Source organism: Microplitis mediator, chromosome 7 (assembly GCF_029852145.1).
Source record: "Microplitis mediator isolate UGA2020A chromosome 7, iyMicMedi2.1, whole genome shotgun sequence".
NCBI lineage: Eukaryota > Metazoa > Arthropoda > Insecta > Hymenoptera > Braconidae > Microplitis > Microplitis mediator.
Window position 1 is genome coordinate 10,510,232 of NC_079975.1, and position 63,825 is coordinate 10,574,056.

The following is a 63,825-nucleotide window of genomic DNA, read 5'->3' on the forward strand; positions in this document are numbered from 1 at the left end:
ACGAATTCATACAATGTTCCATTGAACAAGATTCTAATTTATCAGATGATTTCTTGAAGTTATATAAATTTCGAAATGAGGGTGAGCTTATGATCTATGTGCAGGGTGTTGAATTTCCAGTCCATAAAACTGTTTTAGAAACACGATGTCCGAAATTATATGATATGGTAGCTCGTCATCAACAAATGTCTGACAGCAATGATAACCAATTGGCTCTTACGGATATCAAGCCAGAGATATTTGAAAGAGTGTTAGAATTTATCTACACTGGGAAAGTTAAGGACAGATGATCATGCAGAAGATTTGCTAGAAGCTGCTTCGAAACATGAATTAATAAAACTGAAAAATTTGTGCGAATTCTCCCTCATCGAAAACTATCTTACTTGGGAAAATCATTATGAGCTTAGAGATTTGGCTAATCGTTTAAACGCCTCTGAATTATTAATGAACACTTATCTGTTAGAGAATATATCCAACGCTTCACTAATGAATTTTTATTGTACACCCAGTGGTACTTTAATATCCACAAAACTCGATGGTTCAAAAAATGTGACTAAAAACTATTTTAAAAATGGTACATTTTTATTTTTTTAATTATACTAAAACTTATTTTTTTCTTTTTTAATAATCGAATTATTTAATTTCAATGATTAAATCACTTAAATTTTTTTTTTTTTTAGGTATATCGAAGGGAATTAGAATTGTAACAGAGGAGATGGCTTTGCATCAATAGATAACAATCCATTTATTAATCGCGGCAAGATTTTTCTTCATTAAAATTAATATTTGATTTTAAACGTATATTCAATATGTTCAAAAAGTTTTCATTTCAGTCATTAATTGATGTAAAGTATAAACTTTGTAATATTTCATTAAACTGGAAGAATAAATGTAAAAATATATGAAAGTCGACTTATATGTAAATCAATCATTTGTTTTACCTAATAATCCTGTTAAAAATTTTTTTATTATCATCTAAAATGTTGATGATACAAGTAATTCATTTTATTAATTTGATTGAATATATATACACATATATATCATACATACATATATTTAAAAATATTGCATTAATTATTATTAAATCCTTCAAAAATATGAATCGTGTTCGCAAAAAACGAGAAAAAAATCAGATATTAAATTATCTTTGATTCCTCGTCCTGTCATTTTTTTAAAAATACTTTAATCATACAAAAATTTTAATTACTTTAATTTACCTCCAGTTGAGATATACCCAACTAGTTGCTGACTAAATAAGTTAAATAATATAATTACATATGTTTATATTCCTATTACAATATAATGTCATATTTTTTTATAACGCATGCCAACGAAATCAAAAACGTCGTCTGAACAAATCTTTGTATGAATTCTTTTAATAAAGAATATTAGTGTAACTTCACGGTTTGTACAAGTTAAAATAATTCCGACTAATTATTACACTCGTAAATGATATTCATGCTTGTAAACTTTGACTACTTGTAATTGGTTATTTGTCAGTTTTCAGTCAGTAATCTATCGGTCATCCATTAGTCATCTCGATAAAAGTATCGATAGTCTGTCAAAATTCTGTAAAAAGTCTATCCAAATTTTGTCAAAAGTCTGTCAAACTTGAGATGACAACTAAGAATTTATCAATGATTTCAAAAAGAATTACGAATGTTATTAATATTTAATTAAATAATTGCTGCAAAAAAAAAACAAATCTATAACTGTGTGCAAGTTCAAAAATTTGCAATTCGATTGTAGCTCAGGACAATAATTTAGAAACTCAAAATTCACTGGCTTCAATGGTGAAGTGGTACGTTCTGAGTCGACAACTTAGGTATCACTATTTTTTACCAAATTTTAGAGGGGGGCCGTCGTGTCCCACCCTCCCTTATTATTATATTTTTGTTATTATCATAACCATCGATGGATCTTATCAAAAATTTTTAGTTAAATGATACATTATTTCATTGTACAAAATTTAGATTGCTTAAATCTCTATAAAATGCAAAATATTAAATTTGTTTTCAAATAATGTTATTTTAAAAAACGGCTCTTGATGTATAAATTGAAGATTTAATATTCACGTTTTTTTTACATTTTTTTATTATTCATCGAGATATTTCAACGAACACGCTTGACTCTGCGATAAATAATACCCAATTTTGATTTCACTGACCTAACTCAACAGTCACGAACTTGACACACTCATAGCCCGGAATTTAAACCCGATGAAAAAAGATTTTATACAATTGTATAAAATTATATACAAAAAATGGCCCGATCCAATTGTATACAACTGTATAGAAATTGTATACAATTCTATACAAATTGTATTCCCGTCTATATAATTATATACAATATTTTATACAAATTATATATAATTATGTACAATTATATATAATTATATACAATTCTATATAATTGAAATATATAGAATTGTATATAATTATATAGAATTGTATACAATTGGATCGGGCCATTTTTTCTATCCAATTATATATAGTCTATATATAATTGTATAAAATCTTTTTTCATCGGGAATGTATTGAATAGTTTCGTTTTCATTGTTTATTTTTCTCGTGAAGAAAAAAGTTTTCAAAAAGTAATTTCGTGGTATTCTGATTTTTATGAATATTTATGCAATTATTCTTTGAATTAGCAAATGATTAAAATTGCAATATATATGTACACTGGATTTAAAACAGATTAAAAATATATTTTAAATATAGGGGAGGGGGGGGGGCAGAGCGGGCCCCTTAAAATTTTCAAAACTTTAAAAAATATGGGGGCACAGCGGGCTCCCCTGAAATTTTGATAATAAAAAAAAATTTTTTTTTTTCCGTCTATTTACTATAAATCCAATATATTGGCGCATTTTTAGCCCTACGCATGATATCTGAGGCAAAATGGACCAGCCGAAATTTTTGAAAAAATGATTTTTTTATGTTTTTATCAAATTAAAAAAAAAATCTCATATATTTCTACATTTTTAGCCCTACACATAACACCTAGGGCAAAATGGACCAGCCGAAAATTCTGAAAAAATGATTTTTTCATATTTTCTAGCTGATTCTCTTTGTCTGGGGCCAATTCGGTCATTAAAAATATTCAAAAATAAAATTTTTTTTTTTAGTTGCTAAATTTTTGAAATAAAGTAAAATTATCAATAGTCTAAAAAATTAAAAAACACGTTTTTTGGGTTAAAAATAATGGCAAAAAAGAAATATAGAATTTTTTCTTTAAATAATAATGATTAATTAATCTAATCTGATGGTTGAAAGCCACAAAAAGTAATAACCGGCTTAGGGGGGCCTCCTTGCCCCGGTCTCCCCTAATGAGGGCTAAAATAGACCACCAAAACTGTTTATTAAATATTTATTATTACTATATAAATATAAACATACAAATTTATTAACAAAGTTAAAGATAATAGAATTAAATTATAAAGTTATATCACAGCAAACTATTAAAATGATTTTTTATACTATTAAAATACAATCGTTTTATAGTTCTTTGCAAATATCACACGTGTAGCTTCGCACAATTTTGTTGTGAACACCGGCACATGAATCATGGGCCCAATTTTTACATTGGCCACATTGAATCCACGGCCCTAAAGATTCTGAGTATAATTTCGCACAAAAAATACAAGCCGTATCATCGACCGATTGTTTTGATTTGCTTTTTCCTTTACCCTCTCCTTCATAATTAATTGTTAAAATAAAATAAAGAATAAAAAATATCAAATCCGAAATTTTTTAGGGGGGCCCGCTCTGCCCCTAATTTTTGATTTTTCAATTTTAATGGACGCAGCATAATGAAGTGAAAATAAGAGTTTTCATCAGATGTCGACGTTTTGAGGTCCTAGGAAGCTATTCTGACTATTTTTAGAATGATGTCCGAGTGTATGTATGTATGTATGTATGTATGTATGTATGTATGTATGTATGTATGTATGTATGTATGTGTGTGTGTGTGTGTGTGTGTGTGTGTGTGTGTGTGTGTGTGTGTGTGTGTGTGTGTGTGTGTGTGTGTGTGTGTGTGTGTGTGTGTGTGTGTGTGTGTGTGTGTGTGTGTGTGTGTGTGTGTGTGTGTGTGTGTGTGTGTGTGTGTGTGTGTGTGTGTGTGTGTGTGTGTGTGTCGTGTAAGCTCTTCGTAACTTTTTAACTAATGAACCGATTTAGATTGTTAAGGTGGGAATCGAAAGAGCTCGATGGCCGTCAATTTTCCTGAAAATTTCAGATCATTTGATCAAGTAGACTCGAAAATATCGGCGAATTATGAAAAAAAAAAAAAATTTTTTTTTTTTAGTTTTTTAGTGATTTCTCAGAAACGACTTGAACGATCGACTTCAAAATCTAATCAGCTCTAGAACTTTATAAGTCGCGTCGAATGCCACCTCAACCATCTCAATCGGTTAATTTGTTCGAGAGATATCGTTGGCGAAACAAATGATAAAAAACGGTTTTTTTCGATTATCTTTGAAGTGACTCATCCGATCAATTCCAAAATCTTATCAGCTCTAGAACTCAATAAAACGCGCTGATTGCTACCTCAAACGTCAAAATCGGTTGATTAGTTCAAAAGATATCGGCGCTGAAAAGTTAAAAAAATAACATTTTATGTTATTTTTTCCGGATAAATCAAAATATAATGTACTAAATGTGTCTGAAATCATACCAACTATTCCTCTTTATAGTCTCTTTTGATCATCAGATAATGTCATCTAACTTGTTCTTTAGTTTTAAACAAATAGTCAGCCAAAAATTGAAAAAACCCATAATCTTTAATGTTTTTCTCGGATATTCCATATATTATTGCTCTGACCTAAGTCAAAACTCATTCTAATCTTGATTTTGATCACTGACATTGATTTCTGCCTTAACACATGTACTTCAGAGAACATAATCGACAATAAAAATTTTAAAGCCGCTCCTTCATTAATGATTTTTGATTCTTAACTTTTAAACTCTAGCATAAAACGTTACTTGTTAGATCTTGAAAAGCTCATAAAAAAATGATTGCATGTAATAGCATTTTCGAGCTCGAAAATATATTCACAGTGATGTTTTCAAGCTTCTTGAGCTCGAAAACAGCGGGAAGTTTTGGGGCTGGCCGGCAGGGCCAACCGACGCCCAGATTTTTTTTCTTAGCTATATCGAGAATATTATTCAGAATGACAAAAAAAAAATTTCATGAAAGTTTGAGCCCTTAATATTAATATTAAGAGGTCTATCATCGCTATTTTTAATCTTAATTCATAATTTGATGTTTTACGTCAGAACTGCTAAAACATTGGAGCAAAAAAAATTCATTTTTACTTATTCTTATGTAAAATTAAATTCCCTACAAAAAAAGTCTGATTGAAAATTTTCGTCAGACAAGCCGTTTCCGATTAATTAAGCTTAATAAATTGATGTATTTTTTCGATTTAACATTTTTACTTTTGAATTTTGTAACGGATGAATCAATAAATATCTAATAAAGACCATGACAGTTTTTCGAAGGAAATTTAATGCTCTACAAAAAAGGTCTCTTGCATGAAAATGTGCATATATTTAAAATATAAAAAATATATGCGATGTATAATTCGTATATGTAAAAAATGTTAAACAAAGATATTTAATATATATTTAAAATATATTTTTAATCTTTTTTAACTCCAGTGTACATGTATATTGCAATTTTTCTTATTAATTACAATGTCTATCAATTATTTAAGAATTCTAATTCAAAGAAAAATTGCATAAATATTCATAAAAATCAGAATACCACTTTTTGAAAACTTTTTTCTTTACGACAAAAATAAACAATGAAAACGAAACTATTCAATACATTTAAATTCCGGGCTATGAGTGTGTCAAGTTTGTGACTGTTGAGTTAGGTCAGTGAAATCAAAATTGGGTATTATTTATCGCAGAGTCAAGCGTGTTCGATGAAATATCTCGATGAATAATAAAAAAATGTAAAAAAAACGTGAATATTAAATCTTCAATTTATACATCAAGAGCCGTTTTTTAAAATAACATTATTTGAAAACAAATTTAATATTTTGCATTTTATAGAGATTTAAGCAATCTAAATTTTGTACAATGAAATAATGTATCATTTAACTAAAAATTTTTGATAAGATCCATCGATGGTTATGATAATAACAAAAATATAATAATAGAGGAGGGTGGGACACGACGGCCCCCCTCTAAAATTTGGCAAAAATTTTTTTTTTTTATTTTCGGTCAAATCATGACATCTCTGATGTTTTAAAGATATTTTAGGCTGATCTGCGATATCTGGGGCATAATGGACCACCTGAAAAAAAATTTGCTACAGAAAAATTTTTTTTTCTAAACTAAAAAGAATTTGAAAAATTTATTGATTAAAGCTCTTTTAGGCCAATAGATTATATCTCGGTTAAAATAAAAAAATAAAAATTTCAATAAAACTGGTCGTATCGGCTAAATAAAATTTTTTTTTAATAAATTTGAAGACCGTGCGATTATAACGGTACGGAAATAGTATATTTGTGCTTAAAAATCTTTTTTTTCAATGAACAAAAAAATTATAAGATTTTTTTTGGAGGTGGGCCGTCGTGTCCCAGAAAAAAAAAATTTTTTTTTTAGTTTTAGTTTAATTTTGATGGATTTGTTTAAGATTGGACCAAATTAGATTGACCTATAGATTAAATCCATAAAAAATAATTACCGGCTTAAGGGGGCCGTCGTGCCCCACCCTCCCCTAATTTAAAATTATTCATAAAATATTTTTTGCGATTCATTTATATCATTTTGTTAAACAATTGAATTTCTCAGTTATTCAAATTTTTTTTTTATGACTGCATCTTTTTATTTTTAAAGCATGAAAATATATAATTTAAAAACAATATAAATATAATTTTTCATTGTTAATCTTTATTTCAGGAGCAAAAGTTGATATCTTGCAAGAATCAGGAGAATATCGAGGATTATATTTTTCAACTGAAGATATGCGGCAGGATATGGTACAATATCCTGAGATTGTATTTATTGACGGAACATACAATCTTTTCAAAAGATGTTTAACCCTTAAGCTAATCGTCGTTGAAAATGCTCATGGAGAAACTAAAATAGCCGGAGTTGGAATGCTGGAAAATGAACAGCGTGAGACCATTAAATGGTTTATAAATTGTTTTAAAAATTCGAACATTGATGCCATTTCACGCATTCGATCATTCATAACCGATAAAGATCTTACAGGAAGAAATGTAATTGCTGAAGTTATTCCCAACGTTCCGATGTATCTATGTATGTATCATACATTACGAACGTTCGGGCGTCAAGTGCTGACTCAAAGCATGAGCTTTTCAACTGAAAATCGTGATTCTTCTTTAAAATTGCTGGATAATCTAGTAAAAAGTAAAACCGAAAAGGATTACAACAGTAGTTATCAAGAGCTTTATAGAACCGCCGCACCTCAAGTTATTGAGTACTTTAATAAGAATTGGCATCCAATACGAAAAGAGTGGAGTTTATTCAGTATGGTTAATGGGAATTTAGGCAATACTACTAATAATCGGCTTAAATCATTAAATGGAAAAATAAAAGATTGTATTCAAAGACATTGTACAATGGTGGACTTTACGAAAGCTTTTTTTCAGTTCATTCACCACCGCCAATACGAATCAGATCATAAAAGGGCAAATGAATTTATGAAGAAAAGTGTGGTGCCCTTATCATCAACTGAAGATGAAATAAAATATGAGAAACTCTTATCCGGTTATGCTTTCTCCCAAGTAAAAAAAGAATTGATATCAAGTTCGTTAGTAAGTCTTGTGTTAAAAGATGAAAAAGAAAAAAAACATTTTTCTTCATACAATGAAGATAATATTATTGTCACTCTATCTGAATGCCAATGTGTATTTTGGACATCAATGATGCTCCCATGTAAGCACATATTTGCAGTTCGAAAAATCAATAATATTTCGTTATTTGATTCAGAGTTATGTGCTAACAGATGGTTTACTGACAATAACTTTATGAGACAAACATTGTCAATTAAATCGATTGAAAAGTCAGTAACATCTCAAAGTTTTTGCTCCATATCAATAGTGATAAGTCCGAAAAAACTATCAGCACAACAAAAAGAATCCAGATTGAAGCCGTTACTAAATGAAATTTTTCATACTGTTATTAACTCTTCTCAAGAAACTTTTGAGTATTCAATGAACACACTGAGAGAGCTGCAACATCATCTCCGGCAAAATAAACAACTCGCAATAAATAATAACGATATCAATGAACCCGTAATAATACAACCTGACCATCAAACGACATTAAAAGAGATTAGTCTCCCTCCTGCGATTGAAGGTCTTCAAAAAATTTGTCATAATATATCTATAAAAAAAAAATAACTGTCATAACCCACTTAAACATTACAAAATGAAATATTTTTGATAATAAATCTTAGTAATACCTTTATGTAAAGTTGTTTAATAATTAGCAATAAAAACAAAAAAAAAATAGCCGCATGCAGTCGTAATAAATAACTAAAAAAAAAAAAAAATAAAATAGTTATTAAATGAAAATTACATCCTACCTTTTTAAAATTATATCACTGTCTATTTTTAATTAGTTATTTTTTTGATAAACAAATTGAAATAAAAAAAAAAGTAACTGTCATCAGTCACTAAGATATTTCAAAATGAAATGTTTTTTATGATAAATCTCAATAATAGTTTTTACGCAATGTTATTCTAATTAAATTGAATTATGTTAATTGAATGAATTCAAAATTGATCTTATATTTTTTTGTTTGTTTTGTTTTCATATAATTTATATAGCTACAAAATTCAAAAGGTGTTTCTTGAGCCAGTTATGCATATTTATGTGATATTATGATTCAAAATGTTTTATTATTACACTAAATAATACCGCGTGGATACTTTGAGGAAATGTTTCATTTATGTTTTATTGTGTATCAATTTATTTTACAACAAGATCAGTTGAGATGCTCGTCAATAAATTAGTAAGACCGTGATTGTTATTATTTTATGATCAGGTATCAAAGCTGGTCTCAACTAGTTTAAATAAAGCATAATTAATATATTTGCCGAACGCCGGTCTTTAATGATCACAGATCATTATCATTCATTCATTAGAAAATCATCATTCATTGAAAGCGTAATACGCTCCATAATGACTCGCGGAAACACCTTATATTTAATTCTGATAAAAAATCAATCATTTAATTTATTTGTAATCTTGTTTTAAAAGAAATTTATTCATTTGAATTCATTAAGTTATTCGTATAGTTATTATTTTAAATAGGCATCAATAACTATGCTCTTTTGATTAGAATATTAAGTGATGTTCTAACGGATTTACCATAAAGAGTTTGATTTTGAAACTCATTTATAATTTTACTTTATTTCAAATTTATGTAATAACCGATCCACTAATTTCAAAAAGTGGTTCCTTTGGCACTCAGAATTAGTGAATATTCACTTATTTCACTTATTCATGTTTAGGGAGTATAAACAGAAAGAGTTGGTATGATTTCAGACACATTTAGTACATTATATTTTGATTTATCCAGAAAAAAAACATTTTATGTTATTTTTTTAACTTTTCAGCGCCGATATCTTTTGAACCAATGAATCGATTTTGACATTTAAAGTGGCAATCGGCGCATTTTCTTGAATTCTAAAGCTGATACAAATTTGAAATCGATCCGTTCAGCCGTTTCGGAGATATTTGGAAAAACCCGTTTTTCACTGAGATGGTTAAGGCGGAAATCGACGTGTTTTATCAAATTCTAGAGCTGATTAGATTTTGAAGTCGATCGTTCAAGTCGTTTCTGAGAAATCACTAAAAAACTAAAAAAAAAAAATTTTTTTTTTTTTTCATAATTCGCCGATATTTTCGAGTCTACTTGATCAAATGATCTGAAATTTTCAGGAAAATTGACGGCCATCGAGCTCTTTCGATTCCCACCTTAACAATCTAAATCGGTTCATTAGTTAAAAAGTTACGAAGAGCTTACACGACACACACACACACACACACACACACACACACACACACGACACACACACACACACACACACACACACACACACACACACACACACACACACACACACACACACACACACACACACACACACACACACACACACACACACACACATACATACATACATACATACATACATACATACATACATACATACATACATACACTCGGACATCATTCTGAAAATAGTCAGAATAGCTTCCTAGGACCTCAAAACGTCGACATCTGATGAAAACTCGATTTTCGAAAATCGGGGTGAAAACAAAAACTTCCCGAATTTTTGAAAATTTCCAATTTTCTTAGCGGGAAGTTGAAAATTTCTCGGCCCAAGAAAGTTTCTTCTTGGTTTAAAAAATTTTTTTTCTTAGTACAAAAACTTTGTTTTTTTAGCTCGAGACATTGTTTCTTGACTCGATAAGGTAGAATATTTTTTTTTAATTTTAATAAATATAATAAACTCCAAATAACACTTTTCACAACTACACAAATTTTCTACAAGAAGTTTTAATACACTGAAAATCAATTTCTCTCCGGCAATTAAATTGGTTTTGTTAAATTCTATTAAACTAAAATTTATTTGGGACAACTAAATTTTATTACGTCAACATGATCTATTTTCTCATTTTTAATAAATGATTTAATAGACTCTATTTGGTTGACATTAATAATTCTCTCTCTAAGATAATAAAATCATTTGGTTAAGTTAAGAAAATATTTATTAGATACACGGAGAAAAAAATATTGCGCTCACCACTCAACGGTATCGTGATATTCACTCTCCTCGGTTGGGTATCCGTTGTATACGAAAAGTTGTGGTCTATCGGATCGTGATTATCACGATCCAGGCGGTTCCCGAAATCATAAGATCGTTTCGCTATAGTAACGATCCGTTTTGTTATTAAAACTAATTTGAGGTTAAAATAGATAAATTTACAACTTTAACTTCATTACAATTTTATTTTTAGCTGGCATTAATAATCACATATTAATAATTCTAATAGGTGCAATAAAAAATTATTATTTAATATCAAGAAATGTTAAGTAATAGAATATACGTAATTAATTGATGTAAATTTTACAGTCTTTTTTTTGTTTCAAAGATAAATTAAAAAATTAATCGATAAAAAACAGCAATTCTTGCATTAGATATATAATTAGTGTTTTTTCATTGTCGTTGTGCACTTTAAATAATTAATAATTTTATAAATAAACACTGTATAATTTGCAAAATATGCATTATAAAGTTTAATAATTTGGTTATGAGTGGTGGCGCTTGAGAAGTCGATCGCGATAATCACGATCCGTTTTGGTACGATATGGATACGTTAACTGACGATCACTATACATTTAAGTATATGCACAATCCGTAGGATCATTATTATAAGTATCTATTGTTTCATTCATATCGATATATATATTGTGGTAGTAGCAATACAATTTAGAACTAATCACGATACACTTATCGCTCTCCGTTGGTGAGCGATAAACACAATATTTTTTTTTCCGTGTAGACAACTAAATTATTTTACAGTGCCAACAACCCCAAATATTAAAGCAATATATTATTGTATCAACTCTAATAAATATTACTTAGACACAAAAAAATATATTCATTTAGAATAAATATATATATATATATATATATATATATATATATATATATTTGTTCGAGATTAATAAATATATATTTAATCCTAATGATTATTGATTTAAAAAGTTATGATGCTAGGTAGCAGCAGCGGGAGTAGTTCAGTGCCCACCACTAGATCGCGCCCACCTTTTGTAGTGTCCCTGGTAAGATACTTATTTCAGAAGTAATAAATTCTGATCTTGAAGCGTTCATGGAACGTGTATCTCGCTTAATGTTAGCAGAGATATGATATGACACGAGCGCTTGAGGCATGCTTATTTGGATTTTCCAGACTTTTAAAAAATTACTCCATAATAGAGTAAAACATAGTCTAGCAACGTTAATATTTAAACAAAAAATTTTTAATTAATAATTGAAAATGTTTCAAATAATTAATTTAATTTAAACCACTAATTAAAACATTTCTAAGTGCAAATTTAATTTTTAATTGATAATTCAAAATGTTTTAAATAATAATTTTAATTTAAATCACTATTAATTTTCAACTTAAAATTAATTCGTTAATTCAAACATTGTCAATTAAAAAACTTGAATTAAATTATTAATTCAAAAATCTTCAATTAAAAAATTTGCAACTCTGTTCTCAAGTCGTAATTGAACAAAAATAAGAATGTTTATTTTTATATTTAAAATCCGCGCTGTTATTCATTTATAATGTCCTGTTTACTGGAATCGTTTTCTCATCTGATGTTTGCTTTGTCTATGAAAAATTAATTTTTTTTAAAAGTCGCCTGATTGACCGATTTGCAATCGAATGTTATAGTCATCATTATTCAAAATCAAAAATGGTGATTTTTAGAGGGTTGGAAACTCTTGCAACTCTTAATTTTTACGTTAAGGGGTTAGGGGTACTCAGAGGCCTGAAAAAATGATGATTTTCAATAATTTTTTTTTTGTAGTTAATTACTTTATTTGACAAAAATAAAAACATAGCTTTATTAGAACACGTTTCGATTTGACTTCACGAAAATTTCAAAAAAAAAAATTAATAATTCAAAAAGTTATCGCTGTTTTTGTAGAGCCCGTTCCTCCCGAAGTCCTTTGCGGTGATCATCATAAGTCCTTGGAGATTCATCTAAAATCAATCGGACAAGAAAAATTAGTTTTATTAATAGATAATCTTGTGCCTGATCGAAGCTTTTTTTTTTTTTTCGAAATTAACAAAATGGCGGCCTCAGGAAATTTTTTTCAAATTTTCGAGAAAAAAACCGACAGTTTATTGTTAAAAAAAAATCGAAATTTTTGAAAAAAAAAAAAATCCTTCGATCAGGCACGAGTTTTTAATGTATTTCAAAAGTACAATAAATTTTATTGAAATCTACCGAGCAGTTTTTAAGTTACAGTGATCACCAGTTCAGAAAACATAGTTTTGAGAAAAACGCATTTAAAGTTTTGCTATGGATTTATGTCGAATTATAAGAATTATTTAATAACTTACACTGAGTCATCTATTCCTGGACCATATAATAGCTCTTCAGCCGTCATAGCAGCTTCCAAAATATTGATTTGCTGGTGCCTACGTTGCAATCGACCTTCTCGGGTGTTATCATTAGCGCGCTTATCTGCTACTTTGATACGTGCAGCATCCATTCTTTCTGCATACCGATGAGAATTAGGCCCACAATTAAGTCCTAGTGTATTCATCAAGACTAATACTGAATTTATACCCTCATTAAATATACACATAGCAACGTATGCAGCTATTTGTACGACAGTAAAACTAGTATTTACCGTTTTTGGGCATATTTTCCATACTAGTTGGTTAAAGCTTTCATTATTATTCTGATTGAATCCACCTACACATCTTGAAAGTAAATTTTCATTACTAAGACCTTCGTATATAGGCTTGATAGCTTTTAAAACATCAGAAGGTAAGGGAGAATAATCGTGAGAATAGGTATCAAGCTCTCCTCTTGCTTCAGCGCGCTGGTAAGAGCACCAAGATTCTTCGCCTTTTGGACACATATCATGATTCGGTTTTTCATCACTCGAATTTCATCAAATTTATTATTCGAAATTCAGTACTGCTGTCTTCAGGTACATCATCTTCAGTGTTTTGTTTTAATTTTTTAGAAGATGTACTCTGAATACTTTCATCACGTTCGGCTGTTTTCGGATTAAAAACATTCTTTCTTTTGACTGAACGCGACTTATTAATTTTTTCAGAACTCCGAAGTTCTCTTGAAACCTTTCTAGAATCACGTCCCATGGTTAATAATTTAATTCACTTGAGAAATAATTTATCACAAAACTATCGACTGATCAGTGCAACGACTACAGGTATACTGGCAACCAAAAATTATTTTTCAGTTCTTGTACTACCTACAAATTGTGAATATATGTAGAAGGATTTATATATATATATATATATATAATTATACATACATTAAAATGGGGAGATATTCATGACAATGAAACCCGAAAGGTCGGTTGCTTGCAGCTGTTTCTAGCTACCTGCTCTCGAATGCCACGTAGCACCCGAGCGTCCTTTGGTCATTGTTAAATAACTCGAAAAGAATTTGTCGGATTCACTTCAAATTTTCACACAATATTTTAAAAATATTATACTTTAAGAAAATGCAAAAAAAAAAAAAATCGATTTTTTGAAAATTCTGACTACCCCTAACCCCTTAACAAAGATGAAGAGGACTACATAGAAGGATCAAATGCAAACGGCGATGGATTTGATCTAAGATTGCCCTTAAATTTTTACTTTTTCTTAAAAAGTTCGAAAAAGTCTCATAAACTTGGAATAACTTTTAATTTGACGTATAAAGTCAGAGTAATTCCAAGATTTCGGACTCTTCCAGAAGAGTTATTCTGAGTTAATAGAACTTACTTGAAGAGTTACTAATGTTATGTCCGACTTCGCAACCTTTTTTTTTTTAAATTCATGTTGAACGCTCCAAAGGAATAAATATTCCATTTTCTCATAAGAAACCAGGAGTAGTTCAATTGCAGAGATTTCTTCTCCCGTCTCTCATTCCCTTATTCTTAGTCCCCACTTAGTAATAACTTCGGTCACTCTAATGCGTAGCAACACCCACAATTAACATTGAGCTAAATTAAGTTCCGTCAACGGGACATCTCACACTATGAAAGATATCAAAACCCCCTCTTTTCCAAACTCGGACCCCCATGGTTGCATCTACAAAATTTTTCAAGAGCAATCACTCTACCGAGCACCGGTTTGCTTTTCGGTTATCAGTTGATTAGTTTCAGCGAAGAGTCGCAATTTGGTACATAGTATCTTTTCAAAAATCTCTCAAATAATTTTATTCAGGAAATAAAATTATCAAAACCAATTAAATAAATATATATACTATATATTTATAACGAATATACAAAACAAAGCAATCACTCTACCGAGCACAGGCATGCTTTCCGGTCACTAGTTGAATTCAAAGTTTTCAGCAAAGAGTCGCAATTTGGTACATAGTATCTTTCGAAAAAAAAAACAAACCGCGAAAAATTTTATTCAGGAAATAAAATTCGCAAACCATTAAAAATAAATATATATACTATATATTTATAACAAATATACAAAAGTAAAAAGTCAAGAAGAGTTATAGCAGTGAAATAAAGAAATATATATATCTATATAAAATATACCGCTCAAAGAGAGCGAAATAAAATCGCATCGCGAAGAAAATTTTATAAAGAAGAGAAAAGTTTAATAAAGAAAAAGTGTTATCGGTTGTGAGTCAGTAGTTAAGTGTTAATAGCACTGTTCAGTGCATTAAAAATTGAAAAGCAAATATTGTAACTTAAAGTGAATACATGGTCAAAAATAAAAGAAATAACCTTTAAAGAGTATCATCTCTAATTCCTTTGGGAAAATTAAAGGAATTTTGTTCCATTAGAATAAAACACAAAATTAACCTAATAAAGAGTAAGAAAATATCAGTGTATACTAAAGTGTAATAAATGTTAATGCATAGAAATAAAAGCCTTTAAAGAGTATCATCTCTAATTTCTACAAAGAAAAATAAAGGTATTTTTGGTTTGTAAAGGATTAAAGTTTAATAGTTAAATAAAAGGAAAATAAAAGTGAAAGACCGTTTTTGTGCTTCATTAATTAAAAATAAGTTAGTCAATATTGATCATCCTTCCTCGCTTGTTCATCGCTTGCACGAGAGAAAGAGATATTGTCAACCAGTCCAAGGAATACATCCCAGGAGTCCAAGGGCCTACTACAAAGGAGTCTTCAAAAGGTGAAAAATAATCAACGAGAACTATCACAGCAAAGGTAGGAAGTTTTTAAGTGACTATTTTATCTTTTAAATTCTTTAAGAAATTTTTCGATCGGCCTCAAAGTTTAATTGAAAATAAGGATGCTATAAATTCTAAATTGTATGTATCAATTTGCATATTCTATATTTATCGACTTATGAAATTAATTCATTTTTACTTAACTATGAATTAAAGGAAAAACTTACATCGAAACGTATTCCTAAAATAAAATAAAATAAGGCTTGAATTAAACATTTAAGCCGAAAATTGCATGTGTTAGTCCGAACGCCCCAATCCACGCAACCAAATATTAATTAAATAATAGTAGGACATAACACTAAGACGTCTTAATACTTTAAAATAGTTTCCTATAAAAATTTGTGTGATTATAAAAAGAATTTTTTTGAGTTTTTCTGACTTATTAAAACTCTCAGTAGAAAATTTGTGCAGCTGTCAAAAGAGTCATTTACAGTTTTTTAGAAAAATAATTGATTTCCTTAACACGTATTTTTTTTGTACTTTGACAAAAATTGTTCAAGAAAACATTAAAGTCATTGTGTAATACAAGATACCCCTATATTACTATCAAAAATGGATTATCATATTATGATAATCTGACTTTAATGTTTTCTTGAACAATTTTGGTCAAAGTACAAAAAAAATACGTGTTAAGGAAATCAATTATTTTTCTAAAAAACTGTAAATGACTCTTTTGACAGCTGCATTAATTAAAAATTTTTTGTTTAAATATTAACGTTGCTAGACTATGTTTTACTCTATTATGGAGTAATTTTTTAAAAGTTTGGAAAATCCAAATAAGCATGCCTCAAGCGCTCGTGTCATACACGAATTATTTAGATTAAATGTTTACGTTACGATTTGTTAATTTTTTCATAAAGACTCCTATACTTTTTTTTTTTTTATTTTTTCTTACAGCTGTATCCAACCTCTAAAAAACTAGAAATTTGAACTGTGTGCTGCGCGTGCGCTTTTATTTTTACCAATCAGAAATCGGAGGCCGCAACATTTTGAGATATTCGATACTAAACTACTTCACGTTTAATCTCAACCTCTAATTAAGATATTTATTTTTAAAAAATGACGGATCTAAATATAAAGAATTTGAGTATAATTGCAAGTCAAAAAATTTAATTACAGCTAAACGGTACTATATCCAGCTATGATTTTCAATACGCCTATTCCCTCTTATTTAATGTTTTTTTTTATACACTAATGGAAAAAATTAAAGGATCAAAAAAAATTCCCAATTTTTGGGCGATTTTCAACAGACCCTAACTTTGAGAAAAATGGTCGTACAAGAAATAAAACAAAAGGAAATTGTAGCTCCAAGTATCTACTTTTTGGATTAGAACTTCAAACTTTTTTAGCGTCAGCGGTTTTAGAGTAATCTTAGAAAAACCAGCAACAAAAAAATTTTTTTAATTTTTTTTTTTTGGTCTTCGGACGTGGAAAAATTTTTTTTTTGCTTAACCAATATAAGGATCGGATACCTTCATTATGCAGCTTTAATTTCTTTTTTTATGGACCTTGATACGTCCACTTCTCGCCGAGATATCGGTCTTCAAATGGAAAAGGATCCTTTTGTCTTTGATTATCGATATCTCAGAAACCAATGATCGCACAGAAAAGTTAATAGTGGGTTTTAAAAACTTAAATGAATTCCCTCCAACGATTAGCCATTGCTTTTTCGAAAAAAAAATTTTTTCCTATCGTCACATGAATTTCAAAAAAATTTTTTTTTTGAATAACTTTAGGAAATTTACAAAACCAACACTCAATCATACAATATTTGCATGCAATTATTTTAATAAATCTTTTTTAACTTCCCGCTAAGAAAATCGACGATTTTCGAAAAATTGGGAAGTTATTGTTTTTACCCCGATTTGCGAAAATCGAAATTTCATCAGATGTCGACGTTCTGAGGTCCTAGGAAGCTATTTTGACTATTTTTAGAATGATGTCCGAGTGTCTGTATGTATGTGTGTGTGTGTGTGTGTGTGTGTGTGTGTGTGTGTGTGTGTGTGTGTGTGTGTGTGTGTGTGTGTGTGTGTATGTGTGTGACCGGTCTATAACTTTTTAACTAATGAACCGATTTGGATGGTTAAGGCGGCAATCCAAAGAGCATGTTGGCCATCAACTTTTCTGAAAATTTCAGATCATTTGATCATGTAGACTCGAAAATATTGGCGAATTACGGAAAAAAAATTTTTTTTTTTTAGTTTTTTATTGATTTCTTAGAAACGACTCGAACGATTTACTTTAAAATCTAATCAACTCTAAAACTCACTAAAACGCGTCGATTGCCGCCTTAGCCATCTCAATCAAATAATTCGTTCGAGAGTTATTGCGGGCAAAAGAAATGGTAAAAAACGGTTTTTTGCGAATATCTTTGAAACAGCTAAACTCAACAGTTCCGAAATTTGATCAGTTTTAGAATTCATTGAAACGCGTCGATTGCCACCTCAACCATCAAAATCGGGTCATTTGTCTACGAGATATCGTGCAAGAAAAAAACGATAAAAAATAGTTTTTTGCGAATATCTTTGAAACAGCTGAGGTAAGCATTACCAAAATCTGATGAGCTCCAGAATTTATTAAAACGCGTCGATTGCCACCTCAACCATCAAAATCGGTCAATTCGTTCCTGAGATATCGTGGGAGAAAGAAATGCTAATATCGGTTTTTTTCGAAAACAATGGCACACAAAAGTATTTTCGAGCTCGAAGAGCTCGAAAATGTATCCACAACAATGTTTTGGGGTTGGCCCGCAGGGTCAACCGATAGACAGATTTTTTTTTTTTCCATCAACGGATTGAAATTTTTAAATTTGAATAAGATTTCCCGCTAATTTACGTATAGTGTATGTACTTGTGTGCGCGCAACTGCAATGAAAATTTAAATCGATCAGAGATGGCAGCAACACGGTTATTCTATGTATGATAACTTCAAGTATAAGTGATGGTAAACATAATGATGATTTAGTGATAAATAATTTAATTATAATTTTAGTACATTGTACTTCTTACCTAATGATGAGTAAATGAAAAAAATAAAAAAAATATTTACATGCATCTTACATTTATAATAAAATTATTTCTGTAAATAAAAAATTATCAAGAGAATATATTTCTCTGTTGATAAATTTATAACCATTCAGAGTAAATATTTGCAAAAAAATTTAAATCAAAATTATATACTAAATACTACAAGCACTAGCAACATTTTAAAAATGATTGATTTAACACGGACTGTTTTTAACACAGATACACAATATAATATTTTTTACTGTGTTAACTCAGTATTCTTATTTGGTTTTATTATTAAATGATAATTTTTATCAATTTTATTTAGGTCCAAAGCAATTTTACTTAAAAATCTGTTTTCATTTCTCCTATAGAATGGTATTTTCATGTTTTTTTAAAAAACGTTAAAATTAATATTTATATCAACAGATAAATGTATCATTTGCAGCGCTGTAGTATATTTCTATGGATTTTGATTTGTGAATTGGAGAGAGAGAGGAATCGTGGTATTGATAAGGTAGTTATTATTAAAACTCGACTTCTATTATTGTGTGTATAGTAAAAGTGTCGAAACAGGGCCGTCACATTTGACAATAGTCTTGATCACAGTCTCCATCAATCATTGAATCATTCATCTTTCTAATAAAGACAAAACATGAATACGAGTACTTTGTTTATACATAATTATCAGTGGGATTGACCTATAAAATGAAAATTGAACATTTTTAATAACAAGTGAGTATTGAGACAGAAAATTCTATTGTTGATTAGATTTAAAAACCTGTAAATAGTAATTATAATTAAGATAACTTGTGAACAAAGAACTCACTGTTATAAATCTATGTAAACATATTTCTCAAATTGTTTATGATGCTAAAGTGTATCAATTAATTCTCCTATTATGTGACTCATTATTTAAAAAAAAATATTTTTATTTAAAAACAAATAAATTGAAATTTTATATTATGTCAATATTTAAAAATATTAACCCACTGTGAACCTGCGAATAGAAAATAATATATATTTTTTACATTTTTATTAATCACTGTTTTTATACTTTATTTAAAAGTACAATAAATCTGTCGGTGCCGAAACTTACCTCACTAGTAAGACAATTTTGTATAAATTACCTAATGTTTAATTGACTTTTGTTAAAATTTGGATTAAAGATTTTATTCGAAATTTCAATAGTTTAATTTTTTAATTTGAATTAAATTAAATTTTTTGTGTCTCATAATTGTATACAAAATTTGATTTTACTCGATTTAACCTTACATCTTTTTTTTTTAATTTTTTGTGGTAAAAATTAAAAAAAAAAAGAAGTTTCTAGGTCTAAGGACTTATTTTCAATTAACTTTGAGAGAACGTTAGAACATGTGTGGAAAACCAAAATTTTGTTTTACAATTTTTTCAAACTCGTCAATCAATTTTAAAAATTTTTTCAGTAATAAAAAAAATTCAAGACTTGATTTTAGTTTTATGATTTTTCACGACCAAAATTAATCACTTTAAAATTAATTGATTTAGTAGATATGTAGCAAATAAAATTGAAAAACTATTCAATTAATTAAAACCAAAATTTTATGAGATGTTCTTTATAAATTTTTTCAATTTCTGCAAAATCTATTAAAATCGATCAATTTGTTTAAGAAGTTTCATTCAAAAGTCAGCAATTTTTTTTTTATTAAAATTTATAAAGAGTAAAATTTAATCGAATACGTTATAAAATAAAAGAATAAATAGTTAATATTTAAATATAAATAAAGAAATTAAACGGAAGTGTTAATTATCATTTAGAAAGTTTTTTCTTTAACATTATCGTCACAACTCTGACAATAGCAAAAAAACTCCGGATTTAACGAAGATATTAAAATGAAAATAAAATTTGATTAAATTGGAAAAAAACATAAATTTCGGTTTTTACTTTAAGAAGATTTAATACATACATCAGTAAAATTTCTCATCGATGAAAGTAATTCATTCATCTTAAATTAATAAATTGTTAATTTTTTCCTGTTCTAGGAAACAATGGAAATCCAAGATATATCAAAAACTAATGAACTCTCAATCGAATATTCTACTACAAATAAAATAACACCCACGGATAAAAAAGGTTTGTAGATATTATTACGAATATAATTTAATCATGTGCAACATCAACTCTTTTTAATTGATATTTTTAGTTTTATTTATAAAGTAAATTTTTATATTTACTATCCAATCAATGCTGTTAATTTTATTGTTAATCTGTACTTACGTAATTTTTTTAATATTTATATGCCTAAACTTTTTTTTTTCTTTTTATTGCAGAAAGTAATACTGAGCTTGTTGATAAACCAGTAGTAAATGGGTAATTATAAAACTCCACATTATATTTCATTCAATGTTTATTCCTACTTTCTTTCATTATTTTTTTGTTTTAATGCTAACAATACATAGAAAAAAATGTATGAAATAATATAATAGGAAATACAACAAATTTTATTGTTAGTCTCTCAAACTTTTAACAGTTCAATTTTTTTTTAATTAGTCTAATCTATACTTATAATATTTGTAGTCTAGCATAACAAAAATTGAAATCATATTTTAAAAAGTGAGTTTTATAATTTATAAAAATTATTATTTAGTAAACGCAGAAAATTTTTGAGTAAAAATTACCCATAAAGATAATACCGTAAGGATATCTAGCCAGTAACTAAATTTTTACTATGTTGTTAGTAGAAATTGCACTTCATTTATATACTATCGAGTAGAATATTTTACAATGTGCATGGGAAAAATTTAGATATTTACCACACGTCCTCACAGTATCATACTCTTTGGGTAATTTTTACTAAAAATTTCTCTGCGTGTACGTCAGCATAATAAAAATTAGTAACCCGAGAAAAAAATTTTTTCATCAAATTTTCTGAAGTTGTACTATTTAAATTTTATGAAATAATGAAATTTGACATAATTGTTTTCAAGATCCCAAGGAGTTATTGGTATGAAATTATATATATTTTTATAAAATTTTGCAAAATTTCGTGAAAGGCCAAAACTTCAATTTTTTTAAATTTCATAAAAAATTATTTCCCCGGAAGCTATATTTCTCGAGAAAAACGAGAGTGAGAGAGAGATTGAGCTTTGATTCTTAACAAAAGACTTCACTAGTTTAGTGACATGGTGCAGGATTGAGGAAACAGATTTTGGAGCACCTTATACCTTCCCACAAAGAAAATTGAAAATTATAAAAAAAAAAAAAAAAAAAAAAAGGGGTCATTAGTTTCGGTCCAATTTTCGAAAATCGAGTTTTCCACAGATCTTGACATTTTGAGGTCCTAAGAAGCTATTCAAACTAATTTCGAGATGATATCCGAGTGTACATATGTAAATATTCTATAACTTTTGAACGTATTAACCGATTTAGATCGTTCAGGTGGCATTCGAAGCAACTTATTAGTTTCTAAAATCAGTGCAGAATTAGGCTAAGTAGTACAGTATGTTCAGAATTATTAAAAAAACAAAATTTTTTAACAGATGTTTTTTTTTCAAATAACTACTCATTTACTCCATGAATTGATCATAAAATCTAATTAGCTCTAAAACTCTATAAACCGCGTCGAATGCCACCGCAACCATCAAAATTAAATCATTTGTTCAAGAGATATAATTAACACGAAAATTTCAAATAAGTGATTTTTTCGAATAAATCAAACGTCAAAATTGGTCTATTAGTTCAAAAGATATCGGCGTCGAAATATTTAAAAAATAACGATTATTCTCATTTTTCCGTATGTTTTATATACTAACTCACTGATTTAAATTAAAGTTCATGAAACTCTCCATCTTGATCATTTCCATTGATTTTTGTCTAAATACATTGAATTTATCAAGCATAATCGTTAGCAAAACTCTAAAAAACGATCCCTATTGATTATTTCCAATTTCTCGAATTTTCGGAGACTAATACGAAACCTCTTCGAGGTGTTGTCAAACTTGAAGAGCTTAAACATGTCCCCACAATAATCTCAAGGAGCTCGAAAACAGCGGGAAATTTCAGGACTGCCCTGCAACCGTTTTTCAGATTTTTTTTTTTCAAGTGCTGGGCGCGATCACTGATTCTCGTAATTTTTTGGCAGATCTCTTATCCTCACAACTGGTAAATCTTGAATGAAAGTACATTTTATTTACACATATTTATCGAGTTATCATTTGATTTATTCAAATATTAGAAACTAAAGTATATGTAATAACAATCATTATTCTTTTATAATATTTCGCCTACCAAAAATGAAAATCTTAGTGTTGATTTGTATAATTCGTTGCATAAATACAGTTACTGTAGAATACTCAACAAATTTCATAATGCTGGCACTGTAATTTTTATATATATACTTGTAATATAAATAGCTGCGGTCAAATGAATTATTACTATTGAGTTATTGAAAAATTAATATTGGATACATCAAATATTGATTAAATTATACATTTATTATCGAATTGTCAATAATTTTTACGTAAATTAAATAAATATATTCAAATATACTACAAGTATATTGTTTTTAAAATATTAAAAAGTGTAATCATAAAACTACAAATAATAAAAATCAGCCGGTCATAATTTGTAACTCATTATTAATTTTTTAAAATCTTTATGATATTTTTTCTAGAATAATAATAGAAGTTAAAAAAATTCACATTAAGAATTAGAGATAAAAAATTACTATGCTAGCGTTACAATTATATTGATTTATTATTAGCTAATATGCTATCATAAAAATTCGTTCAAATATTTTCTTTTTTTGATATATTCTTCAGGCTGTTTTTCTCCATGTATGTTTTATTTCTATGATTAATATTAATCAAACATTTATCAATTAAACATTGAATTTAATATTTTAGTTCGTTTTAAACGAAATTTGTGAACTGCATTTTAGTGTTGATTGTATAAACCCATATGATCATATGATAATACAACTTTTCGTTATCTTTTCGTCATTTATTCATTAATATACATAAATTAAATAAAAAATATAAAATAAAAAGTCAAATTAATATTTATTCAGATTAATGTGAATTTTTATCAACCGAGTGATAATTACTCTCGCTTAGAGCCTCGTGATATTCTTATCTCTTTTCCTACTGTTTCGAATATTTATATTATAAAGAACAATATGAATAGTTACATTTAATTTACTTTTAACTGTTTAATTTTTTTAATTATAAAATTAAACATTAAATTATAATAAATTATTCATTTCCTTCATATTTTGAAATATCATTCTTAATTTGTTTACTTAATTCATAAAAAATATGTTTCAAAATTTGACGCAAATAATGAATTTTTATCTGAAGAAATAATAAACTTTGTTTTTTTTAGTATACTATATATTATAAATGAAAATTTATTTATTTATTGAAGTTAAATGAGTGTTATTGAACAAAAAATATCCATTAATTAGCAACATAAAAATAAAGAGTTTTAAAAAAACTTGACGGTGTCAGACATTGGATAACCATAATTTTTGATGAGCTCAATAATTTAAAATACACCTTTTTTTAATACTGTAACGAAACTGATAAATCATTTTAAAATTTCTCTGTAAGAGAATGATAATTTCAAAGTTAAATGTAAACTAGTGAAAGATTATATAAGACTTGAACCTTATAATGAAGTGTTAGCATTTTATTTCCATTTTACAAAGTATTGGACATTTCTTAGCACACAAATAGTATTTAAATTAAATAACTCATAATATCATAAATTCTTATTTACTTTCATTCTGCGATCACATATTGTGTGATATGGTATTGGTTTTCTATGTTTGTGAGAGCCAACAATTCTGAGTCCACAAACTGGAGCACGCGCGTACCTTTCTCTTAAGGATTGCCATCCACTCAGTTCATTAACTGACTGACATCTGTACACTACATTTTTGAAAATATTAAACTTACTTTACTTATTTTTATTTATTTATTTTTTTATAAATAAATTGTTTAAACAGTAAATTTATTTATTGGGACTGTGCACTATTTTATTGATTTAAATATGAGTTTTTACTTAGAAACTTCAGTGAATCAGATAAAATTTGTTGATGAAAATCTTTTGCCTTCTGTGAAATCAGTTAAATTTCACGGATATAATAACAAGTATAATAATTATACTGCTAATGAAAATGCTTGTTTACTTGGGTCAGTAATTAATTGTTCATCTATTATATTTTAAACTCTATTTTGGTCGTTAAATTTTCAAATTTTATTTTATCATTGTTACTGTTTGAAAGTGACTTTGTAAACTAACGTATACTTTTTTTTTATTTCACGTAAAGAAAGTTTTAGACTGATAAACTGTAACAGTATAAAATAACGTGTGATCATTTTTTTATAAATTTGTTGATGACAAAATTTCAATATATTTAAGAAAGAGAAAAAATTTTTGGGAGTTACAGTCTCTGAAGCACTTATTTTAATCTGACAAAATTAGTATTATTGAATAGACCTTGGTTCCTTTTTTTTTCGTAATAAAAAAACAAAACTATTGTGAATTGATACTTTTTTAATAGACAACTGCGTATGGAACATTCAAGGACACATTTTAAATAATTTAAAACTTATCGTAGAATTATAAAAAACTTTCTCTTGCCTTAAAAAAATTTTTTCTCTCCCCAATAAAAATTTTTCTCGCTTTAAGAAACATTTTATTTTTTTTCAATTCATGATGCAAAATATTTATTGAGCCAAGAAGACATTTCTCACGCCACGGAATCTTTTTTTTTCTGTGTAGAATGACAGTAAAATAAAAAATCGTGATGTTTAAATTTTAATAGTATTTTAATTGTAGTTATAGATTATAAATATTTAAGCAAAATATACTTGTTGCGTTTGGTTTCGAATTCTTTATTAAGTAATATGATCTAAGATAATGTACAAAAACTGTAATTTAAGATTGTAATGATGATCATTAACAAGTGCAATCATACTATAATATTCAAGTTACTGTCACTAGTGTCTAGTTCTCGATATTAAATAACAAAACTTTTTAACACTTTATAAATACTTATTCTGATGACTAATTTACGAACAAATTTATTATTTTTTGGTTTATAAATTTTTAAGTTTTATTAAAAAACAATTTAGATTTCGTAGCAATACATTAAACAAAATCAGCAATTACTATAGTACAATATGCTTTTGCTAATAACCGTTATTATGTGAAACTACACACTTTCAATTTTATGAAACTCTTGAGCAAAATAGACGTTTATTGAGTATGCACTCAAAGTTACTACAAATCAAGCAGATAATTCGTTATCAGTTAGATTAGCTATATTGTACCTTGTACGGTTTTTACGAAAAATACATTTTTATTTATTAATAAGAAAATATATAAATGAGTATTGAAAGATTTCGATTTTTGTTTTTTTTTAATATTCACATGTATTTTACGTGTAATTCAAATAATTCGTATTGTTCAGTAAAATTTAATACTATCGCCGTTCTAATAACAAATTTAACGTTGCAATTATGCTAAAAATGTCCGATAAAATACCACTTATTAACAAAACTACTAGGGTCGCAAATACATTCTGGTATTAACTTTGTTATTAGTTTTACTATAAACATTGATTATAATTAATAATTAAATATCAATGATGAATTATTATATTACTTATAATTATAAAAAATTTTTTTCATAGGGATGTTGATGATGAACCTGACTACGACGGAACAATTCAACATGATCAAGAATCTCGAATATCCCAAACTAATGGAGATACTACAGCATCGATCAAAATTAAAATTATTGGAATGAGTTGCCAAAGTTGTGTTCAAAATATTGAAAGTACAATAGGAAAACGAAAAGGAGTTTTAAATATTCGAGTTGATTTAGAAGAAAGCACTGGTTACGTCAAGTACGATCCTCAAGAAATATCTGGAAATGAGTTAGTAGAAGCTATAAATGATATGGGATTCGAGGCATCTTTAGAGCCATCACAAATTAGTGATGTTAATGTTCATGAGGTAGTTAATAAATTGGAAATTAATCCCAGTGCATGTGTCATTCATGTCGATGGTATGACTTGCCAATCCTGTGTTAAAAGTATTACAGGTATAAATATTTTCTTTTTATAATACGTAAATATACAAAATAAGAAATCAATATGTAGTAAAACAAAACTCTATCAAAAAAAATCTACGAGAATCCATAGAAATTCATGTAGGAAACTATGGATACTTAGATTCCCATGCAAAAAATACATTTCGAGACTTGGATATCTGAATTCCCATATTATAAATGTATATAGGAACCTGGGTATCTGGATTTTTAACTAAAAATTTTCTATATATGGTGACCTATGTATGTCAACATATGAATCGAAATTAAGTTCCCATATGAATTTGTTTATGATGTGGATTCTCATGGAAATCCTCACAACAATCTATATAAGAATCTATGCTGGATTCCTATAGGAAACCATATGGGGATCCATCTGAAAACGCCATGTGGGAATCCAAGCTGTATTTCCATGTGGATTTTTTTGATAAGGAAAGTTTCATAATTATACTGTTTACTTTTTTTAGATGTCATGTTAAAAAAACTAGGTGTAATAAAAATTAATGTTTCTTTAAATGATAAAGAAGCTTCAGTTTCATATAATGATGCAGATATTACCCCGATTGAAATAGCAACATCTATAGAAGAAATGGGATTTGATGCATATGTTAAAGAAGTTAATGGCAATGCTATGATCTCACCAACAAAAACAATAAGTAAAGATAAATGTAATACATCTTTTTTATCAGTTAACGGCGCTGGTGACTATAAAAAAGCTGATAATTTTTCTAAATGCCATTTGCAGATAAATGTAATGGAAAAGTTTATAAATGTTTATTTTAGTTTTTGTTATAAACTTATTTAAAACGTGAAAACTAAAATTTTTCAGGGTATGACGTGTAGTTCATGTATTGCTGCTATAGAGAAACACTGTAAAAAATTGTATGGAGTTGAAAATATTTCAGTGGGGTTGTTGGCTGCTAAAGCAGAAGTAATATATGCACCAGATAAAATTTCCCCTATGGACATAGCTTCTAGTATTACGGATTTGGGTTTTCCTTCGACATTGATTGAAGAACCTGGAACAGGTGTAACTGAAGTAGAATTACAGGTACTAATTATAGTAATTTAAGTATTATTGAATTGTTTTTCTTACACGCTCTGCTATGCTTCTACGGTTTTACTCTTGTCTAAAAATATTTCATCGATGTGCAAGTATAATTGGTCCCTACAATCAAAACATGAACGGAACTATCTTTGTTGCACTCGTAAAGTGAATGGGATAATAATTTAAAAACAATTATTCTCGATGAATTAGAATTTTTAACCCTCTGTTAAAGTTTTAAAAAACGCTAAAGGCTCTCCATTTAAGGTTTCGACTCTATATTGGTGAATTGAATTGCATCAAAAATCGTTTACCATTACTCCCTAATATAGTACATATAATTATAATTTATCTATTTTGTTTGTAATTGTTTCGCTTTATTGATGTTGATATTACTACTTTTCTTATTAGTAGATTTCATAGAAATCTAACTATTGTATTTTTGTCCTCATGACACAACTTTCTAAAACTTTTACCATTTTTTGTCTCAACTAATCGGGTAGCTTCCACAAATATCATTGATTCAAAAGTTTATATATATAAATATATATACGATATAACGCGCAGTTCTCCTACAATACCGATCACAATTCTATGTTGATGTTAATGAAACATCGTATAATTATTTTTTAGTTACAGAGCTCGGTTCATTTCGAAGATGAGCTAAATCAGCCAGAAAGTTTATAAGCTGTAGTCGTGTGAAATTCTTTGATTTTTCGAAAAAATCGACTTTTATCGATTTATAATCAAATAACTTCTGAACCTAAAAAGTTAATCTATTTCGGATGATTGCATCCCATAGTTTATTAAATTAGATTCAATTTGTGCTACATTACTTATTCTTTCGATAATTTTTTCTAATATTTTGATGAATTTCAAAATTTTTTTAAAAATAGAAAAAAATTTTTTTTTTCTATTTAGCGTTTTTCGAGGAATTTATTTATTGAAATTTAGCTATTACGTTTGTTCTCCTAATTTTTCCGAAATTTGTGAGACTGCTTTAATTAAGTCTTGCTTTAATTGCCGTGTAACACTTTAAATCTTCGCATCTCAATTTAAGAAGTCATAACTTATTTCGTTTCATTTATCGAAATATATAAAAAATTAAAAAAAAAAAAAATTTTTATTCAATCTTATCTTAAAACTTGAAAATATTTAAATAAATAATAAGAAATCTACTTCCATTTCGGATACCAAATGGCCTTTTTTAACTATAAAAACATGAACTAAATAAATTTCAAAAATTGAATAATTTTTATTTTTCGGTAATTAAGAATACTCAGAGAAAAATTAGTTTCTTGAACTTGAAAATAATAATTTTATACATTGAACAACTTTCGGAGCGTGTTAATTTGGCTTCATTATCTTTTAAAAATAAATTATATACTTTTTCTTACCATATTTTAGATTTCAGGAATGACTTGTGCATCTTGTGTAAATAAAATAGAATCTACGGTAAGTAAATTACCAGGTGTACAATCAGCAAATGTAGCTTTGGCGACACAGAGAGGAAAATTTAAATTCGATTCGTCGAAAACGGGTGCTCGAGATATAATTGAAAAAATAAATAAACTTGGATTTACTGCTAATTTATTTAGCAATAATGAAAAAGACAGTAGGAATTATTTAAGTCAAAGGCAAGTAATTATTCTATTAATTTTTATTTTTTTGAATATTTAATTCAATAAATTAATAAGATTATTTAATTACATAAAAAACAGAGAAGAAATTCAAAAGTGGAGGACATCTTTTTTAATATCCTTAATCTTCGGACTTCCAAGTATGATAATAATGACTTATTTTATGTTAGACATGTCGATTAATCATAAAAACCATGAAGATATGTGTTGTGTTATTCCCGGTGTGTCTTGGGAAAATTTATTGCTTTTAATATTTTCAACCCCTGTACAATTTTTTGGTGGTTGGCATTTTTATGTTCAAGCGTACAAGGCTCTTAAGCACGGTACAATGAATATGGATGTTCTTATTTCAATGACAACGACTATCTCATATGTTTATTCATTATGTGTATTAATAGCAGCGATCGCAATGCAAGAGCATACGAGTCCTCAAACATTTTTTGACACGCCACCGATGTTATTGGTTTTTATTAGCTTAGGTCGATGGCTCGAGCACGTAGCCAAGGGAAAAACATCAGAAGCTTTATCAAAACTTTTATCATTGAAAGCTACTGACGCAGTGTTAGTAACTCTGGGACCTAACAAGGAGATTTTATCAGAACGAGTGATTAGTATTGATTTAGTTCAACAAGGTGATGTACTTAAAGTCTTCCAAGGTTCAAAGGTCCCAGTAGATGGCCGAGTATTATCTGGACAATCAGCTTGTGATGAAAGTTTAATTACGGGTGAGAGTATGCCAGTGTTAAAAAAACCCGATTCAATTGTCATCGGTGGATCGATTAATCAAAGTGGACCTCTTTTAATAACCGCAACGCACACTGGTGAACATACAACACTTGCACAGATAGTCCGTTTAGTAGAGGAAGCTCAGACAAGCAAAGCCCCAATTCAGCAATTGGCAGATAAAGTTGCTGGATATTTTATACCATTTGTAATAATAGTATCTGTCCTGACACTTATTGTCTGGATCATAGTGGGATATGTAAACATAAATGGTTTGCCAATATCGACAATAAATGAAATCAATGGATTTAGAAGAAATAAAGATGAGATTATTTTCCAGTATGCATTTAGATGCGCTCTTTCAGTGCTTGCAATCGCATGTCCATGTGCTTTAGGATTAGCAACACCTACCGCTGTAATGGTGGGTACTGGTGTTGGTGCTTTAAATGGAATTTTAATAAAAGGTGCTGATTCTCTAGAAAATGCGCACAAAGTTAAATGTATTGTTTTCGATAAAACTGGAACCTTAACACATGGTACACCTACCGTCTGCAGAATAGGACTTTTTGTCAATGAAAAAATATTTTCAATAGTCAAACTTTTAGCTATTATTGGTACCGCAGAAACCCGCAGTGAGCATCCGATCGCTTCAGGTAAATACAGACTATAAATAAATAAATAAATAAATAAAATTAGTTTCTATAATAGTACATTGCGTAACGAGTGGACTAACTCAGTCATTATTCGTCAAGCGCATTGGTTTTAGCACGAGACGGAGGCGTGTGCTAAAGACATTGTGTTTTACGGATAATGGCTTAGTCCACGTGTTACGTACTATACTTTATTTAACGCATGTCTGGTTATTCTGAATTATCGAACCTCTAAATCGAAGTCACTGTGGTCATTTAGCGATACGGTGGTGATTTCCGCTTATTAAACACTTTGTAATAATAGAGTAAATTTTATTATGAGCTCATTATGTCACACTGATGGAAAATCTATAAATCTGCATTGCCTTGTCATTTATTATATAGTACACAGGTCAACAAAGGGCCACTTAGGGTTCGCTTTACAGCTATGATAAAATAGGATAACCGTGCATGCGTTGAAGAAAATTATTTTACTTTTTATTTCAGCTATTGTTCGTTTTGTTAAAGAAACTCTTGGTACTGAAGTTACCGGTAAGTGTATTAAGTTCCAAGGTGTTGCAGGATGTGGTCTCAAGTGCCAAGTTACGCATTTATCTACAATGATGTCTTATGCTTATAAATCTGAAACGATACTTAATTATTTAAATCAAGTGCGACTTGAATCTTCCGGTACATTTAATTTAAATAATGTTCCAGTAGATTTAATAAGTTTTCCAACAAATGATCATGAAAAGTCTAGTCTTCAGCTTGAATTATTAGATCCTGATATGTCAAATAATCAAGGTAGTTCTAAAGATTATTATGAAGTGTTTATTGGTAATCGTGAGTGGATGCGTCGAAACGGTATCACGATACCTCAACATGTTGATGTACAAATGATGGAACAAGAAAGTTTAGGAAGTACATCGATTTTAGTCGGAATTAATAATATATTAGTAGCAACTATAAATGTTGCGGATACAGTGAAACCAGAAGCACATTTAGTAGTGTATACTTTGAAAAAAATGGGATTAGAAGTAATTTTATTAACTGGAGATAATCGAAAAACTGCTGCATCTGTTGCTAAACAAGTAAACATGATTAACTGTCTTTCTTTTTCCTCTTTTTATAATATTTAACTAATGTATATTCAATTTATTAGATCGGTATCACTAAAATATTTGCAGAAGTGTTACCGTCTCACAAAGTTGCCAAAATACGTAAGCTTCAAGAGCAAGGAATTCGCGTGGCTATGATAGGAGATGGAATAAATGATAGCCCAGCTCTTGCTCAAGCTGATGTTGGTATTGCTATTGCATCTGGAACTGATGTTGCTGTTGAAGCTGCGGATGTCGTTTTAATGAAGGTTAGATCATCATTATTCTGAAAAAATTTTTCTGTCACCTATCAGAATAAAACATTATTAATAATTTATTTAATATATTTCAGAATGATTTATTAGATGTCGTAGGATGTCTAGATCTATCAAGAAAAACTGTATTTAGAATAAGATTAAATTTTTTATTTGCAAGTATTTATAATTTACTAGGCATTCCGATAGCTGCTGGATTGTTCAGTCCTTTTGGTTTTTTTCTCGAACCTTGGATGGCTTCTGCTGCTATGGCCTTGAGTTCAGTTTCAGTTGTTGCAAGTTCACTGATGCTTAAATTGTAACTGATATAATTTATAACAGTTAATTATAATTTATTAAAATTATTTATTAAGCTAATTTTCTATCATAGATATAAAAAGCCAACCAGACAGACCCTAGAAACTCCGGAGTATTTGTCAAACTTGCAAATGCATTGTACGAAACCATTGGAACATGTAATTACGATGAATCATCGTAGTAAAGATACTTCAATTATAGAACCTTTGCGTTCTTCGTCAACATTATCGAGGTATGAAAAAAAAATAATAATAACTATACAATGTTTTTAACAAACTGTTTATGATTAAATTTGAATTTATCAGCACGTTAGCATGATGATTTGCACGAATTTATAACAATTTTTTATCGGTGCGTATTTAACTTCTCATATTGCTTATTTTAACATATTTTGCACTTGAATTTTTGTATAAATTTTTATTCATCTTCTTGCTAGACAATATAATACAAAAAATAGTGGGATATAATGTAATTAACTGTAAGTATTTCTATGTTATTAACTTTAATGTACATCATTAATTAATTCACTATATCACAGTAAAAAATATTGTGTATCTGTGTTAAAACGGTCCGTGTTAAATTTTTTCTGCTGATTATTTTGTGTTGAACCAACACATTTACTAAGTGTTACTTTAAAAATTAACACAAAATTAATGTTAAAAACTCAATCGATAGTCACGGAAAAATTATTAGAAAAATCGAAGTGAAATCGATATTTTATAAATGTCAATTTCACTTAAATTTTAACTATAAATATATTAAATTTACCATTAACTACATTGTAAAAAATGAGGAATAAATCCAGAGTGAGTACGGATTTTATTTAAATCTGAATTCACTCGAAGTTTAAAAAAAAAAATTCTCTGCATGCGAATTGAATAGATTTTTTTTAGCGGAGTGATTTCGGCATGATGCGAATTTTATTTCAATCCACATCCATTCCAATCCAGAGTTTTAACACTTAAAGTATATTACACACCTAGTAGGATATTCCAACTCATGCGTGTAATTGCCTACCCGATCCGAAAGAATTAGGACATCCTACCTTCCTTCGTGGTGTGTAAACTATTTTTCACTAGATCTGTACCTGAAAGTTTAAATTTGCTTCTGTTGAAATTCAACACAAATAGACTGTGTTGAAGAATAATTCAAATATTGTCTGGACCGTTTCCAACGCACAGATTATGTTGATTTTAACACAACATTTTTTACTGTGTATATCAATGACCAATGGCTTTAATTAAACGATAAGATTTTAATTTAATCGTAACAACATACTAATTTATAATCTACCTACTTATGGCTTTTATTGTGCCTGGCCTCAAAATTTACTAAAAATTATATCATTAATCTTTCGTTGATTGTGAAATGAGCGATTTGCTTATTCGATATTGCTCTAGATGTAAGAGATTATTAGTTCAAATGAAACGTCAAAGAAAGTGAGATCAATGGATATTTATAAATAAATTTATATTTTTTATAGGTTGTTTGGAACTAAAGATGAAATAGAAGGCCTCCTTATAGATGAAGATCAAGTAGGATTTACAGTGAAAAATTTTTCAAACCAAAAAATTGCTACTGTTAATGGAGAAATTATATCATAATACATTTTTAATATTTTTTTAATAAATTTATTACACATACCAGTGATGTATATTAATTTGCTTTTGATAATTGAATACTTGTTATTGTACTTAACATGCTCACATTCAGAAGACAAAGTAATGAAAAACATTTGCTTCTTATTTTATCAAGTATCAATTAATTTTGCAAGTAACGTAAACTATTAATTACCATGTATAAATAACAGACACATATATGCATATGTGTGGGGGTGTAAGACGATATTTGCTTAATATTTACCATCAGTAATAAAATTTATGAATCCTTTATAAAATAAGAAAGCAATTTTATTTAAATTGACAAATGAAAAATTTTAAAGATCAAAGATTAATTTTTATATTTCGAAATCTATGTACATATGTAATTATTAATTGTATAAAAAATAACAAATGTATTTTCAAATGACTACGAAATTGAAATATTTGAGACTGAAAAATAATTTTTATAAAATTTATTATCAACCTTATTCTACTTAATTTCTTTATTTAATGTGTTCAATTATTTTATTTTTAATTTTATTATAAAGCTTGCTTTGTTTTATTTTACATTTCATTTAAAAAAATCTATTTTAGCAAACCATCATATTGAAAGAAAAAATAGTCAAACTTATTTTTTCGTATTTTAATTAACAAAAATTTCAACAATAGAAAAAATACAATCGTAATAAATTTGTAAAGTTTTAATTCATAATGAGCAATTAAACATATTAATGATTTTATTAATCTTGTGTATGAACAAATCAATTAAAAAATAATGAATTTTATAGATTTAAATTTAAGCTATACTTTTACATAAAATCAGTTGAGGTAATATTTATCTTTGATACTAGTAAAGAAAGAATAATTACACGTCCAACCGACATATCATTAATAGATTGAATCATCAATGATAGCATGCTAAACATTCAACGTGTTCGCCACCGTCATAGCTAAAATAAAATATTCAAATTAAATTGTACTAATCAATATTTTTTAAATTATTTGCTGAAATAAGTTAACACAATAAAAAATATTGTGTATCTGTATTAAAAACAATCCGTATTAACTTGTTTGTGCACGGAGAAAAATGGGCTTAAGAAATCTGCGAATTTTTATTGTGCTATCGACTAAACTTGAAACAGGAAGTTAGATTGCCAAAAAATTATTATGCTACGCTACAAAAAATATCATATACTTAAAACTTATCGATAAATTGTAATGAATATCATTTGTCTAAATTAGGAATTGAATCGTTTATTTGAGATACTCCATAAGTCATGTTTTTTTTCGAAATTCGGTTTTTTTGCATTTTTGGGTTCTTTGGATGTCCCCCCATAGAAATCAATAAAAATATGCATCGAATCAGCGTTTAAAAAACAATTAACGGGGTGACAAGTCATTGACTTATCAGGTTTCTCAAATAAACATGTGCAGTTTTAGTTTTTCAGAAATATTTTTCTTAATTCTAATTTAAAATTCGCGCTTTTTTTTGGAAATAAATTTCAAATGTTGTTTTATTCTTGACTGTTATATGTCTAATTAAAATGTTTAAATTAATTATTATTTTTTGTAATTTCTTGGTTTCAGAATTTAAATACATATTTTATACTTCATTTTATCAGTCTCATAAATCATTTGAGTGGAAAAAAATAAAAAAAACAATGATTTTATAACTTTTTTTCCGTTTGGTTGAGAAACCCTAGAAGTCAATCAACTTTAAATAATTTTTTGAAGTAGTTTCAATTACAAAATTGAATTTTTCTTATTTGAATCTTTTTCAGAGACGCTAACATTATTGTCTTCAATTATTTATTTATTATTTTAATGGGAAGTTTTTCCAGAAAAATGTTTTTTGTGTTTCCTGAAAATTTTTGTTTTCTTGACTTATGGGGTTTCTCAAATAAACGATTAAATTATAGTAGAAAATAAAAAATTTCTAGAGGCTCACTTTCAAGTTTGGTCAACAGCATAAAAAAAATTCGTACATTTTTTGTTGCCATTTTTCTCCGTGTATTAAATCAACACATTTTACTGCATTACTTAAAAATTTTGAATCGAATTACAAATCATCAATCTCTGATGAAGATAAATGATTTAATCCATGCTAAGTGTATATCTATGTATTAGTCGATTCAAATTGTTTTGAATCATTTTAAATACTTTTTCTTAATCAGGGAAATTTATCAAGTGTTACTTACAGATTATGTTGATTTTAACACAATATTTTTTACTGTTAACAACTAATTTAAAATTCCACTTACATGGTTAAACTACATTTTGGACAAAATACTTCCAGGCATTTGTTACACTCGCTGAGGCACTTCGGACAGTGGAATTCGATGCAGAGAAAACAACAAGTACGATCGATGACATTTAACTGTTTACAATTAGTACATATCTGTTTATCCAATGGCTGAAATTAAAACATATCTTAATCTTTAAAACTTTGGTATTATGGACTTATTTTTTTTTTTTTTTTACGTAAACAAGAAAGTAGTTTCTTACCATGATAATTTTTTTACTGACTTCTAACTCAAGGTTATTAGTAAGAACCATTTGCTTGAATCTTGGTAGTTCAAAGTGATAACCAGCATTTTTTTTGTTTTCTTTGTTAATTGTAACATCATCAGTTATTTTAGGTCCATTTTTTAACAACTGCATAGTTCGATCTGGTATTTATAATTACATAAATAAAAAAATAATTTAATTATTTTATCAATATCATGATAACCTCTTTACCATAAATTTTTTGCAATTCTCTTTCTTTCTCATCTTTGTCAGCGGATTCTTTTAATCCGACGTGAACCTTCAATTGACGAGTAAGATTTTCATCAAATGGACGACAACGTTTCTTTATTGATTCTTCACTATTTGAGTTTAATGATGAAGACATGACGATATAAACAGCTCAGTACAGTTGGAAAAAATAAACTACTCTTTTTAATTTTAAATATATATTATGTCTTACACACGGACACATGCACAATACACAGCACACACTATATAGTATATATACATATAAACAGCACACACTATAATAGTATATATATAGGGGAGAGTTTTGTTTGGGATGCAAATGCATATCATTCTATACCCTCAGACCCCATCATCAAAAATATTAGAGCAATCCGAGCATTCTTTCAGTAGCCCGACTTTAATATTTATTTTTTCTATATATAAATATATCAGTAATAGACATTGACACGGAAAAACCTATGATCGTAACATATGTGGCCTAATAGGGACGATAACCACAAGGGAAAAAACATTCAGTTCAATAGGATTCAATGGGAACCCTAGTAGTATTCTTAAGGAAGTCTTTTTACGTAAATCTGTACCTTCAGTCTTCAGTAAGTCTGCAATTAGTTTTGGACAAGTCTGAGTGGGCAAAGTGCTTCCGTAAATACCTTAAGTAAATCTGTAATAATATTTGCTTAAGACAAGATACTTACTCAAGAAGCAATAGCTCAGATTTGCTGCAGAATTGCTTAGGATACCTGAACATGGGTACTCTCTTCGTTTTCGCGAGCAGTTTATTCTAGTAAGTTTAGTAGTGCTTCAAACTAATCAACCGATTTTTATGTCTAAGGCGGCACCCGACCCAATTTTTCAGCCTCTCTAACACCATAAAGATTTTTAGAACTAATCAGTTCAAGGATTCTGATGTTATTCGAAAAAAACATTTTTTTGAACTCTTTTCGTCAATGATATCTCTCGAACAAATTGGTTAACGTGGTATTCGATGCGGATTTTAGAGTATTAAAGCGGATTAGATTTTGGAATCAATCCATAAACTATAATAAAAGTTATCCGAGAAAACGTTTTTTCAAAAATTTTATTTTTAAAATAACTTGAAACGTACGATACCAATCGACCTCAATTTGTCATGGAATCTAGAAATTGAAAAGCCGCTTAGATTGCCGCGTCAAAGATCCAAATTGGCTGATCCGTTCAAAGTTATAGAACATTTACATAAATACATACATACATACGTATGTACATACACACGTACATCCATTCGGACATCATCTTGAAAATGGTCAGAATAGCTTCCTAATAGAACCTTAAAACGTTGAGATCTGTTCAAAATTTGAAAATTAGAATGAAACCGGAATAACCTTTCCTTTTTTTTTAATTCTAAATTTCCTTAGCAGGAAGTTAAATACAGCCGTTTTTTCTTTGACACAGTTTAATATATCGGACACGTTTAAAGAACCTTTTTTGAATTTTAAAAAATTAAATCGTTAGAAAATTTTTTTAATGTAGTTCAATGTTTTTTTTTTTTTTTTTAAAATCAGTTTTTTATTTTATACACTGTAAAAAATCACCGGGGTAAGTCCAAACGGTGTAGGTGTTAAAATTATCGGTGTTAAATTTACCCCCGAAAGCAGTGTGAAAATAACGCCGCCACCGGTGTAAATATTCTAGTCCAGTGTTAAAATAACGCCGTCACCGGTGTAAATATTCTAGACCGGTGTTAAAATAACGCCGCCGCCGGTGTAGACATTCTTTACCAGTGTTAAAATATTTTATTTTGTGAATATTTTTACTTACTCGATCACTATAATTGTTAATGAATGATATTCTTTATCAATTTTCATAAAGTACTGACCTTTTATGTGTTTTATAATCTTTAAAGTTAATAATCCAAGCGGACGCAGTTTACCCTGCTTTTACACCGGTATTACTCCGCTTTTACGCCGATGTTACTCCGTTTTTACACCGGTTACCCCGCCTTTACACCGATTTTACTCCGCTTTTACACCGGTTACCCCGCTTTAACACCGGTATTTTTAACACCGGGCGGAGTTAAAATGAGTCCATTTTTAACACCGCTCTTTTTACAGTGTACCTTTGACGGTATAGACTTTTAAATGCAATATTTACTGTGTGACAAGAGATGAAACCAGATGATTTCAGTTAAAGGTGAGGTTGATTGACTTCATCGAAGGGGAGTCCTAGCTTCATATGAAGTTTGAAATCGTGTTTTTATCCCTTGCAGCACAGTGTGTTTTTCATGATTACTTGCATTAAAGCTCCAAATTCCAATGTCTAAAGCCACATAAATGTAAATTTTCGGTGCAGGTATGGTGAAAAAGGCGTTTTTTGCCCTAGCAAAAAGACCAGTTATTTTAAACTCATGAAATCATATCGGTCAGAAACTGACTTGTTTTGACTGATTAAACAAGCATTAAAACTCATTTATTCAGATGATATGAAAAATATAACTTGTGTTACACACAAAATATGCGTTAATGTCTGCATGTCATTTCTGGTGCATTACCCGCTCAAGATACGTGTAAGTGACTTTACTAACATCTTGAGCAAGACATCTTCAATGTTCTTTTGTACAATATCATGTGCCAGTCCTACAACAATCTTGTCTTAGAATCTTGCATTAATATTTTGACAAATTCATAGATATAAAAAGACGTATATATGTCCATCTAACAATTTCTCTTACAAGTCATTGGTCAAGACACTGATCTTAAAAATTTAATAGATACTCCATGGATTCATCAAAAATGACGTACACAAGACAATCTTGCAGTAGCCTTGTACTATTTTTTTTAAAGTATTTTGTAGAAAACCCCTAGGCGTTTACGTTTACGTCTTCTTATACCTATCAATTTGTCACAAGTTATTAATGCAAGATTCTAAGACAAGATTGTTGTAGGACTCGCACATGATATTGTACAAAAGAATATTGAAGATGTCTTGCTCAAGATGTGTTAGTAAAATTGTTTAGACGTATCTTGTACGGGTAATGCACCAGAAATTACATGCAGACTCTAACGCAAACTTTGCGCCAGATCTGCTCAAGAAGTGTCATATTACACTATCTATATATCTCACTTCTTCCTATGACCCTGTATTTTATACCAATGAAGGGGGTAAAGTGAGAGACAGAAGCGAGATAGATAATGTAATATATGTTAGTGCATGCAAGTAATTTCTGGTGCAAGATTAATTTAAGTCACTGTACCAAAGCACCTTGAGCAAGATATCTTTAATATGCTTACAGAATTCTTCAAGTACAATATAACACAAAGTTTTTTTAACAAGTCTTGCGCAAGACATGCAATTTAAAAACTTTGTAGCAATGTCTGCAGCAAAATCCATTGGCATTTAAAGCCGTAGACAACTAGTGTATTAGTGACCAGGTTTGGGCAAGATTCCTATAAGATTTTGATATGAGTAAAAATTATAATAATATACAGAAAAAAAGGATTTCTTGGCGCAAAAAAATTTTTCTTGTTCTAAGAAAATTTTTACTTGACCCAAGAAATTTTTTGTATTATAAAGTGAAAACAAAATTTTTCTTGGGGTAAGATAAAATTTTCTTGGAACAAGAAAAAAATTTTTTTGGCGAGAAAAAAATTCTTGAGCCAAGAAAAATTTTTGTCTTCAATTCATAATACAAAATATTTCTTGCGCCAAGAAATTCTTTTTTTCTGTGTATAAATAATATAAAAATTTCACACGTTGCTATTGCGTAGGAGATTATTTATTTCATTTACTATTTGTGATATATATTTTTTTTACTTACAAAAATTATTGTTACAAAGCGTTTGGTTTTTTCATTAAAAGATCAACTTATCTATCCGACAAAATGTTTAGAAATAATTTGGCTAATCGATCTAAGCTGGATTTTTTTCTTCGTCTGTACGGATGACACTTAATGAATCACATTATGTATATATAACATTATTAATCATTTAATATTATGGATTCATGCTTCCTTACGTACAATATTTTTTTTCTGAAAATAATCGATTTTTTAAATTTTATTTTCATTTTCACTTTTGTACCTAATGTCACTAATTATTTAATTAAGGGACGGGGACGGTCATCGCTTAGACACTGCCGTCACTTCAAAATTTTCCTATTCTTATAGGTGAATTATTTCAATCATATACATAATTAAAGTTTTATGTATTTGTTATAATAAATTTAAAATAAATTTTTCGTATGTTTTTTATATGATTGAATATATTTTAGATGAAGAAATAAAATGAATTAGATTCGGTAAAAGTCACTTGCAACCGCAGTCGTTATTGTCAGTTGTCATGGACGTGTCACCAAATTTATAAATTTAATTTGTGACGTGTAATTTAATTACAGAAAAATATTTATAAATCCAATTATCTATAGTCGCATGTCCAATCTACTATTTTTTTTATCTAATAATCATCATCCTTTCCTTTACATTTTCGCATTCAATTTTTATACCTCCCATGAAATTAAAAGATTCGTTGATTCATTTTTCAATAATATACATTAATTTTTTGGTATAAGAAATAAATACTTTTAGCAGTGATTATAGACGATTAAATATTAATAATTGAGGCTTCCTATTCAATAGCATTTCATCACTGAAAATAGTTATATTACAAAGTGAGTGATATGATCAGTATAATGAGAGTATTTGATAAAATTATTGCATTTAAATATTTTACATAACACATTTTATATAAAAAGAAAGTTTACTAAAGGGAAATTAATAATAAATTAGTAAAACAAATGTACTTTAAATCCAAGGGGCTTACAAATATTTAAATTTAAAAAATCTGAACGTCTCATTTTCCTTTAATAGTATATTGTATGACAAGGGATGAAACAAAACGATTTCAGACCAGGGCGAAGTTGTTTGCCCGAGCTGTAGAGGAGAGCTGACATTATCCGCAGTCTGGAATCGTGTTTCAACATGCCACACATTATATTTTTCATGATTACCTGCATTGGAACTTAGAGTTTCAGTGACGACAGCCAGTCAGAAACAAGTCAATTTAAGACCAACGGTGTGATCAACTATTAGCATAAACGTAAATTGTAATTTGCAATTTGTAATTAAGCAAAAACTATAAATACTTTTTATTATTTACACTTATTTTTATAAAACTTAATCGCAAAATCAGAACTATCATTTACGTAAATGAAATTGATCTGAAATTACTATTAAGCAAATGACAAGAATCAGAGCTGGAGTTGCGAGTGCCTTTAGTCAGTAGATAGAAACATTATTTGTTTCTTCCCAAGGGACGAAACAATTTTGTTTCTGCCCTCTGACTGAAGATATTCGCAATTTTCACGTTTGCTGGTGTTTGTTTGTGACATTGGACTGAAAATTTGTTTGTGGCGACCGGCTGTACAGACACTAAAACTTCGAGTTTCGATGCTGGTATCAAAAAAAAAAAAAACATTTTCGATATTAATATATACAATTCACAAGTATTTGAAAAAAATTATAATGTATTTAAATCGAAATAAAACATTTCTGTGTTTTAAATTAACACACTCAACAGTAGTACATTACACACCGAGGGAGGAAAATAGAACATTTTAACCCGCATGTGTAATTGCCTACCCGAGCCGAAGGGATTGGCACGCCCTACCTTCCTCCATAGCGTGTATACGATTTTTCACCAAACCTGCACCTGAATGTTTAAATTTTTGCCTATGTTTGTGGGAAGAATAGTGCATGCAATAATTTTTATCATTTGTTTTCTCATAAATAAAAAGAGAAAAGAACGACTTTCTTCCCTCTAAACAGGGTAGGAATTGAAACTTTCGGTGCAGGTTTGGTGAAAAATATTGCTTTCAATAGTTCTTTTCTCTGTTATGAGAAAACAAATGACAAAAATTAGCGTATGCGCTATTCTTCCCCCAAACAGCGGCAATAATTTAAATTTCAGCTGCAGATCTGGTAAAAAATAATATACACACCATGGAGGAAGGTAGGACTTCCCAATCCGTGAGTTTGCCACCCTCATTTTCGGCTCGGGTAGGCAATTCACAAGCGGCGTGGAATGTCTTTTCCTCTCTTGGTAAGTAATATACTAATAAGTTTAGAGTTTAGTACACACCTCGATTGTTGATTTTTAAGTTATTGATATGATTTTTATGACGATAATTACTTTTTTATCTTACCTACATTTAAACTGAAAATTTTAATGCCGGTTAAGTTAGCTACAACAAGCCAATTTTTGACCAATGCGATTAGGCGGATTAAAAACCATCGATTTCTGCTCGCTAAATTAGTTTTTGATTTTATTTTAGCCTTTTCAGAATTTCTTTTTTTGATTGTGAATCTCATAATAATCATGTGTCGATCTAATCAACCATGTTGACTATTAAATTTTTATATGTTCATTGATATCGACTTTTATTGTTTCGACTGGCTTACAACATTAAAAATATAAGTTTTAATAAAGATAATTATGGAAAGTATATATAATGTATGGCACGGGATAAAGTAAGATTCAGGCTTCGTGTGATGACAATCTCACCCTCGTATGAATTCTTTTTGTTTTATTCCTCGCCATTTAATATACTATTATAAACGGATTGGTAAAATTTGAGTCATCTCGCGAATTGATGTATTATTGTTGGTAAAAATGCGCTATTTACTATTTACTATATTAATTTCTGGCGTTGATAGTTAGTATTAATTCATTGAACATACTATAAGAAAAAAATAAAGCCTACTTTTGCACGATGCCCCTTACTTTTTTTAAATATTTAATGACATTGAAAGGTCAACCGTAATAAAATTTTATTGATTAAGTTAAAAAAATTTAGGAAACGGTTGACCTTGTGGACCAACTCCTAAACTTCCCGCTAATTTCGAGTTCCTTGACCTCGAAAATATTATTGTTAATGCAGTTTCAAGCTCGAAAAAAGTTATATTTGGTCTGGGACTACAAAAATTCAAAAAATCCAAAATTATTAAAAAAAAAACGCAACTCTTAAAGCTTTGACTGGATTTTTGAATTGATTGAAAGTCCTTTTTGACAAATTTCAAAAAACTAAGAATACAAGCTTTTTTTCGTATTTCTTAGATATTTCAGAGTCTGTCTGATCGAATGATCTAAAATTCATATTGAAGCGTCGGCTGACAAGCTATTTTGAATGCCTCACAAACCGTCTATATCGGTTAATTCATTAAAAAGTTATAGAAATTTTACACACACATTCACACACACACACACACAGCCATTCGAACATGATTCTGAAAATGGACAAAATAGCTTCCTAAGATCTACAAATGTCGACATCTAATGAAAACTATGATTCTGAAGTTAACAGACAGTTATTAATTTTCGAATTTTTTTTTTTTTCAATAAATCTATTATAAATAAAAAAAATATGCACATGTAGAAAATTAAAAAAACTATAGATGCAATTTAAAAGAAAATTTTTTTCTATAATTTATCGTTTTGAAAAAAGATAAAAAATGATGAGACGTCGGCTAACTTCAGTATCATATAAAAACTTCGATTTTCAAAAATCGGAACGAAATAATAACTTCCCAAAATTTTCGGAAATCGTCGATTGTCATAGTGGGAAGTTAATAAAATTAAAGCCCTCGTTGAAATAAGGACAACGTACTTAGATTTTGCTGGGATATGGATTTGAAAAAAAATTACTTACACACAGAAAAAAAAAAATTCTTGACTGAAGGTAAATATTCTTGATTCAAGAAAATTTTTTTGGAGACCTAAATTTTCTCAGATAAAGTAGAAATCTTTTCCGACCAAGACGAATTTTTTTTAACCAAGACAAATTCTCTTGGCTCAAGAAAATCTTGACTTGGTTTCCGAAAACGTTTGTCTTCAAAAATATTTTCTTGACTCAAGTTAACTTTTTTTTCTGTGCAGTTGTTATCAATGTGGAGTTAAGCGTTATTTGATAAACAAATTCCAGTACAATTTTAGGATAAGATTATATAGTTGAGCCCTCAAAGAATGACTGTCTCCAACTAGTTGGCTATAATAAAGTGCATGTATTTGCACTAAAGGGCATGTGCGGTAATAATTCAATTTCAGACAAATAGTGGGAAAACGTCATTATTTGCGGCTTCAACTATAATTCAAAATTTCACATATTGTAGGCTAAAATTTTCTTAACAAATTTAATTAAACAGCTTATTTAAAACGACTATAGGTAATTCATAAAAAAATCTATATCCTAGCAAAGTTATAACTACGTTGTCCTTTTTCTGAATTAATATTTTAACTTTTTTTAAATCAATTAATGAAATTTTAATACGTTTGACTTTTCAAAGTCATTGATTATTTTTAAAAAGTGGGGGGCATTGTCAGAAAACGCCTTTAAGGTATCAAGTTAATTCATTTCAGATAACAGTAGTTATGGTTGCGTTTTAAAATATGTAAATGAACAAACGAATCAATCAAAAAAAAAAAAAAAATATATTCTTATTCCAAGATCAAAGTTTTTTTTCTTTTTAAGTTATTTATGATGTTTTATTAAAAAGTAAGCCTCATATATTAATCAAAGATAAAAATGAACATTAGAAATAAAGTGAGGTAGATAATAAATGAATAATAATTCATCGATGACTATTATATATGCAAATATATATTAGGGTGTTTAAAAAAATTTTTTTTTTCTTATGGTCTCAAAAGCTGGTTTTTAGTTTTAAAAAAATCCTCGCGAAAGAGCAGCTTGAAATCTCAATCCTAGTAAGAGTTCAATGAATATTCATTTTCCCAATTAAATTGCATGTAAAAATTTTTTTTTTCGAGAATCGAGGAACATAATTTTTTAGGAAATCCAATTCTGTACAAAAAAGTTCTTAAGTGTTTTCTTTGTAGAAATAACAGAAATGAGTCACGAAGCTTTAAACTATGATAAGTAGTATAGCTTCATGTTTTTATTGTATTAAACAGTTTTTGACAGAAATTTAGGATTTTTATCGCTAAATATGCAATCCATCTTAATTTGAAACTGATGTATTTTTAAATAACTTGTTTAATTAATTATATTATCAACAATTAATTTACAATTTTAGGTGATAAAATGATTTTTTTTTTTTTTTTTAATTATAAATTAAGAACAATTTGTTTTATCGTAATTAGGATATTATTTTTTTTAACACATGAAAAAACAATTTCTTACTTTCAAAATCGAACTTAAAAAAAAGAATTAAAATTACAGATCAATCAGAAATAAAAAAAATTTTAACTCTAAATACTACTTCGATTTAAAAAAAAAATTTTTTCACATATAATTAAATAGAAAAATGAATATTCGTTGAGCTCTTAGCAGGATTGAGATTTCAAGCTGCTTTTTTGGGAAGATTTTTTTTATACTTGAGACTGACTTTTAAAACCATAAAAAAAAAATTGTTTTTTTTTTAAACACCCTAATATATATATGCGCTACACCATTTAAATTTCTATTACCGTAACTTTTTAAATTATGAATAAAATATTAATGACAAATAAATAATCTTATAAACTAGCAACGCAATAAAACATAAATTACGTTGGCTAAAAATCTTGACTAGCTACGATTGATGAGATCACGCTTATCAGTAAGTCAGACAAACCGATATATTTATTTTGATATAATCCCACGTTAATTATATACTTAAATTTTTACAATACTACTTTTGTTTAAGGACTGCATAATGTTATTTGTTAATAATAATTACGCTAAATTACTAATAAAAAATTAACTCAATGAGGTACTTTACAATAGGCGTTTTTAAGTTTATCAATAGCTTGATTAATAATGACAGTAATATTATATTAATTGCATTTTAAATTTACATTTTTGAGCTTCGGAAAAATTGGTAACAGCAAGATTATATAAAAAATGTATACGTTAATACAGAAATAAAATAACTTTGTCTGATTTACATAAACTAAACGGATTCTCATGTAAAAATTAATATCGCTAAATTCCTTAGAATCTTAAATTAATCTGATAATGCAGCTATTATTTGAAACCGTATCTCAGTTTACGGTTCACCGATACAACGTTCATTTTACTGAATTATTTGTATCGATATAAAATTCTAGTTTAAATATGGCCGGTAATATCTTTATTTTCTTTTTAAACATACCTATTATATCTTTTATATAAATTTATAATTATCCTTAATTAATATGATTATTATTAAAGTAAGAGTTATTATTAACTCAAAATTAATGCTAATCCATTATTATTAATTAACATCATTTTTTTTTCTCTAATTAAAAAATCAATTCATTATTCGTATTTTTTTCGTCAGATTACTTGAATAATTTTTGTTTTTCATTATTTATTTATTTATATTGCCAAAAATCCGACTAACTAAATTTAAATAACTTGATTAAATTTCATGTTTTTTATTAAAAAACTTTTTTTTTATCAATTGCAAATGCGAAGCATTATAACTTTTTCTCTCTTACAATGTCATATTTAATTACGGAGACTATAATATAACTATTTAACAATTACGTTTATATGATGATAGTAACGCACTGTTTATATTACTAAGAATGTACATTGAGAAATAGTTTAATACCATTAGATTTATAAATTAAATTTAATCATATATAAATAACAAAGATTGAAACGTCATCAGTATTTATTTACTTTCGTATTAGCCACCCTTGGTGTGTTAAAATAAGTAAATAAAATTTCCACGAGGAGTGTGATAATTTATTCAATATTATCAATGAGTATTTTATTCAAATAAATTATTTTTAATTTTAACCAAAATCACTTTCTATATTAACAGTTTCTCATTGCACATTTAGTTACGAAATATATCATTCTTTTTAACTAGTCGAAGGATATGTTTATTGAGAAAATATATCTTAAATTCTACGTAATATTGTAGAGCCTCCTCATATTTTCTTGTATTATTAATACGGAATGTTTTTTAAATATCATTTTATAAGTCATTGCACATTAGTCCCGATTTAATTTTACATTTGTAATATTTATATATATATATATATATATATATATATATATATATATATATATATATATATATATATATATATATATATATATATATATATATATATATATATACATCTCTAGTAGCATTGTCTTTAGCAGATTACTTGAGGAAAGTCCTTCAGCAAGTTTCTTACGGAAGATTTAAACAAGACTTGAACAAGATGGATTTCATAAGTATACTGGCCAAAGACTTTATCATCCTGCTTAAAATTCTTCTTAAAGACTCACGGAAATCTGTAGCAATTCTTATTCTTAAAGACTCACGGAAATCTGCAGCAATTCTTAAGCAATATATAACAATGCTAGCTCAAAATCGCTGCAGAATTACTTAAGATATCGGGTTTCGTTATCTCCGAAACACTCCAATCTCAAACGCAGTACCTATAGCAAACCCGGTGGTCCTCATTTAAATTTTAAGTTTTACAACAAACTGATAATACTATCACTCGATAAAATTGTATCGAACATTAAGTGAGCACCACTGAATACTATATTAATACTGAATAGACGGCTCGCGAAGTAATGAAGAGAGTAGCCATATCCAGGTATCTTAACCAAGTCTGTCCTCACGCGTCCTGAGCAAGTATCTTGTCTTCAGCAAATATCACTACAGATTTACTTAAAGTATCTTACGAAAGTATCGTGCCTCAGACTTGTCCAAGACTGATGATGCCGACTTGCCGAAGACTGAAGGTACAGATTTACGTAAGACTTCTTTAAGAACGCTACTAGGGTATATATGTATAGATATAAATTCATTCTTTTTTAAAATAACTAAATTCATTAAACTTATTGAAGCAGAGAAATACCGTTATTTAAACACCGGCATTGCTTTAAATTCACTGTATACTGTTCCACAGACTAGCGAAGCTAGTTCGTAATTCCATACGAAAATTCTGATAGTATCACGCTATGTTGTTGCCACTCATCGTTGTGACACATTTTTTTTCTGGAGTATTTTGACTTTCTGAATTGCTTCGCACGGTTTTAGATGGGCTTCCAGGCGTTGGTGTTACATCGCCAGTAATTGGATTATTATTGTTTGTTGATGTCGAGCTTTTTCGACCATTCTCGTGAGTTGGGGATTTGCCATCGAATGCCGAAGTTTCAGATTCAAGATCGGAGTCAACCTAAAATTTAAATTATAACAATAATCTAAAAATTGTTATATTAAAACTAACATTTAAAAAAAATTTAAACTTTTTAAGTATTAAATAAAACAAACATATTTTTTTTATGTGACATAAAAATGTAGGATGAAAAATTTAATGAAGATGATTACAATGGCGATGTGATACCTTGTTAAAATAAACTACCTGTCTGGTAGCAGGATGAGGACTGAGGAAAAGTCTTTCACTCGTGTCACTTCCACAGCTTGAACTTTCACTCATCTCTGTAGTAAATTTACGAGAGGCCCTGGGACTTGGTGGTGCCGCTCGGCTTTGAGCACCAAGAGCTATTCCAATATTCCTAGAGCACACTTGAGATTGTATGTGCTCGCAAACCCTTCGAAATCGTCGTATGTTTCCTATTCAATATTATAATACATTTTTAAGTTTATATATATATATGAGTTTTTAATTTCAAATAGTAAGACTAACAAGTTCAGCTGACATAAATTTTATGATATTACAACGCGTTGAGATCGTATGGTGACACCTCAAATGATCTGTGATAATTTATCCACTGAAAATTGATTTGAGACGCAACTGATCTGAGTGGCAATTGCAATTGCAGTACCATTGCAAGCGTGTGTGTGTTAACATACTATTATAATTATACACATACAATATCTGTGAAAGAAGGGCACAATACTATTGCACACATGTGTTTCTAGATTCTTGTAATTACACACACACGCGCGCGCTTAAAACCTGTGACAAAAGGGCACATTGCACACGTTTGTATTCACATGTTTAACTGATATTTTATTCGGGGATATTAACGTATATGTAATCAATAATATCGTATGAATTGTCAATTAATTGTCAGCGGATCAACTGCCGCTTGGATTTAAACTAGAATCTTTTATGTACACTGAGAGAACAATTTATTTGAGCCAAACAAGTAGATTTATTTGAAATTATTGAGAAGTATTTATTTGATTGAAATAAATATTTAATAGAATCAAATTAATTTGTCAATTTGACTGAACAAAATCGTTCATTTCATTCAAGTATATATTTGTTTATAGTTATCAAATTTTGGTTAAAGGGGGTTCCCCGGTGTGAAGGTCTGTTTTTTAAGCGTTTTTTGGGAATTTTTTTTTTTAACGACCAATGAAAAGATAATAGAACTCTGAGTTTTTTCATCATTTATTTATTAATATTTCAAGAGTATGTAAAACGAATTTTCAATAAATATCTTCAACGTAATTTGTACCGCTTTGAAGACATTTGCAAATATTAAAAATTGGATTTTTAGCAGACTTCATAAAAAAAAAGTTTGAAATTTCGTGATTTTTTTTTTTATTTTTCCGTTACGAAAAAAATAGAAATACTCAGAATTTTTGTATGATTCTAGTTCACTCGATGCATTTAGGCTTACAGATTGAAACGCCGTTTTTTTTTTTGTTTTTTTTTCAGATAAGTCGACGAGCCGGAATCGTGGAGGAAGTGAGCGTACTTTTCTTTGAGGCGGGTGTCTTCAGAGCGGTACAACTTACGTTGTAATGAAGATTTTTATTCGAAATGTGTTTTACATACTCTTGAAATATCAATAAATAAATGATACAAAAACTCAAAGTTCTATCTTTTTATTGGTCGTCAAAAAAAAACAATTCCCAAAAAACGCTTATAAAACAGACCCTCACATAGGGGAACCCCCTTAACAAAAAATTACACTACGGGTGGTGGCGCTATAGTCGCCACCATCTAAATAAAGCTTTGTTAACTATAATCAAATCTTTATTTTATTAAAATAAATCATATCTTTGTCTCAAATGAATGAATTCGTTTGTCTAAAATAAATACTGATTGGGTCCATTCAAATATGGGATTTATTTGCATGAAACAAATCTTATTTGGCTCAAACAAATTGTTCTCTCAGTATATACACGGAAGGTAATGATGATAGTTTATCGTATTTATGCAGTCAAATAGAACTAATAAGTGAAAAACATAATAACTACACACGCCATAGCTCTCTTTTAAATATTAATCGACCAAAAACATATGCGGCAGAAAAACCTTTAATATAGGTAGGTTTCAAGTAGTACAATCAATTACCGAATATAATAAAAAATGAAATAAGATTATCATGTTTTAAAAGATAATTGTAAAACTATATCAAAAGAAATTTTGATATAAATTAATGATCTATATGTACTAAATATGATTTTTATGAAATTAATGTAGTATATATGCTAAATAAACACACATATTATATTATATAATAATAATAACTATGCATAAAACGTGCCAAAGTATCATCGATTTGCCAGCATTTGGATAACTTTCAAAAGAACAGTAAAAAAAAAGTATTAGTATCTATAATTTAAAAATAAAACGAAAAATTGATACTCACCGCTCAATAACGTAAATGTGATAGCAAACAAAGGTTCATTGGGTTGTTTAGATATTGCACTGATGTCAACTTGAAATCTAACTTGTCGTTGAAACATTGCAGGTGCAGTGCTACTGCGTTTGTATTCCACTTTAAAAGACATTGGCGAGCTAACATTATGTGATAGCTCAGCTATCTATAAAAGTGAATTTTTTATTTTTAAAAGTGATATCTTTAAGATAAAAAACTGAATATAATTAATGTAAAATAGTTACTGATAAAAAAGCATGAATAAGATCAGCTTTGACGCTTGCTAAAGGTTTCCCTTTTACAAGAACTGTAAATGTTTCATCTTTTTCAGTAGCCATAAGACTGCCAAACCAAGACTTTTTTGTAAGTTCAGGTGAAGAATCCGGTGTAAGATGAACCTAAATAAATATAAATTGTTAATCATCTATTATATTCAAAATATAGAAATTTTATCAGTAACAATGAAATTGCCTCTTCGGTGCTTGTTAGCAATTTGCGTCGATGAAAGCGCGGGCTACCCAGAAACGAATTTTTAATTGTATTTAAACGAGATCTCCAGTGATGTGCTCCAGTTCCAGTTCCTGTATGTGGTGAACCTGGAGGTGTTATACCAACTGAAATAGTAGAGCAAATTAATATTTATAAAAATATTTTGCTAATAAAAGAAAATGTTTTTTTTTCCTTTTTTTAGTATTTTAATTTGATAAAAAGATTATGAAAGTATTATCTCTTACTTGATTGAATCTCATTTAATTCAATAGCAACACTTGAAAACGGTTGACTAGTAGCCGGAGTCGTTGAGACAGTCGTAGTTGCCGTTGTTGTAGTAGTGCTGGACATTGTACCATTTCCACTGGCTGATCCACCAGTAATAGATAACCGATGTGGACTTGGATTTTGCCCATGATGTGAACTGGGTACTGCTCTATGTGGACTGAGGAGACCTGCAACGTTGGGACTATGCATGGGTGAACTTCCTGGCGTTGAGGTATGAGAATGTGACATGTGCGTATGCGATCCAGTACTTGGCGAACGTCGGGTATGATGTCGTGCGCTACTAGGATCATTGGTTAATCTTTTAAAATTAATTAGTCACAAGTTGGATAGTAAATAAAAGTTTTATCTCTCACCTGGATTGTCTTCTAGGCGTTAAAGGTGATCCATGACTGATTTGTCCTAAATTTAATGCAGTATTTCCATTTACTCGACAAGTATCAACTCGTTTTCTAGGTGGATCCGCTTCTAATGGTCCTGAAGAACCTCTTAGTCCTATTCTTATACCTTCTAACTCATCTTCACAGGCTGGTCTTCTTCTTTTTCTTTCCAGTAAGAGGAAATAGATAACTTTTTCAGTATTATGGCTGTATGAATTAAACATTTATTATTTCAAATTTTAGTACAATTAGATTAAAAATGTTTAACAAAAGTTGATAAGTTACTTAGGACTCAGCAATTCTTGAATAAGTTTATCGCGTTCTTTAAAACACCCTAGACTTGCGATAGCTTGAAGTACGTCTGGATCTATTAACTCGACGGACGGAATGACATGTGTTTGTACTACTTCCATCATTGAGAGTTCCAACTCGAGTTCTCCTTTACCAGCTGCAGTTACCCAGATATGTTTGTTTATGTCTGCCAACTATTAAACGATTTAAATTATGTTGATTTTTTAATTATAAGAGTAGATATAATTATATTAATAATAAATAATTATTACTGTGAGTCGTTTATCAGGATTGACCTCAATCATTCCGCGAAGAAGATTCTGACAATCTGGTGGTACAAAATGTGGTATATGAAATACACCTCGTTTAACTTTTTCTAGAAGTTGCCGTAGATTATCATCATCAAAGGGCAGTGCACCGACAAGAAGAGCATACAAAATTACCCCACATGACCATACATCTGCTTTTCGACCATCGTATTTTTCACCCTACAATAATATAGTTACAGAAATAGTGTGTTTCTAAAATACTAAATATATTTAAAATTTACAGTCTAAAAAAGATTTTTTATTTACTCTAATCACTTCCGGACATGCATAATGAGGAGACCCGCAACTTGTTTCTAGCATAGATCCAGCTGGTTGCAATGATGCCATTCCAAAGTCTGCTATTTTAATATTATTCTTTTCGTCGAGTAACAAATTTTCAGGCTTCAAATCTCTGTGACTAAGTATGAAATAAATAAAAGTATGTATAACTAATCTGAGTAACTTTGACCCAATAAAGATATTTTTTTGAATCACCATTAAAACTATATGAAGACTTTTTTTTTACTGTAAGATTGGGTATTGTAGGATTTTACACCATTTATTGATTATATGCATTAAAAAAAAATCTACTTGAGTCATGTCTAAATACTATTTTGTTAGGGCGGACAATGTTACCCTAAGAAGCCAAAGTTATCCAGATAAAGGAGAGCTCATTGATTATAAAAAAAATTAGATGCTGATCGTGATAACATAGATTTGATTACACATATTTTTGTAAATGCAAGTTAAGGCCTATCGGCTGCTGTTAAGATGTAAACAATTGATTTGTTTGTAATAACTATCGATTATTTCTCGTGAAAACGATTTTTAGTAGCATTCTTAAGGAAGTCTTACGTAAATCTGCACCTTCAGTCTTCAGCAAGTGCATCATTAGTCCTGGACAAGTCTGAGGCAAGATACTTCCGTAAGATACTATAAGTAAATCTGTAGTAATATTTGCTTAAGATGATACTTACTCAAGAAGCAATAGCTCAGACTCGCTGCAGAATTGCTCAAGTTACCTGGACATGCTCACCCTCTTCGTTACTTCGTGAGCCATCTATTCAGCATTAGTATAGTAAAATTCAGTAGTGCTGACTTAAAGAGCTTGGAGTGACTCGGAGATAAAGAAACCCGATATTTCGAGCAATTCTGCAGCAACTCTAAACTAACATTGTTATATAGTATTTATATTGGTTAAGAATTGTTGCAAACTGTTTCTACAGATTTCCGTAAGTCTTTAAGAAGTATCTCAAGCAAAACTTGATGGAGTCATTGACAAGTATCCACATAAAATCGATCTCTTTCAAGTCTTTTTTATACCTTCCGTAAGAAACTGACTTAAGACAATGCTACTAGGGAATAACTTTAGGCTCGTAATGTACATATCGAAGAGAACAGAAAATCGTCAATAAATTTAATGGAGTCATGGTGGATCCAATTTACAGTAGATTTACGATAAATTGCGACAAATTTACCGTAAGTGTACGGTGATTTTGCCACACTTTATGATCAATCGGTATAAAACCGTAACTTACGGTGTTTTACCGTAATTTACCGTAAATTTGGCCCGTTAGGCGGGCCTAAGAAGTTATGAACCCGATTACGAAAGCAATGAGTGACGTAAGAACTAGTTAAAAAAAAAACAAGTAATCGAAAATTAAATGCATTGAAAAATAAATACTTACCAAATGTTGTGACTATGACAAAAATCCAATGCAGAAATAATTTGTCTAAAAAATCGCCTCGCCTCTTTCGGCGTAAGTCGAGCTTTCTTTACTAAATAATCAAAAAGTTCACCCCCTGATACATGTTCTAAGACAAGGTATCTATAATAAAGAATAGTTATTAAAAAATATATTAAAGTTACATATAAATAGATAAGTATAAATAATGTAAATAGAACACATACAAATATTTTTTATTTTCGTAAACATCTGAAAGTCCAAGCACATGAGGATGGTCAATGAGTTTCATAATAGCAATTTCACGTTCTACTTTCATCAACACGGACTCAGACAGTTTTTCACGGTTGATAATTTTAATTGCTACTTTTTTACCAAGTACACAGTGAACTCCAAGTTTTACTAGACCTAATAAAAAGTTTAAGTATTACATTAATCGAGTATTTTTTAAACTCTAGTAATTTTTAATAACTTTGATTTATAAAAAAAAAAGATCAGTGTAATTTGATAAACGTAACAAACTAAAAAAATCCTAAATATAAAAAATAAGGGGGTAAGAAATAAACGCGTTACAAGAGCTCTTAATTTTCAGTGAGTAGGTATAGTAAAGATGCGTGAAGACAACGTGTATTTTTTAATTTTTACATATGTTCACTACTCGTTTTGTTAGTAAATGCGCTTGCGCGACTGCATAAAACTATCTTTTTCTTTTTTTTTTTTTGCAATGATGGAAAATTAATAGTGACAAACGTAAATTTAATTTCCGTTAAATATTTAGTATTGATAATAATGACAATTGTATTTTTTTTAAATTCGTATAAATCATTGTTTGTGTAAAAGAATCTCGTTGATTTGATTGAATGAGGCCAATACGATTGATCCAACAGTACATCATGTTTTTGCTATTTATGCGGAAATATTCACTAGTTGTGGCAATGTTCTATCGATGTTTTGCTTTTCAATAAAAAATCTGATTCATGGGGTTGGTGATCCGTTATTTTTTTTTTTTGTTAGTTTTTTTTGTTTGTCGATAATTGAAAAATTACAACTATTTTTTACTTTACGCCATCAACAACAAAGTATCAATAAAAAAGAAAAACAGTTAAAATCCATGTCACATTTTAATAATGAAGGGCACGCCCCTAATAATATTATATCCCACGTGATTAACACCAACATTTATGATACTAAGAATATTGAAAGCTTACTGGAAATTACAAGTATAGATTTTCAGTCGATTGGTATTTTAACAATGTCTTGTATTTCTATACACTTCATAGATTCTTCAACTTAATTATAACGTGCGAAAAAAAATTAAAAAAAAAAACAAGTTTGTTTCCTGATTTTTTTTTTTTATTGAAATAAATATTAATAATTAGAGTGAAATGTAATTATTGTGTAGAGGAGTTAATAAAAGGTATAAGGTCACCCACCAGTCTGGCCTTTCCCCAAAGTCTTCTCAAGCCGATAAGGCCCAACATACTGATGTGTCTCTTGAGTATTTGATACAACCGGGTTTTCTTTGCCCGGTACCGCCGTCATGTTGGTTTTTTGTATCCCCTAGTTTTAAATTAAGATGTGCGTAGCCCGTTTAAAGAGCCCGCAGTTTATCTCACAGCCACCTCAAATTGGCAAAGGTCACATTCATTTTCTTAGCGCCTTATTGTAAAGTATTATTTGCGAATACCAGGAATCATCCATACTCATCGTCCCCGTGTTGAAATCGTGCACATTTCTCACACGAGTTCGAATAAGACGCCGGTGTCGCCGAAAAGGCTGAAGCCTCGTTTTCGTTCGCATTCTTGTTTTAACGATTTTATATTCTTCTATTACTTTATAGAGGTAAATTTCAATAAAGAAATAACATAATAACGATAATTAAATATTGGTAAAGAAATGAGAAATAATTATTATACAGCTAAATGTTTTACTAAATATTATTTAATTTGAGTTTTCTGTCACTTTCCCAGATAATTTTTCAGTTTTTTTTTTGCTGAATTGATTTGATTGTTAATGATGATTTATAACTGAGTTTATGATTCTGATAACGAAGGAGCCAGATGATAATAAATTGCGATACAAAAAAAATTTATGAAGAAAAATTGACTTTATGCTATCGTTTTTCGTGTTCTCGCATTTGAAATGATACACCTTGACATATTTAATCTTCAAATCCTTTTCGAAAAATCCAATGGTTGAATCATTGTAAGTCACAATTATATATATACACTACTTAACAGGTTTCTTTTTAAAGTTTTTAGAAAAAGTTATGCATTTACATTTTATAATTTCTCAACCACCACTACCACTATCACCACACATTTTAATTTCTTTATCAATTTATATCACTATCGACAATGCCCAACCCAATGTCAAGGTAACTGAAAAAGGAATTTATTTAATATCACATAGAACTTTATATTTTTTGCTATATATGTATATATATATGTATATATATGCATATACATGTATTGATATACATATATACATATAAATATATGTATAATTATATATTCATATCGATTTATAATTGTATATACTAATTCGATCTCTAATGGTTTGATTGGTTTAAATATATATAATTTAAAAATCTTCGTATTCTATATGAAACACAAACCTCACCAAATAGAGAACGAAGCTAAGGGTGAAAAGCAAGGCGCTCCCAGTTCGATTATGTGCTCGAGGTAAATGCGCGCGCATCTTTCTTTCGTGTGTTGCAGAGTCACCCCCTGATACGAAGCGCCCACTGAACAATACAAAACACGATGTACTCGTGGCTATGGTTTTCCACACTTGCGCTTGTCTAAGCTACTAATAAAGAATACTGCAGACACGTCTAATTTACAATTATATTATCTCTATTGAAATATATAATTACATTCAATGTTTTTATTAATACGATTAATTATGTATTAAGTGATGCAGTTTTTTGTATGGATTGAAATCCTTAGTAGAGAAATGAGACTAAACTTTGATTAACGTTGACGTTTAATAAGATAAAAAATAGACTTAATATTTTATCATGCCAAATTTTTAGTATGTTGAACTATCAATCTACTTTTCAGAATTTTAAGTTATTAAATAAATTATTTATTTTTAATTTCCCGTTAAGAAAATTAACGATTTTCGAAAAATTCGGAAAGTTATTGGTTTCACCCCGATTTTCAAAAATCGAGTTTTCAGTCAACATTTCAAGATCCTAGGATGCTATTCTGACATTTTCAGAGAGATGTGTGTGTGTAAACCTTTCATATCTTTTTAATGAATCAACTGATCTAGATGGTTCTTGCGACGTTCGAAAGAGTTTTTCTAAGCTTAGATTTTCAGCTCATTTTAGATCATTTAGTGAAATAGATTCTGAGATATTTAGGAAACACGAAAAAAAAATTTTTTTTTTTCGTTTTTTTTTGATATTTCGAAAACTGTCGAATCGATCAATTCCAAAATCCGATCAGCTCGAGAGCATAATGAAAGCTTTCGATTGTCGTCATGAACGTCTCAATCGGAATATCTGTTCAAGAGATATCGTCGACGAAAAAATATAATATACTTACTTTTTTCCGGCTAACGCAAAATGTAATTCATCATATGCTCCAAAACGTATACCGGCCCTGTGTTTTTATAGTCTTTGATGATCGCTACATAATTTATTGCAATCGGTACGTTAGTTCAAATAATATCGATAAATATTGTGAAAAATCACTGTTTTTTGACATTTTTTTCTGTGATGTTTTATATATTAACTTGTTGGTTTCATTAAAAGTTCACGTAATTCTTCATCTTAATTATTTCTATCAATTTCTGTCAAAAAACATTGAATTTATTAAGTATAATCATGAACAAGACGTTAAAAAATCGATCCTTATTGATTATTTTCAATTTTTTTGAATTCTTGCAGATTAATATAAAACAACTTTTTTCAACCTCGAAAAGCTCGAAAATATAAATGTATTCGAAGGTACTGTCGAACTCTAAGAGCTCAAACATGTGTTGGTAATAATCGTTTCAAGCTCCTTAAGCTCGAAAACAGAGGGTAGCTTCGAAGCTGGCCCGCAGAGTCAACTGTTTTTCAGATTTTTTTTTTTTTGGTACTCTCTGAACATGAATTAGTGAAGATAAGTGAATATTCACTTATTTCACTAATTCGTGTTTAGAGAGTATGTTTCATAAAAATGTAACTATTGTATTTGTCTTCAAGATAAAGTGTTCACAAAGTTGTGCTTTAATTATTTGAATAGGATCTGAAAATGCCATTAATTGAAAATTTATGTTAATATATACATTAATTAGTATATTCTATAATTAATCAATCTAGTATAGCTATCTTAGTCAAGATCTTGAGAGCACAGTATACATAGATATAATATTGTGCTGTATTTTGCTTGGCTTCCTCAAGATTTGCTCCAGAATTGATCAATATTGCCACTAGGGCAATTGTCCAAGAAATATTGCCGACAAAAAATTAAAAATGGACCTAAACCGGAAAATTCAAAATCATGATGAAAAAGATTAAATACTCACTTTTAAGCACTGCAAATTTTAAATCGATCTATACTATTTAACACTTTAAAAGTGTTTCCTACTACAAAAATTCAAATTTATCAACATTTATAAAGTGTTATTTTAAAATTAACATTTTATAAATGTCAATTTAACTTAAGAATTTTTTTATATTTTTTTTTTTTAAATTAATTGATTTACCATTTACAATAGTGGAGTAAAATATTAATAATAATTTTTGAAATAGACAGTGGAAAAAAAAGCTAGCAGTTGAATTGAAAAATTCCCGATGCAATATCATTTAAATAATAATTAATGAATATTCTGACGGGTGTGAGTTCCGGTAAAATTATGGCATATTCACCGTTACAGTGTGAAATTACCGTTAAAGGAAAAATGTGCCGTGATTTTAAAGTAAATCACTGCGTTAATTCACCGTAAACTCACTATAACATAACAGTAGAGTTACGGTATTTACTTCATTCATGACGGTGAAATGCGATAATATATTGCGTATATTGGCTGTAAAGTCAGCGTGAATTTACAATTTTTTGGTATCTTAATAAATGTGCTATTTATTCTAACGCGACCTCGTACGTGGGCCAACGCAGAAGATAGCAGTAACCCATACAGGAAGCCCCAGAGTTGAACGACGGGGCCATGTCTGGGACATTGTTGGGAAGCCCATCTTGGCAAACCTATACTGTCCCATGCCCGGGCCATAACTGGGTAATTAGTCTTGGCCATTCCAATGATCACCCAGGCTTGGGCCAAGGCTGGATAACCTAGCCTTGGCCAAGCCTAGAGTCACCCTAACTTGGGCCAAGTTTGCGTAACCTAACCTCGGCCGTTGGATGGTAACCCTAACATGGGCCAAGACTGGGTAACCTAGCCTTGGCCAAGCCTAGAGTCACCCTAACTTGGGTCAAGTTTGCGTAACCTAACCTCGGCCGTTGGATGGTAACCCTAACATGGGCCAAGACTAGGTTCCCCTGCCTTGATCATTCAATGGCAAGCCAGATTTGGGCCAAGGTAGGATTATCCAAGTTCGGCTATACCTATAGTTTCCCATCCTTGGGCCAGAATTGGTTAACCCACATTTTTTATTAATTATTCAATTAACTCATTATTATGGTTTTTTAAATTAATAATTATTTATTTTTGAATTAAAATAAGTTTTAATTAATAAATATTATAATATTGCGATTAAAATTATTTACAACTAATAATTGAAATATTTTTTAGTTCGTTGTTATTTGCAATCAGCAACCGTAATTTTATAATTTTAGTTATAAAAATTAATTTAAGTAAGAAATAACTCATGAATTTCTACAATAAATGTTATTTTTAATATTGCGGATGGTAGAGCAAGACAATTCAACTGGGTTCTTGATAAATAATCAATTAAATTTAATAAATTTTATTTTTAAAAATTATGTAATTATAATAAAAATAATACGAAATTATTATTTTTTTTCTTAATCGAAAATATTTATTTAATTGCTTTCTATATTTCATAAAACCAAGTGGTTGTAGTAAAATGAATAAGTACAACATATAAAAGTTTCGGTTCAACATTAGTAGGATCGTCCAGTAGCTACCGTTCAAACCTAGAGATCAGAAGGACGGCAGTTCGCGCCCAGAGCCCAGCAGAATTTTCATTGAGTTTTTTCACATCATTTACCTCACTTAAATAGTTTAAACGTTAATGATCACAAACTCTATTAGGATAATAATAATAAAATTTTTTTTAAATTAAATTTATTTGTTTTGTCGATGCATGGGCCAAGTCTGGCAAGCAAGCATGGGCCAAGTCTGGCAAGCAAGCATGGGCCAGGTCTGGCAAACAAGCATGGGCCAGCCTTGGCAATGATGCCTGGGCCATTGGTAACAACCAAGCCTGGCACCCTGTTATCATCCCAGACTTTTGCCAAAGCTGGGCCAAAGCGGGTTTACAAGCATGGGCCAGAGATCGACAGCATTGCACCAAGCGTGGTCCATATCTGGCCCCGTCGTATTTTCCTGTATGGGAAAGACTTAATCGGAGGGATGCGGGCTCGAGCCCAGCAGCTAGCAGGAATTTCCTCATCAAAAATAGACATTCATCATTCCGATCAAGTGATGCTCCAGGGTGAAATTTGAATTTAAAATTTTTTTTCACAATAATTATAATTACCTTGATAAATAATTATAATTATAGAGCCACAACACGGTGATTCGACCGTAAAATACGATAACGTTGCCGTAAATGTACAGTAATCAAGATCCGCAAAAGTATTAATTGTTTTAATAATCAAATTTTCAGAAATGGAAATGCACAAATTTCTTTTTAAAGTTATTTAAGATTTAAAATTTTTTCAGTAACACAAAATGCACCACGCTGAAGAAAAGATTTATTTGAGCCAAAGATATCGTATATATTTGGATATGGCCGAATAAATATCTAATTGTGAAAAAGATATAATGTATTTGAGCAGAAGCGATTTCTCTGTGGTGAAAAATAATCCATTTGCTGCAAATAAATAGTTGACAATGAACTTTTTAAGATATTTAAAGTTAGCTGTATATATTTTAATAATTTATAGATACTCCAAAATAAAAAAATGGCCATTCGGCATCCGAGATGGAAGTAGATCTCTAATTATTTATTTATTTTGAAGTTTGAAGATAAAATTAAATTTAAAGTCAATTTTTTTTTGTTGACATTTTTCATGAATTTTCAGTTTGAAAACCAGAAAAATTATGAAATTTTGGCCATAACACAGAAATTAATCATGGCAGTTTAAATCTTTCTAAAAATTCAAAAAACATAAAGTAAAAAAGGAAAACACACCTTATTCTATCATCTTTTTCACAGAAATAAAATTTTTTGTGATGTTAAGAAATTTAAACGTCCACCATTTCTGAACTAGAACCAATTTTGCTCATCTTCGAACTTAAGCAAAATAATCGTTAATAGAATAAGTGTGTCAAGTTTCATTGAGATTTTTTTATAATGTCGTCGCAACAAGGCGCGTAATATTACATAAATATATATAAGACTATGCCAAGAAATAGATATTTTTTTTATTTGATCCCATATGAAAATTACGTTGAATGTAACATAAGAGAAAATCGGGTACCGAGTTAGGCCCCCTACTCTCTTAAAATGAATCAGTGAAAAGTGCTGCAAATCAGTGAATATTCACTGTATAAAAAGTCCCAAGTATACCACTTATTCAATCAGTGGTATACTTGGGACTGTTTATGCAGTGAATATTCACTGATTTGCAGCACTTTTTACTGATTCATTTTAAGAGAGTAATTCAATTGCAAAATGCGCGCTTACTTAAATAAAATTTCCCATTTAAATAACATGAAAAAAATTTTTTTCAACTTTGAAATCTTATAACTCGTTAACGGGTTAATAAATTGGAACGACCATTACATATTTTTGTAGAGAATTAAATGTTCTGCAAGAAAGGTCTTCTATAATTTTTTGATAAATCCAACAGTTCAAAAGTTACTTTTTTACGAAAATTTCAAATTTTTTCCCAAATAATTAATTTGTAAAACCTGTAAGCTTTGAAATATGAAATTAAATAACATATTGTAATTGCAAAAAAAAAATGATCTACAAGAAAAGTCCTATGACATTTTGTGATAAGACTGATGGTTTTGCTAGAAAAGTGAAAAAAAAAAAAAGAGAAATTTATCATAAATTTGAATTTAAGCTAAAATAACTTTTGAACGCTTAGATCTATCAAAAAATTATAAGAAACCTTTCTTGTAGAACATTTAATTCTCTACAAAAACATGCTATGCTCAAATAAATTGTATATTTCAGTCAAATTATAAAATTATGTAAATCAAGAAAATAAATTGATTTATTTGGGACAAATATTTCTTTTTTTCAGTGTATCTTTGAAGAAGTAGTAATAATTAGTGCAGCATGAGTACGTCCTTTTTTACGTATATCGTCCACCCTTTAAAAGGGGAACAAACATCACAGCCAGGCTTGAAAAAATAATTGGCGGTTCGGTTAAGTTGCATATGTTTACTCATCCGATGATTCGTCGCGAGTGTATTTGCAGATTACTCAAGTGACTTTGTCAGCGTGTTCGAGTATATTCTTATGATGTTATATATGATCATTCTAAAATAGACAGAATTATTAACTGTCTAATACGTTTTAATAGCCTATCGATCTGATATACAGAAATTGCTATACATTTA

The 63,825-nt window shown here is 29.1% G+C and overlaps 5 protein-coding genes across 15 annotated transcripts; 2 read left to right on the top strand and 3 right to left on the bottom strand.

The window, feature by feature from the left end:
• Positions 1-5,803: 5,803 nt before the first annotated feature.
• LOC130671119 (uncharacterized) lies at positions 5,804-9,063 on the top strand. The gene is made up of 3 exons (XM_057474828.1): positions 5,804-5,855; positions 6,909-8,269; positions 9,025-9,063. Exons 1-3 carry the CDS (start codon positions 5,804-5,806, stop codon positions 9,061-9,063), a joined length of 1,452 nt encoding a protein of 483 aa, XP_057330811.1.
• A 3,472-nt stretch (positions 9,064-12,535) lies between these two features.
• LOC130672400 (uncharacterized) lies at positions 12,536-14,311 on the bottom strand. Of its 3 annotated transcripts, XM_057476966.1 has the most exons (4): positions 14,078-14,311; positions 13,424-14,014; positions 13,131-13,347; positions 12,536-12,767 (listed from the first exon to the last, which is right to left on the bottom strand). In XM_057476966.1, the coding sequence occupies exons 2-4, from the start codon at positions 13,443-13,445 to the stop codon at positions 12,764-12,766; spliced, it is 243 nt and encodes an 80-aa protein (XP_057332949.1). In that variant the 5' UTR covers positions 13,446-14,014; positions 14,078-14,311; the 3' UTR covers positions 12,536-12,763. The 3 variants fall into 3 exon arrangements, with proteins under 3 accessions (XP_057332949.1, XP_057332946.1, XP_057332948.1); XM_057476963.1 differs by having other exon boundaries at positions 13,131-14,014; positions 14,078-14,310; XM_057476965.1 differs by lacking the exon at positions 14,078-14,311 and having other exon boundaries at positions 13,131-14,036.
• A 5,198-nt stretch (positions 14,312-19,509) lies between these two features.
• On the top strand, positions 19,510-34,823 carry LOC130672401 (copper-transporting ATPase 1). 5 transcript variants are annotated; one of them, XM_057476968.1, is made up of 13 exons: positions 19,510-19,704; positions 20,992-21,082; positions 21,280-21,319; positions 26,649-27,061; positions 27,535-27,818; positions 27,897-28,118; positions 29,520-29,749; positions 29,834-31,128; positions 31,612-32,195; positions 32,267-32,470; positions 32,554-32,774; positions 32,847-33,005; positions 34,257-34,823. In XM_057476968.1, the coding sequence occupies exons 2-13, from the start codon at positions 20,998-21,000 to the stop codon at positions 34,375-34,377; spliced, it is 3,858 nt and encodes a 1,285-aa protein (XP_057332951.1). In that variant the 5' UTR covers positions 19,510-19,704; positions 20,992-20,997; the 3' UTR covers positions 34,378-34,823. The 5 variants fall into 5 exon arrangements, 4 of the variants coding, with proteins under 4 accessions (XP_057332951.1, XP_057332952.1, XP_057332950.1 ...); XM_057476969.1 differs by lacking the exon at positions 19,510-19,704 and adding an exon at positions 20,057-20,075; XR_008990694.1 differs by lacking the exons at positions 19,510-19,704; positions 20,992-21,082; positions 21,280-21,319 and adding exons at positions 24,658-25,143; positions 33,079-33,124; positions 33,210-33,251 and having other exon boundaries at positions 34,257-34,794.
• Positions 34,824-34,951: 128 nt separating this feature from the next.
• On the bottom strand, positions 34,952-37,337 carry LOC130672402 (uncharacterized). Its single transcript, XM_057476971.1, has 4 exons — positions 37,114-37,337; positions 36,880-37,043; positions 36,636-36,787; positions 34,952-35,324 (listed from the first exon to the last, which is right to left on the bottom strand). Exons 1-4 carry the CDS (start codon positions 37,265-37,267, stop codon positions 35,279-35,281), a joined length of 516 nt encoding a protein of 171 aa, XP_057332954.1. The 5' UTR covers positions 37,268-37,337; the 3' UTR covers positions 34,952-35,278.
• A 10,868-nt stretch (positions 37,338-48,205) lies between these two features.
• On the bottom strand, positions 48,206-57,907 carry LOC130671612 (serine/threonine-protein kinase BRSK2). Of its 5 annotated transcripts, none has more exons than XM_057475613.1 (14): positions 57,733-57,907; positions 56,544-57,491; positions 55,338-55,518; positions 55,114-55,254; positions 53,693-53,843; positions 53,390-53,605; positions 53,112-53,311; positions 52,803-53,033; positions 52,407-52,747; positions 52,144-52,286; positions 51,918-52,070; positions 51,664-51,838; positions 49,437-49,666; positions 48,206-49,268 (listed from the first exon to the last, which is right to left on the bottom strand). In XM_057475613.1, the coding sequence occupies exons 2-14, from the start codon at positions 56,650-56,652 to the stop codon at positions 49,044-49,046; spliced, it is 2,496 nt and encodes an 831-aa protein (XP_057331596.1). In that variant the 5' UTR covers positions 56,653-57,491; positions 57,733-57,907; the 3' UTR covers positions 48,206-49,043. The 5 variants fall into 5 exon arrangements, with proteins under 5 accessions (XP_057331596.1, XP_057331599.1, XP_057331598.1 ...); XM_057475616.1 differs by having other exon boundaries at positions 52,407-52,726; positions 57,728-57,907; XM_057475615.1 differs by having other exon boundaries at positions 52,407-52,729; positions 57,728-57,907.
• Positions 57,908-63,825: the final 5,918 nt, after the last annotated feature.

Excerpts from the sequence above, each read along its gene's own strand:
- LOC130671612 (XM_057475613.1), bottom strand. The coding sequence starts at position 56,652 with ATGACGGCGGTACCGGGCAAAGAAAACCCGGTTGTATCAAATACTCAA. Across the intron at positions 55,255-55,337 it reads TACGAAAATAAAAAATATTT|ATACCTTGTCTTAGAACATG; the intron begins GTATGTGTTCTA and ends TCTTTATTATAG. Across the intron at positions 52,748-52,802 it reads ACGCCTAGAAGACAATCCAG|ATTAACCAATGATCCTAGTA; the intron begins GTGAGAGATAAA and ends TAATTTTAAAAG.
- LOC130672401 (XM_057476967.1), top strand. The coding sequence starts at position 25,001 with ATGAGTTTTTACTTAGAAACTTCAGTGAATCAGATAAAATTTGTTGAT. Across the intron at positions 25,144-26,648 it reads GAAAATGCTTGTTTACTTGG|GGATGTTGATGATGAACCTG; the intron begins GTCAGTAATTAA and ends TTTTTTTCATAG. Across the intron at positions 27,819-27,896 it reads AATGCCATTTGCAGATAAAT|GGTATGACGTGTAGTTCATG; the intron begins GTAATGGAAAAG and ends AAAATTTTTCAG.
- LOC130672402 (XM_057476971.1), bottom strand. The coding sequence starts at position 37,267 with ATGTCTTCATCATTAAACTCAAATAGTGAAGAATCAATAAAGAAACGT. Across the intron at positions 37,044-37,113 it reads AGAATTGCAAAAAATTTATG|ATCGAACTATGCAGTTGTTA; the intron begins GTAAAGAGGTTA and ends TATAAATACCAG. Across the intron at positions 35,325-36,635 it reads CCAAAATGTAGTTTAACCAT|CTATGACGGTGGCGAACACG; the intron begins GTAAGTGGAATT and ends ATTTTATTTTAG.
- LOC130672400 (XM_057476963.1), bottom strand. The coding sequence starts at position 13,657 with ATGTGTCCAAAAGGCGAAGAATCTTGGTGCTCTTACCAGCGCGCTGAA.
- LOC130671119 (XM_057474828.1), top strand. The coding sequence starts at position 5,804 with ATGAAAACGAAACTATTCAATACATTTAAATTCCGGGCTATGAGTGTG. Across the intron at positions 5,856-6,908 it reads CCGGGCTATGAGTGTGTCAA|GAGCAAAAGTTGATATCTTG; the intron begins GTTTGTGACTGT and ends TCTTTATTTCAG. Across the intron at positions 8,270-9,024 it reads ATAACGATATCAATGAACCC|GTATCAAAGCTGGTCTCAAC; the intron begins GTAATAATACAA and ends TTTTATGATCAG.